Below are 54,815 nucleotides of genomic sequence, written 5' to 3' on the forward strand. Positions count from 1 at the left end.
GGGGCGGTGTGTGCGGGGGGGGGGGAGGGGGTGGGGGGGGGGGGGAAACCGTGTTCCCTCTCTAGTACCGTGTCGCTGTGTCCCGCGAGCAGGAGGCGACAGTAAACTCAGGCCTGTGATGGGGTGGGCAGTAGGGCTTCCAGCGTTCAGTGCTCCTCTTCGGCTGAGCAGGTTGGGATGTTTGCAACTTCGGTGGGTTTTTCTCAGTGATGCTTGAAGGGGCAGACACGGTCAAGGCTTCCGGGAGACCAGCACTGTGGTGGCATTGCCGTTTCTTGTAATTGCCCACCTTTCCTTGCTGGTACATCTAGTTGTGTGTGTATATGTAGTATTAGTACCTGCAGCGACCGAGGGTGGGTTTCAACGTTTATATATGTGGATTTGAAGAGTCAGATTTCTTAGTGAACTTTTGTAGACTAAATATATGCATAGTATACCTTTGAAGTGAGCCATCTGCATGCCTAAGATTTTTCTATTATTTCTGTTATGAATGGGATAGGTACCTGCTGCTTTTGAAATAACTTTAATTATGACTTAGAAATGGATTTGTGTTGTAGTTAGCATTTGCATTTTTAGAGGTTTCCTTGCAAAGCCGCAGCTTGGCTTTCTACATTACTTTGTGATCATAGTGGACTTGAAAGGCTGTGCTCTGTTGTGAGCTCACCTAGGGCTGTTGTATCTACATGAATTTTGTTAAGACGATGTATTTAGGAGATCATTAAAATACACGATCAACTTAGTTCGGTTTCTCATAGATATACTAGGAGAAATAGGTAATTTTTAATATTTAATATACTCAGATGTGTAAATCGTAGTCTCATGATCTGGGTATAGGTGTCACCTTTTTTCCAATTACTTTTGTGTGGGGAGTAAAAGGGTCACATTATACTCGGTGCTGTGTAACTGGCATCTTGCAGGAACAGACAGAAGCGGAAGAAAGGATGTTTCTGCTTATTTAGTATTTTTTGACTACATTTTGGACAGGTGGTGGTTGTTGGTTTGGGGTTTTTGTTTTTGAGGCAGGCTTTTTTGTTTTGGTCATGTGATTATGAAGCAGACCAGAATTGGTGCAAATCCTAAAATTCCTCTTCCTTAACTTAGTGGCTGGGGGGGGGGGGGGGGAGAATAAATTTTATATGCACCAATAAGATAGCCATTATAAGACTCTTAACCTTTCAGGAACTAACTTACGGTTAGTTAAGCTACATTAATTATTAAATCTAACTTCTTAATGTAGGAATGCTTGAATTTATAGTTGAACATCATCATATCTCATAGTGAATATTTAAGGGAGTGACGTATACTTGTAAACTGGAATTTAAGTTGTTAAATAAAACAGACTAGCTTCATTAACATACTAGAGTTCAGAGAAGAAAAAAACACTTTTCTGTACATACATGATATATGGCTGGATCTGACTGGAGACGTCCATGGCCCACTTTTTTTTTTCAAAGGTTAATTTTCCAAAACAGGTCAAGTCTTTCCACAGAAACAGAAACGCCCTTGGGGATGGAAACTACCTGTGCTCAGCGTAGAAGGCCAGTTGCCAAGTTAAGTTGTTGGTTTATCTTGTGCTAGTTTTATTTCTGAGCAGGTATTTCCTTTAGTGTATAACTTCCTTTAGGAGCAGAAAAACAGGAAAGAAACTGGTAATGAGGAGTGCATTGTGACCAAACATGTTGTTAGCATGGAGTCTGACACTTCTAGTCTCTAGCTTCTGCGTAGTTTCAGAAAGCTCACCTACCTCAAAGTTGTAACTCGCCTCCCAAGCATAATATGTATGGAAAATAGTAGTAGTTTCCAAGTGAATAGTAATTTTCAAGATGATAACGTTGTAGGAATAAATGGGTCCTTGTTTTTTGTGAAACTTCATGTTGTTGCCTTATTAGAATCTCCTTGATGTCCTCGGTTTTCTGGACTGCAGTGCTATCAAAGACACCTTTGATGGCTTTAGAAGAGAGGAAAACTTCCAAGTCTGTAACTGCTTCATCAATTACCTATTTCTCTTTTGCTGCCAAGGATGCAAATTTGATATATTACTCAAGATTCTAGAGCTTCCAACTCCTTTTTCTTCTTTCTTTCCTATCTTTGAGATCTGTTGGCTAGATGTATCGATTTAAATAATTGATTTTAATTGTTTTTAGTACTTGTATTTCCTTTGCTATTAATTGGTATAATCATTTTGAAATATGTTGATTTGTAACTCAGAATATCCTTAATAGTAACTAAGTATTAAAGTGCCTGAGCTTCATACTTTGATTGCTAGCTGGGAGGATTGCTATCTCTACACACATGAATGCTTGTGTAGTTTGGCTTATGGTTGTTCAGTTCTTAATTCTGCCATTTTATTATGTTAAAAATAGTGAGTGACTCACTTCTTTAGATGTGTTTTTACTTGTGATTTGTATGAAGCTGCCCTTGGATGTAAATAGGAATTTGATTAAAAGTGCACAAAAGTAGTATTTAAAGCTTTTTTATTATTATTAGTTAAAACTAGATTAAATAAGTTGAATGTCCAGGGAAATAAGTTTTGGTGGTTGTTTTTTTCTTTTTCTTCCAAATATACAGGTTTATTGAAGTGTGAATTGTAGTTAGTGAAGTTAGAATTCAAGAGATATTTAAGTGGCTGAAGATGCAGATAGGAACCTGTTAGACTTTTTTAGATCTTTGTGTTTTCCAGAATTTTACTGGAACTCGGGCATCTAATCTGGCAGACTTCTTAATGGGATTTTCAGAAGAACTTATTTCTTTTCCTGGTATCAAAATATTGAAAAAAAAAATAAAATTGCATGTCTATATATCTGTTTTGCCCTTCTTATAATTTGGAAAAAATAAAGCAAATTTTGTTTTTAATTAGTCCAGTTGAAGAATATTATATCTATGTATCTTATACCTTTCCCTACTAATTAAATTGGAAATACTCAATATACTTACTCCATGTTACACGTTGAAGTATAGAGTTAACACTTCCGTATGTGTGGTGCAGTATGTATCTCTGTTTATCAATCTTTGTCTGACCTCAGAAGATAAACAGATTCAAGGAAGGCAATTAATAGCCTGTCCCATAACTCATTAACATTTGATGACTAATTTTTGGAATGGTCTCATTCAGATTTGAAGTACATGAAGAAGTGTTAAAAGCCACCTCATTAAAATTACTTAAGCTAAAAGGAATAATTACTTAAAAATAAACCCTCTTATCAACCTGTTACTTAATGTTGCTCTCCAGCTTGATAGGGAGTTACTTTGGATCACCCGGTAATAATTTGGTTTAGTTTGTAATCCAGTACCGCTCTGGCCTTCCAGCAGCTACCTGCCAGTCCTGTTTTAGATAGCTGACTTCCAAGAAGTTACCCAGAACAAAACGGTCGTTCCAGTGACATCGTTGAAGGGGAAAGTCTTATTCATAGAACTTGTATTCAAGAATTATTTTTATTCTGTCAATTTCAGTTCAGGATATTAAGCTAACTTCAGCCATAGATCTTTTCATCCATAAATCAGAAACGTCCACCGCTGTGTAGTTGAGAACTACAGGAGGCTGTAGTGCATCCGTAGACATCTTTTCAAGTTCATAGTTTTTCAGTTAGCTGAGATCTAAGAGCTGTATGCCAACCAAGCACAGCGCAGTGGGAGATGTTAGGTTGGGACTGGGGACAAGTGAGCCTCTAACAGTTCTCCTTTGGCAAGTGTGTGGCTTTGGACAAGCTGATTCTTATTTCAGTGCCTCAGTTTTTCAGCCTCTAAAGTGAGGAGAGCATCTCCTTTAAAATTGTCTTGAACTCTTCAGAGAGGCGGGAGAGAGGTAGGTAGTCTGGGATGACTTTCCAGGCACAAAATGATGTTCCTACGCCACTTATCCTAATGTTTTGAAGAGATTCGCTTCTCTTGGGCAAATGACAATATAAATGATGGTAATTTTAGACCAGAAACTCAGAGATCCTTGATGTATTTATTTATTGTTCTCCTGAGGAGTATTTAGTATGGTTCCGTTACAAGGGAATGGGACGCGACTCCTGACTTTGTGACAAATACAAAATTTTGTTCTTTAGCAAATGGCTATCACTGGCAGCAAAACACAGTATGGATGTGGAAAACAGGAATCATGTACGTAGCGTGTTCCTACCATGTGCACCTCCCTGGAGCACATCACGGAAATGAGATGGTTTCAGATCAGCTGTAAACCAAGGACTCCAGCTTTGTAAACTTACAGTTCAAAGGTGGTTCACATCACATAAATGTTCTGCAACAAGACTCCTGTCATCTCCTCAATCTTTTCTGCTACTGAGGGTCATACTCAAATGTTCCAGCTATTTATAGTAATTAATTTCACAGTTTCAGCTCTTCTGTTAAACAGGTCTGCTTTTTCAGTTATTGACTGTCGGCTGTGTGCTGCCAAAAATGTCTTTAATCTTACTAGCAGGTGTATATCAATTTCTCCGTGGCATCCTTGACTGGTTCTGTTACCTAATGACTAAAACCGTGCATACTAGTTTTGCTCTTTTTTCCTGTTTCTGAAGATTTATATTCTTTACAATTACATCAGAATAGGAAGCTAGGATATCAATGGCTTCTTTTGCTAAAGCTTACTACTACTGATGCTCTGCCCGAACAGAGCTTAATCCACCGGCTTGTATTGTTCTTGAAACTTTACTCCTAAGCCAGGAAAAACAATGCTGTAGAGAGACCCGGGATACCAGCAGAGCCATGAGCTATTTATTTCTGTGGGCCTAACACACTTAGGAAGTCTGCGTGTCTCTGTAGCCATTTAAAGTTCAGTGCAAAATCTGTCAGTGGATTAGGTTGCATGTTAAGCGGTTATCGGATAACCAGGATAGTGGTCAGTGATACAGAGATAGGATGCATACTAATTTGGTGAAGAGAAGCTGTGACTTGAAGCAGAAGGTCATTGCTTTAGATGAGCAATGTCTTTGTATGTCCTTGATATACTTGTGGTTTAGTGACTTCAGTGGTTAACTGCACCTGAAATGTGAAGGCCTGAAGGCAAGACTTATGCTAATATCTGTTGTTATAGCAGATAGTAGTCTCTTCTTCTCCCTCCCCCAAATATTAACACCTTTTCTGTTTTTCTTAATTAACTGGCTTCACCTGAACAAACAGTGAACATTGGGTTTGACTATTTTGACTGTTTTCCAGTTAAACAACCAGTGAAAACTAGGAGTTTGAGATTCCTGTTTGTGTGTATTTCTTCACTGAAAAGGATCAGTGACACTAAATTAGTAGTAATTAAAGTGGCATTAATTAAGCATATCTGTTTTGAGTGAATGTTAAAAGACAGCTGTCTTTGAATTGTATTACAGGCGGGGCTCTCTTGAAATAGCAGATCTTTGATATGGCTGGCAGGTATTTCTACAGCCTTCATCTTACACTAAATCGTGTATTTTTTGATGGAACTTAAAGTATGTTGTTTCAAGTAAGGTACTTCTGCTTTCACCGTTCATCGTGAACTATAATGATAGTGATGTCTTGGACATTAGACAAACATGTCCCTGGTTATTCCTCGATTTTGGGATGTGAAAAAACAGCGCAAGATTAAATAAATCTGGACGTATTTGATAGATGTGGTACTCTGGTATCCTTTATGATGGTGATTTTACTGTCACAACTATCCCATTGTTACTTATGTTTCTGTGTTCACATGGAAGATAAGATAAGACCTGACCCCATTTTTAAGAGGAGGAGAAATGTCCAAACAAGAAAACAGACTTTGGTAGCCTGTGGTCATTGCTTTATAACCGCTTCAAGTGCTTTGACCCCTGCTATTCCAGCATCCCTTTGCTTCTAGTATCTCCTTATTTTTCTTTTCTCTTGTCTGCAGCAGTCATGCTTACCTGGCTGTATGGAAATGACTGAGAAGGAAAAAAAGTGGAATATGAAATGTTAATAGGTGAAGCCATTCTGTGCAGAGAAGATGAATCAAATAAGCATTGGGAATATAGGATGTTAGGTGTTTTAATCCTTAGCTCCGGTTCTGCTTGTTTGCTAGTAGAATGCCAAAGGTGAAATAAATGGGTTGATGATGATGTTGAGAGTTTAGTTGGAAAATGATGGAATGTTGAAGAAGCTGCATTTACATGTTTAGTGGCCTGGTATTGATAAGCTTTAAGTAGACAAAAACACAGAAGTAGAAAAAGCAGCTGTTTAATATGGAAATGAAAAAAATGTGGCTATCTTATCCATGGTTGAAGGAAATGCACAGGTGTTCTCAGAGGGAAAACTGGGTAATCCTTGGAAGAGGAGTAAGGTCTTACTGAACCTCATTTTAACTCTCCAGCCTTAGAAGCTGTGTTGACAAAGTAAATTATCTTAATTCGTGAGTCTAGGTCTTGATGAGAATTAATGTACAAACTCTTCTGCTTTTTATTTCTCTTCGATACTTTTGTTGTTTAATTTTTTTCTCAACGAGTTTTTGTGCAAGTAACTAAGTACTAATTTAGAAATAAGTTTGTTAGACAATTACTTTTAAGGGGTAACTATGAAAGGTTTTTGAAAAACTGCTAATGTGTAAGTTAATTTTATTTTCCTGCTTTCAGTCACTCAAGTGCAGCCACTGATCACGAGATGTTACCACGAAATCTACCTCAGACTTCGCTTTTGCTCATTCATTTGCTGCATCATAGATCTCAACAGGAGCTCTGCAGACACTCTTGAAAGTCTCTGAACAGATTGTGACATCAAGTCAAAGCATGATGACCTAATAGTAGGTCAAAGTCTGAAACATTGATTCAGCAGTCCAAGATAACGCTGCCTTTTTTTATCAGTATCGCTTCTCAAGGCTACAGACCACCTGCCATTTCTTCTCTGGTTACTTCAGAAACGTTCAACTGACCTTTCTCTGGCAAAAAGATCTTGACTTTTCTCTCTGGTCCTGGAGATATTAATGGAATACAGTCATGTCTACCCAGGACGAGAGGCAGATAAATACCGAGTATGCTGTATCCTTGCTGGAGCAGTTAAAATTCTTTTATGAACAGCAGTTGCTAACTGACATAGTGTTGATTGTTGAGGGCACTGAATTTCCCTGCCATAAGATGGTTCTTGCAACATGCAGCTCGTATTTCAGGTAAGTATTCAAAGCAGGATCTGTTAATTCTAGAAAATCTGATACCTGTTTTTGAGTGTAATATTACTTAATTGATTAACAATTAATGTGTTGCAGAGAGTTTTAAAGATCAGCGAAGTAAGTAAAAAAACCTAAATATCATTACTTGCCAACACCAAAAGAGTAAAATAAATTTTCCAGCATCTTGTGACTTACTCTGGATAGGTACTGTAGTTTTTACAGTAAGTGGTGGTGGTGGGGAAATCACACTTGTGATGGTTCGTTTTCTTTAGGGAGTTAAGCGAGTCTGAATAATTAGTAAATTTCTTATTCTTCATACTTAATCTTTAAATATTTAATCTTTTTTTATTTCCCAAGGTAGGGTAACAAGGGATTATTGAGACTTGGCTATGGGAGTTCCATTGTCATGTTTATTAGCTGTAGTTTCTTAGCAGAAGCCTCTGCTAGAAGTAGGGATTGGTGTGCAAGTTCATGGCTTCATTTTCTGAATAATTGGTTTTTCTCTGCTCAGCGAAGAAGCCAGAAACTCTTCTCTTGCCCGAGAGTCTTGCTGCAATGCAACAGGTTTTTTTGTGTGTGGGTGGCTTGGTTTTGTTTCCCCCCCCTGCACTGAGATGCTGTTGCAATTTTTAATTCAGTAGCTCCTGCTTCCCAGGTGTCCTGTTTTTTGTCTTTTGAAAAGTTTTTATTAATAAGATACGTCGAGTGCTACTACTTTTTGCGGATAGTAAGTCCTAGAAGATGAGGCACCATGAATTTTCTGCAGTGATTAATCATTTTTTGTTGGCAACACAGTGTAATTAATCTGCCTGTCTGGAAGGAATTCTGAAGCTTGAAACTAGCCTTGGTGACATCCATGCATGTTTTACTTTCCTGATGCATTGTGGACTTTTTCTTTCCCATTTATTCAAGGGAAGGCTTGCAAATTCTGTCTGCTCGTTGAGATGGGCTCACTATACGGAACGCTTCTAAAGTATTTTTTGTGTTTTGTCTGCTTTCTCATATAGAATATCATGTAGAGAATAACTTCTAATGCAGGGAACTTTTCAAGGGTTAATTTATTATTTCACCTAAGTTTTTGTTGCTGCTGGTTTTTGTGTTAATTTTTTCATCTCAGATGAGTCTGGTACAATTTTTAGCAATGAGTATTGTGTCATGACTAGATAATGATTATTGCCGTTGGCCTTCTGCAGATGACATAGTTCCAACAGTCTATAAAATAACAGCCCCTGGAAATGTGGCCAGATTTAATGTGGGTGGCTAATCATAAGGTTGGAAAGCTGTCACGAGTCCACGCAGTGTGCTGCATTAGAATATGCAGTCAGATCTCTTATTCATATGTGTTTGTTTATTATTCATGGAATGAGGTTTTGGCACTGGTTAAAAGTATCAAGCTTGTGGTTTTGTCACATTCTGTTTTTCTTCTCTACTTTGGTTTACAAAAAGATGCTCAGCTTCCTAAATTTAGCTTTATTATGAAAAATTGATAGCCTTGAAGGAGGCTGTGGGGAGAGGGGGAAGAACAGAAAAGCATCTTAGCGTGATCCTGCTGTTGTGTACGACTGCAGCCAGCTCACCTTCCGTCTTTGTGCTTGAACGCTGTGCTGCAGCAGCCCAGCTCCAGCGCAGGCCGCTCAGCAGTGTGTAAGCATGCACTAGAGCCAGATTCTCCAACAGCTACCTCCTCTTCCTTTCTATGAAGAGGAGTCTCTGCTGGTGCTCGTACTGTCTTGCTTACCTCTACAAAGCTGCATGGCAAGTTGATACTCACTTGGCCAGTCAGTGATCCCTCCTAAAATGCAAGTTGCCCTGAGTTAAGGAGCTTAGAGGAAGACAGAGAGATGGGGATGGGGCAGGAGGGAACAGTGGTGGGGCACTGTCTCTGTATTAGGTGCTTCTTGGAATGGCTTTGCTTCGGGAGTGTATCTCCATATCCCCTTCACCTCTCCAGCTGAAGGCAGGGCTGTAGGGTGCCCCCACCGTCCCTTCTAACTTGTCTCATATCTGGTTTCCTAAAAAGCCCCAAATAAATATAAAGAGCCTTGTGCTGAATTTTCAATAAAACCATAAATACCAAACCTGAATTAATATAAAGCTCTTAAAATCAATGTTCCCCATTAAATTGCCTTTCTACTTTTTCAGGAAGGTGTAATGGAAATACATGGAGTTTGTATTTTTCCCCAGACAAAGTCTGATAGTTTTTTCTGTCATTGATTTTTTTTTTTTTTGTCTACAAACTTGACGTTTACTGCATATTATTATGAATGGTATATAAGAAATGCTTCATGGAGTGCTAGTGCTTGTTCCTTTTTCTGAGCTAACTTTCTCCTCCTCCCAGAGGAGCATGCTTTTTGATATGACTAAGCTCAATCCATTGCATAAATCTGCTGTTCTTGTTTTAGAACCTAAAATCTATCTGTATATGTTTCAACAGTATTTTCTGGAGGATGTTTCTTCCCTCGTATTATCACCTGACATAGAAAAGGTTTTAAATTTCATCATTAAAACTCAAATCATTAGAGTTCTCTGCTGATTAAGATAAAACAGTTTGTATAAATATGAAGTATGTCTACAGAAGGCAGTGATGGTACTTCTTGAATGTTTTGTACACGTGCTTTATCTTAAATACTAGATGGTAGCCTAAGGTAAATACTAAACACCTGCAAAGAGGCAACCAAAAAGACTGTTCACCTTTTGGAGTGTAATCACTGAAGGGTTACAGGTGATAAGTGACTAAGATTACTGTACTTACTGTTGGTCCTTGTCTTAATATGTGTATTTCTCTTCAGAGCCATGTTCATGAGCGGGCTAAGTGAAAGTAAACAAACACACGTACACCTGAGGAATGTGGATGCAGCCACTTTACAAATTATCATCACTTATGCATACACGGGTAACTTGGCAATAAGCGACAGCACGGTAGAACAGCTTTATGAAACTGCCTGCTTCTTACAGGTAGGAATGTTTTATTTTGAGTATGAAATAACTGCTTCTAATCTGTGAACCGTTTTGTCTTTATCTTGTTAAATAGTCTTTTCTGTTTAGTCATTTCAAAATATTCTTGTTCAGTTTGCTCAGTATAGACAGCAGTTGCTTGCCAGCTATGTTCCGTGTACCCATCCCTCCTTGCTTTATGGACCCTATGGAGGGTGGAAGTAAAACAGTGCACTTCTAATGTTTAGATGATTAGTTTCTCAAGCAGACATAATCGTGTGATGTATGTGATCTGTATCAATCAGTTGAGTAAGTCACTGCTGTATTTTTGTGTATATCTAGTATGCCAGGCCTAAACTCTGGTGTTGAACACTAAATGCAGGTACTTTTACCTGCTGCCGGTACGTGAAGGAATAGATTGTAAGCACTAATACTTAGTGTGTCTTCTTTGCATTACAGGTAGATGATGTGTTACAACGGTGTAGAGAATACTTAATCAAAAAAATTAACGCGGAAAATTGTGTGCGTCTCTTAAGTTTTGCTGATCTCTTCAGCTGTGAAGAGTTAAAACAGAGCGCTAAAAGAATGGTAGAGCACAAGTTCACAGCAGTGTACCACCAGGAGGCTTTCATGCAACTGTCACATGATCTACTGATAGATATTTTAAGCAGTGACAATTTAAATGTGGAAAAGGAGGAGACAGTTCGTGAAGCTGCTATGTTATGGCTGGAGTACAACACAGAATCGCGATCGCAGTATTTGTCCTCTGTTCTTAGCCAAATCCGAATCGATGCACTTTCAGAAGTAACACAGAGAGCCTGGTTTCAAGGCTTACCACCTAACGATAAATCGGTGGTGGTGCAAGGACTGTACAAATCGATGCCCAAGTTCTTCAAGCCCAGACTTGGTATGACAAAAGAGGAGATGATGATATTCATTGAAGCTGCTGCTGAAAACCCCGGTAGTCTTTATTCTTCTGTCTGTTATAGCCCCCAGGCAGAAAAAGTTTACAAACTCTGCAACCCTCCTGCTGACTTGCATAAGGTTGGGACGCTTGTAACTCCTGATAATGACATCTATATAGCAGGTGGGCAAGTTCCTCTGAAAAACACGAAAACCAATCACAGTAAAAGCAGTAAACTCCAGGCTGCCTTCAGAACTGTGAATTGCTTTTACTGGTTTGATGCACAGCAAAACACTTGGTTTCCAAAGACACCGATGCTCTTTGTTCGTATAAAGCCATCCCTGGTCTGCTGTGAAGGATACATCTATGCAATCGGAGGAGATAGCGTTGGTGGAGAACTCAACAGGAGAACTGTGGAGAGATACGATACTGAGAAAGACGAGTGGACCATGGTAAGCCCATTGCCTTGCGCCTGGCAATGGAGCACAGCAGTAGCAGTTCACAACTGCATTTATGTAATGGCACACAACCTGATGTACTGTTATTTTCCCAGGTCAGATGCTTGGGTAGAAATGGCTATGCGGCAAACAAGTAGATGTTTTGCTTCAGCCGCTGCTTTTGGCGATAAAATATTCTATATCGGAGGACTGCATATTGCCAGCAATTCTGGTATAAGACTCCCAAGCAGTACTGTAGATGGGTCTTCCGTAACTGTGGAAATCTATGATGTGAATAAAAATGAATGGAGAATGGCAGCCAATATCCCTGCCAAGCGGTATTCTGACCCATGCGTTAGAGCTGTCGTCATCTCTAATTCTTTATGCGTCTTTATACGAGAAACCCACATGAATGAGAGAGCGAAGTATGCCACCTATCAGTATGACCTGGAACTCGATCGCTGGTTTCTAAGACAGCACATATCGGAACGTGTGCTGTGGGACTTGGGGAAAGACTTCCGGTGCACTGTAGGAAAGCTGTATCCATCTTGCCTTGAAGAGTCCCCATGGAAACCTCCAACGTATCTCTTCTCACCAGATGGAGCTGATGAATTTGAGCTGGATGGGGAGATGGTTACTTTACCACCTGTATAGCTCCCAAATTAGACTGCACAACTGGTTCTGTGCTCGGTTATCTTGAAATAAATAGATGGCTGTGAAAGAACAGGTCTGGAAACAGAAATGTCAAACCTGTCTTTCGTGAGTTGTATTTCTATGCCCTACCTAACACTTGCCGCCATTCAGTATGAATCAGTGAAATGAGCAGATGATACGCTTCCATAATCTGAAATACTATTATCTGATAATTGAGAAACGTATATGTATATCATGAGCTTAAGCATCTGACTTGTCTAAAGGATTAATTTCTAGCTATATGAAGTCTTGGTTCAGGAAAATTAGCTTCAGAAAAAAAGTAGTTACTGTTTCTAGGATGATGTCACAACTCTCTTTGAAAGTATCTTCCAGTTATATTTGAACTACTTCTGGATATTCTACTTAAGTGCTAGTTCTACAATTGTCAGTGTGGCCTAATTAAAGGACTGTGCTGCACTTCCTTAATAAATACTAATAAATATCCATGTTGGTATAGTAATGCCATTAAAAGGAAAAGAAACAAATCCCATGGATCTACCTGTGGTAGGAAGGGTAGATCTTCCATTGTATGGCAACATGCAGGGCAAAATGACTGCAGGTTCAGTCAAGCTGTATTATTAGGTGCATGTATTCTATTTTCACTAACTTATACCTGTCTATTTAGAATACAGGTCTTCCAAGCAGCTGGTAGTTTACCAGGTGTGGACTTAAGTTGCTGGGCTTGCAATAGGAATTGTCAGCCCTCATAGTGCGGGTCTATGTGGAGCTTTAATCGGTAAATGTCTCCACATTCTGTATTACAGTAACATTGGCTCATGTATATTACTTCCTGCTGCTGATGTATTTTTCCATTGTAAAACAAAGTTTTAGTGTGGATTAACCAGGTCTTTATTTTCTGTTAATTTAATAACAAGCATTACTGTAGTGTGATTGTGTATAGATATCCCTTAGCTATCAGGTTTTTTACTTCGGGGGGGGAAGCAAACCGTTCAGGAATATCCTGTGCTGTGTGTGCAGGAGAGCAGATGACTAGTGCTGCTCTGGCATTAATCCCAGGAACCACTAGCAGTAGCGGGGCGCCGCCAATCTAACATGAACACAGGTGCTTCATGACAAACCTTACTAGCATGTTCAGCTGCATCATGTTCTGGCACTGTATTTTGAATGACATTAATTTATTAAAAAAGACTGAATCCAACTGAGTTTGAGCGTGCTTTCTGGTCGAAGTAGATACAGTTGTGACACCCTCCCACCACACGCACACTTCTAGTGAGTAGTTTGTTGAAGGCAACTTGAAATAGTTAAGCTGTGAAAAGCTTGGAGATGTGTATTAGTTGACTCTGCTTACCGGTCAGTGAAAGCTGGAAATCGGGCATTGAAGTCAAACTGAGGATTATATAGAACTTGAATCCCTCACTATGATTTTTGTAAATCAGCATTGCTCCCATCATAGGACAAATTCTGCTCTACTGAAAGTGAAGAACAGCAGGCATTAAGGAGGTAACGAGGAATCGTTTCCGTAAGCTCAGAAGATGGGAGGCCTATTTTCAGTCTTTAATATCAAGAGCAAATTTATTTACTTGGTTGTCCAGACTGTCACTGATTTTTCCTTAATTCTGTTTCTTATTCCAGTAAATACAATTACAGCTTTCAACAAAGACGACACCAATATATTTTTGTGGCTAGGTCTCAAGTGGATTTACAAAGTTTTTGTCTTGTACAATTATTAAAGGTTTTGACTGGAAAAGGGACTTTAGATAAACCTGCCTCATATAAAACTCTTCTTAACGCTTTGGCATTTTGTACCATGTAAGGATTTATGGGACCCAGAATTATAATGGCTCCAACGGAAAGAGGCAAGCTACCCTCATAAAAAAATGAGTAACACATTTGCATTTACCATTGGAAAAAAAAATAGTTGATGTAAACACCTGAATTGCTTAGATAAGAGGGGAGAAGCGACTCAGGGGTTCCTGCTGATAGGTCTCTTTATATTGCTTTCATGTAGTCTGGGACATGCCCTTCCAAGCCTGTTCAAGGGAGTACACATTAAAAGAAAAACGGTGATACTACTTTATAATGCAATTTGGAGAATCACATAACTCGGGCAAAAATGAGAGTGGTATCCTAGTAACTCCAGGGTGAACGGACTGCTCAATTCTGTGGGTCATTCTCACTTCAGCCTACTGTATCAGGCTGCGTTAGGCTTTAGGACAAGCCTATGTTCTTCAAGTGTAGATGATCTACAGCTAGTGAAGGAGCACAGTGGGTTTGTTCTGTTCTGCAACTTGAGTTTAAAGTCTTATGCATGGTTTCTTACCAAAGGAGAAAAAAAATAAAAAAGGTAAATTTGCATAGGAAATAGGTGACTAAATTGCAGTGGCTGTGAGGCACAGTTGCTTCACAGAACCTGGAAGAGCTGTCCTTGATCTTATCGATTTAGGGACATCTTTTAAAATACGGTCTACATGACTTCCTGCTACTCTGCATTTTTAATATATTATTTTTATATTGTTTCTAGATATTATCTGCATTTTTTGTATTTTACATGGTCTAAGATGATGTAGTACCTTATTTAAAATGAATTTACTATGAATAACACAGTACTTAAAGACAAGATGAGTCATGTTGAACAGTCCTCTAGTGACTCTGTTAAAGACATACTTACTATTAGTTCACTTACTTACACAACTAGTTGCTGCACTCAGTATTCAACCCCAATGGAAAACAGCTGGCAAATGCTGTTCTCAAGTCTAAATTCTCTCCTTGCATAATTCAAGAGGGAAACTCTGCAGGCAAAGCATTGTCATGTGCCTGGAAATGGTCACTAGTGGTAGAATTAGAGAGAGACTTCTGTGGGAACAAAGACAACAGCTGAAAAAATGCAGTTTTCATTTCATAAAGAGAGCAAATATGATGAAAGCCTTCACGGAGTTCTAAACTAGTCTCTTGCTACAAAGCTTCAGCCTAATACTAGCCTATTCAACCTGTACTTGGCTTTGAGGTGCACTTATATACAAGTTTCAATGAATCAACTTTGCATGGCCTCAAGCTTTGCGGTATTTGCAAGAAGTTTGCTTCTTGTCTGGTAGAACTACTTTAGGTTAGGCCTACATGGTTTCAGTTCCCCCTGTCTGAAGTAATAAAAAGCAGCGATCTGGCCTCTGCTAATTTTTAATGCATCCACTTGTTTTTACAGTTGTTTAAATACGTACCTAACTGCAGGTTTAATTTTTGTTCTAAGGGGACCAGTCATCTAGGGCAGTGAATTGTGTCAAGCTTTACAGAGAACAAGATCAGATGGATAGTTAATGTTGGGGGAAAATAATTTGATAAAATTCTAAAGGTTATTTTTTTAAGATTTAAAGCACTGCCTGGTTTGAAGCACTGCTTTTCACAACATTTCTCATTTCACTTCTCAATGCTTCCCTTAAGATGCACCAGCACCTGCCACATTGCAGTACAGCTAAGGAACACCTGTGGACAAACCTGCAGGCCACTGAACTTACTAGCAGGCTAGTGTGTTTCCTCCTCCCTTTCCCATTTACAGCGACCTTCAAATTGTTTTCTCTTTTTGGATCTGGATTCCTACATGAAAGGAGCTTTAATTTAGGCAGACTCTGAAGTAGGCTCAGCCCTCAAAACCAGTTTCTTTTCACTTCATGCTCAACATTAGCCAGACGAAGTTCTGTTTAGTTCTACTCCAGCATTATTTAAAATATCTCCCTCCTACAACATTTATCATGAGTACAATTCAGCAAGGCAGAGTTCTTACTCACAGAGCTTACAGCCTGGAGGAGGAGTACTAGCAGAGTGAATAAAATGCAGGGATCTCTCATGATGCCGGGAGGCAGTCTGTACGAAGTCTGTGCATCTTCACACACCTCCAGAGTTCCGGTATGGAAGAGGTTGGTAAAGAGCCTGAACCAGCAGGTGAGAGCAAGACCTGGGTCAGTACTGCATGACAGACACTTTGACATGGAAGAAAGGACTAATGGAGAAGATGGGAGCACGAAGGTAAAACAGAGTAATAGAAGTACCTCTCTCTGTGCTTTTCTCCCCTCCTGCTTTAAAAACACAGAGCTCTTCTGTGGCCTGGTCTAACTTGTGAAACTACCTTTGTTTCAGCAAAGGCAGGGTTTAAGCATTGTACGTACACCATTACTGAGGTGCTAAAGTATGACTGGTCACCTGAAGCATTACATGACTTCACCTCTTAAAGCAGTGAACTGCACTGAATACATGCATGCACTCTTAGGCACCTCTGCCGCATTAGTATGACCAAGGAGCCAGTCAACAGAACAATAAAAAGTACTAAAAAGGTAGCAATGTAATATAGACCTTGAAGTCTACTCAGACTATGTGCTAAACATCAAGCTAGATCTTGATGCTGAGATTTTATTTAGACAGTGCGAGAGGTATGGCTAGCTAATTTAACTTTGAGCACGTTTTTATCGAAGAGAGAAAAAACACAAAACAAAACAAGTTCCACAGTTTAAGAGTGGACAAAACAAGTTCCACAGTTTAAGAGTGGACATACTCTCCAGCCAGCTCTTTGGCACAGCGCTACACACATCAAAACACACTTACACACAATTTATTAAGAGCAGCAAAGGTCAGTAACCAGGGGCTGTACTAGGCAATACATTAAGCTCAGCGTTACTTTTTGCCACTCTCTGGTATGCCTGAACTTTTGAATTCTCCACTGTGTTTCTGTGTGCGTTTCACAGTCTCTGAATTCAGAGATGAGAGACCAATTGAGTTTGCTTCTTCAGTATTTTCCATCTGTTTCATATAGTACGCAAGTGATGTAATTCCCCATATTGTTTTTAAGACAACAAAATACCTCTACATCTGCCTTCGCTCCAGATAACTGTTCTTCCTTCAGGCTAAAACATTCTTACTTGATTTTCTTTATGCTCACTTGATCTAGAAAGCACTGCTACTTTCTTGGTGATCTAGATTAAGACAAGAAGATTTTGTAGGCGTTCTCTGCTACTATTGAGGCAAATAGTGATTATGCTTTCATAAATATTAGTCAGTAAATTCAGGCAGGGACGTAACAAAAAACCCCAAAACCTTACTTTCTGTCAGTTGATTTTGGAATAGTATTACAACAGGAGCAATGTATGATTAGGCAATTTTGAACCTATACAGAAGGACTCGAACAAGATAGCCAGACTTCCAAGTTCCATCGCAACCGACATTAAGCCACCTGTGTACAGATGTTGTGCGCATATGATGTCAACTTACGGGGAATAAAGTAATCTGGGTAAGGTTCACTATTTAACTGACATAAGTGATCCATGTCCACAGTTTTTTTATGAATCCAAACACTACTTCTAATATTTGATAAAGAATGGGGTCAAGACCAGAAACATCACAGAACTAAAGCTCCATGCCTGCTTTTTTAAGTCAGTCTCTCCTCTACTATAGTATTAAAGACTCAAAACACCGTGAAGCGATTTGTCATACATCTTTAATCATAGTACAATGATGTAGTGTTTCTGCCTTTAATGAATACTCTCCAAGTTGCCCTTTTTAATGAAACCTAAATACATGCAAGAATGTAAAATTACACTGCATAAACAACATGATGTAAATTCATCTTTCAGTGTGTTTGGACAACTACTTGCATACGGTCGGAAAAACTTGAACAAGTTTTAGAGAATTGCAACCGTTTTCTAGCCATAAGCTACATGTAATTCACATCTGAATGTTACTCAAGGCAGTTATGTTTCCTCCTCCAGGAAACAGTAATTTACCAAATCATTCTCAGCTAGGTACAGTGACCCATACAGTAGAAGTTTTAAAGTTTTAAAATAAACCTTTAGTGAATAGCTCACTACGGCAGAGAGCTGGATGTGCAGCAGTTAATTTACTCAGCATCCTGATTTTGACTAGATGTCACAATCCACATGAACTACGTACTATTTTGAAGCTAAATCTAGATCAAAATCTTACAGTTGTACCTAAAGTTCTTACTGATGTAAGAGAGGTTTGTGACCTACTGAATACTTTAACCAATTTACAGTGAGCAGTACCCAATAGGGAATAGAAAGTCACAGTAGAGGATCCTCTTGTCCTAAATTTGCAAAAGCAACATCTACAACCAGTTTAAATGGAAGACAAATTTCAAAAAGGCTGCCAGCGTATTACAAGCAGCTACCAGTATCAAAAACAGATGCCTGCAAGTGTCTTCTAGTGGGATTAATTTCTTAAAATAATACAGCTTTTTGAGCAGAGCGCGCTTTAAACAGGCTGGATGTATTTATTTTTCAAGCAGCACAAGAAAAATCAAATACATTACTTGTATGTTCAATTATCAAACAACAGTTTCTATGTTTAAAAATGGCATTCACACCTTCACTTTTACAATTAAATACTGCCACATTAGTTTCTCTGCTTAGTAATAATTTCTATGGAAATCAGAAGCTTGTTTAGGCAAAATACTAAATTTAATTACAGAGGTGCTTAAAACAGATGTACAAGGTCAAATAAGTGCAATGTACTAGACCACTGATCTAAAAGTGATAATTACATTGTAATATTTGAGGAAACTGGTGCCAGATGTGCACAGGAATTAAGGTTATGACATGAAAATGATTGATGAAAAATGCTGAACATTTTAGTCAAATGAAATATTAGGTCAACAATACTTAGTCTTGTGGGGTTTTGGGGACTTTTGTCTCGTATCTGTGCTCAAGAGGCAGTTCCTCAAATGCCGGCACGTACAAAAAGCAGAGGTTGATGCCCTTGATGCCAGAAAGTTGAAAGGTGCGCTATTGTATTACCTGTAAGTCAGTTAATGCTGCGCATTGACAGCCAGAAATACCTTTGCAAGACGCATCATGACAGAGCTGTAACAATAGCTTCACAGTTGACTCATCAGAGGCACTATCACCAATTCATTTAGGACTCAGTGTTTCTTGCAGCACAGAAATGGATGTCAGCGTCTTAGATTTAGGCAGTCGACTTCCATTTCATTCTGAATAAGTAATAATGCTTGCACTGGAAATTTTAAAACAGAGGGGAGGAAAATAACTTGCATTTGCATTGGATTTAACTAAAGAGGTTACAACCAGTAAATTAGGAAGAGGACTACATGAGCTTCGATGAACCTCAGTGGCTGCATGCCTTCCTACAGCCCAAAAGTAAGTTTAAGCAAATGCCAAAGAGCAAACATACATGTTAATGAAGACCACATATTATGAAGATCACTGCATCTCCATCTGCTACATGAGTCTTAGTCACTGTATGAGTTTAAATCACAGTCCAACTTGCTAGCAGATGCCAGTTCTTAAAAAGATTGAAAATGAATACAGGTTTCTTATTCTATCATTTGTAAAGAAAGGAAAATACTTTTAATCAGGTTGTATGTTTGGCTCTGCAACAGAGACAGCTGGGACAGTGGGAAAAAGACTGCAGAGAAAGATCTGTCTGGTCTTCTTGCCCATAAGAGAAATACTGTGAAGTATCGTGACAGAGCCCCTGTACAAAGCAGCGAGCAGCCGTGCATCAGCTTAGCACTGCAGAGGGCACCTCATTCTGCCTTTCTTCAGATCGATCTACCAAAAAAAAAAAAGTCAGCTTTCTAATATCCCTGGGCCAGCGAGGGAGTCTGTGGGAGTAAGGGGAATGCAGAGAGCTAACAAATGGGCTATACAAATTTGGGGCATAGGAGATTCTACAGAAGAAACTCGGGCGAGGAGGTGACAAAGACAAGGATATTGAAAAGGGATCCTTGAAGGCCCTGTTTCTATACCTTGTACATGTAAATACCAACCACTTGCCTGGCTCCTAGAACTTGCCATCGTTAGCTCCCCTAAGCCTAAATTTACCTAGTGTGCCTTATGTCGCTGAAGGTAGTGTTATAGGTGCTTAAATCCTTATATACACCTTTATTCAGTCTTCACTACAACATGAAGCCTGACCACTTAAATCCCAGACAGCAGATAATATGTTAGCCATTTCACAAAAGCAAGTGATTATTCTCAATTTTCTTATCTGCATGCTGAATCGGAAAGCTCTAGAGTCATCATGAATAAATGCAGCCCTACTCTTATTTCGCCAGAGCTCTTCCTGCATATCAAGTATTACTCAGTCTTTGAAAAGATATAAATGTCTATTAGAGAGTTGTGGAATAAAACAAAAAAGAGTGTCAGAAGTTTTAGGAGATACACAAATACACACAGAGACCAGGAGCAATAGTTGCAGTTCTGTAGATACATTTTACTTGTACGTCAGAAGCAGTAGATTGGTAGAGCTTTAGGGGCCCTTTTTGCCCTTCTCAAATGAACCTACTCAAACTAGCTGTACACTCTCAGGTTTTCCATGGCCATTCTATCTAGTTTGTCCTGGAAAAAAAAAAAAAATCAATGAAGGCTTTAAACCAGATCCTGTGTTTTCAAATCGCTGTTTGAAGCAATAAAACTGAAAACTAAGTTGTTAGACAGTAACTACGTGACACAAGTGTGACTTTTCTATCAGCTTTTCAAATGCACCTAGATTTCTTAAAGCAAATTACATTCAAGCCTTCTTGTTTAGCTCTTGTACAGCTGCTGTATTTTATTTGAGGAATAGAAGAAACAACCCATGACTTGAAATCTTGGCCCCGGAAAAGAACATGGCAAAATGCTGACAGATACTGATGAGGCAATAAACTAAGAGCTTTTTACTACAGAAAGTTGGAACATTTGATAAGGTAGTGTCGAAAATGTTAACAGCTATCATGTGGGGATGTTAGAAGGCATATAGAGGCACACACATTGCAAGAAACAGGAAATAATCTCTCTCAGAATCAGGAAACGTAGGAAGTGGAATACACTCGCATACAGAAGACACCGCATGCACGTTACATACGAAATACAGCATTATGCCACATCTTTTCATATAAACTATTACATTTCTTCACACAAGCATACGAACTGAGCCGTTTCAGTTACTCTCTCAATTCTAGTGTTACTTTCCTTATGAAAAAAGTAGTTATCCAAACAGAACATTCCCTGAGTCGACACAGAAAATTGATATAGCTGATTTTTGTTTGGAAAAGTCTTCATAACTTTACTGGCCAAAGAAAAAAAAAAAAGCCACACAGAGTTTGCTACTGTGCTAGTTTTAGGTGTTTTCAGTACTTTGTATTCATATGTATGTAACTACATTGATAGTGTAATTACATCCTAATAGAGCAAGATCTCACAAAACTGTCTATGATCCAATCCCAATTTGGGAGAATTGTGTTGTAATACTTTTCCTGAAAAGATCTCTCCAACTGGAATCCCATTCATGTCCCAGGGTAAAAACATAGCCAAAACATATGCAAAGTTATGAAGGCCTACTGCATAACATCAAGAAAATACTGATTTCGCAACTGTGCCCTCAAATCTGTGTGACAGAGAGCTAGAGACAGATTAATGCAAACAACTGTACACGGCTACAGAGGAGAAAGGAAAAAAACCCTTAAGTCAGCCACAGTCTTACTCTGCTCCCTGCCGATTTTAGTTTGCAGGGGAAAGCGAGAAAGTTCCACCTGGCTTGGAACCTTTTAAGGGTTTCCACCGTATACTTTTTGCAGAGATGCTCTCAAATCCAACCTGAAAGAGGAATCAGTATTTATACTCTGCTTATTTCTAACAAGAATTCACAAACGTTTGGCTATTTGGATTGAAAAATATAACTAGTTTACATAAATATTTTCAACATCCAAGAAAACGTACAAATCTAAAGTCAAACACATTTGGCTTGCAACAAGCCCTGTTTGCTAACGTCTTTTCTTTAAAACTGAGCCTTTGTAGTCATTTTAAATACAACCAATATAGTGCAAATGCCATCCCATTGTATGGAGACACTCACCATTCTTCTATACTTCTAGTGAAACTGAATGATAACATTCCACGTCTGCTTGCAAGCAACATACACCTTGTTCTGGTCCTGGGTAGTTAGTCTCCACTACTATGTTTTGGAGCGGTCTTTTTACAGCTCAGAAAAAGCATTGCACCTGAAATATTCAGCAGCATTGCGCAAAACCACCGTTTAGTCCCCGAGGCTTTGGGCTGACTGCGTAAAAGTGGAAAACCATGATGACATAGCTGATTTCGCACTTGTGAAGGCTCCTCCAACTGATTGACCTGCATTACAAAACAAAAGAAAGAAGGTCAATAGTGTAGTGTTATCATTACTAAGCTACTACAAAGAAAGATAAAAAAAAAAAAACAAACAAAAAACCACACAATCAATATGCCAACTGGGGATTTAAAATCCAACTCCAGAGTCTGTGTCAGAAAATATTCAAAGAACTTGAATATAGTAGCTTAGCAGAAATGGCCTACGTTGTCCTTTGCCCTGGAAGGCTTGCTAGACTTAGGGCTGAAAGGCGCTCCGTGCCAGAGTGTACAACTGCAAAAAGAGTAGAAAGACTCTGATGGAATAAAAGAGGAAGCTAAACAATTTTTGGCAAGGCTACTGCAGAACAACTATCAGATTCTTCAATGGGTGAACTCACGTTATCTCGCACTGCAAGATTACAATGTGATGTTGCCCCTGTTCCAGTGCAACAAGTGCTTTTCCAGAAAACTACAGACTATTGCAAAACCTGCAGAAACTGACACGAGGTCTTCCTCTGATTTCAACCAGCTCTGGATAGTTTCAGTCGAAGTGATACAAAAATGAGAGTAGCTCAATGCAGGAGGTGGTGGTGTGGTCTTAAGCATTTCCAGATTACATGAAAGCTTTTCCCTGAGCATCTCTCTTCCCATGTTCATCTCCAGCCCACACTGGGGAAGGAATCTGCACTGATTTCTTTGGCCTAGCCGCTTCTCTTTCCACTATTAGGCAATACACAGGGCCTCAATAAGCAGCTTTACCCCTCAAAATGTTGCTCTGGTTTTTACGTATGTTATGAAGTGCACTTGGATTAAAATGAAATATAACTGAGATATAGGATGCTTCTTCAAAAAAAAAAAAAGATATGGCTTAGATGCAAGCTGGTTTTAAATAAATTTCTTACCTACAGCTTTTCCCGTTTGTACAACATTTCGGCTAGTAGAAACCATCACATTTCCAATCTTCTTTCCACGTTCACTGTTTTGCACAGAGCTAAACAAGAGAGATACTGAAGACTGTTAGTTGACTGACTTATTACTTCCAGGTGTAAATAAAATACATAGTTAAAATATATATCAAAACACACACAGAGATTTATATAGCATACATATATATATAGTTTTTTGTGTGTGTGTATATATATACACACATATGATCAAGCCCATAATTCCTGCATGCATCTTATCCACGCAGACCAGTTAGGCAAGCTTCTCAGAGGAAGAAAAGATACTGTCACAGCAAGACAGAAATCAAAATGCCCAATGGTTCATTCTTATACACACACTTTATACCTTTCCTAAATGTTTACCAAAATGCATTTGTTCTGCAAATCTGACTTTGTAATTTAGTAGTTTTGAGAAGTTTTAGCCCTAATATATAAGCTTTAAACAAAAGTGTTACTGATCAGTCATTATTCTTTTTTCTAAATAGCTTACTTTGTATCTTGCTCCAAGATTAAATTTTTGATCAAATACAGTTTACACTCATGCTTTTGTTAAAGAAATGCAAAAAGATGACACACACTACCACCATTTGGAAAGGAAAGTACAAAAGCAATCAGTTCTACTGCACAAGTGTGATCACTTGAAAATAATCTAATTTAGTTTTAAATTGTAACATTCAAGTCCACATTTCAGGCTTTGCAAACCCATTTATGTAAAACTTAACAACACAACATGCCACATTTTTTTCACACTTTCAAAATCTTCAGTGTAGATGCAAAAAGCAGAAAGAACAGAGTACACCAAGAACAAGTTTAGGCCCAGTTTGCAAAAGCAAGTCATTTTGATGAGTATCTGACAGGAAAGTCACATCTGGAGAATAAAGGCACTGTTGTAAAAGTATTTATTATTAGAGACACACTAAGAACTACTGGCCCTTTTACACTGATTTCAGGCTACTCAGAAGAGTTAGTATCTCCCCTTTCAAACACAAAAATAGGGCAAGTAAAAGATAATAGATACGACCGCATCTTTCAAATTAAGTCTTTCTACAAAGACCATCCATTAATAATAAGAGCTGCTATCAGCATGCATCTTATTGAAGGCAATTACCTTGAGATAAATCTTGATTCATTTGCATTCTCAATCGCCATCACGGAAATTTAATCTGTCATTGGTCAGCAAAAGCAACAAAAAGGTTCAGTGGGCTGAAGTCTGAACCTTTTTATTCCTCAAGCTGTTCTTCTATGTTAGCATGTGTTTTAGGCCTACTCACAGTGTACTGAAAATAACGGTCCACAGTCAAGGCAGGTGCAGAATCAGCAGCATGCATGTATTGCTGATTTACATCTTTACATCTTAAAGAACCAGTCTCTGATGTTTTATAGTCAACATAGCTAAGTGAGAAAACAATATATTTTGCTTCGTGCATAAACAAGACGAGATAGTTAACTGCAACTCCAAGACTGAATTCTGGCTTCAGTTAGAGCTGAACAGCTATGGGAAAGCACCACTGAGTTTTAGACTTGAATACTACAGGTAAGACCTGAGACCAGCTTGAAGTTCAGTTGAGTTTGGTGCAAGAAGAGATAATGTAAAATTAATTTTAAACTTCTAAATTGAAGAAACTGAACCATGTCTCAGTACATATACAGTGAACTTCAAGAGTTTTAGAACAATGCTGTATTAAAAACCAGCTAATTTAAAAAAAGCTATTTTCTCCTAATAATGAGACCTAAAGTCAACAACAGAAAAACACTGATAAAAGTTTTAACAGCTTTAGTTTACAATTTAAAAGCAAGTACACAAAAGCATTATAATTGCAACACAAAAAATCAAGGCTGTATTATGTGAAGTCCAACACAAAATAGTGCATTAGCACTGTTTTTCCCTATTTCAGGCAAACGTTCCATCTTTAGATGTGGTGATGTTTTGCAAGAGAACATTGAGTATAGTTTCATGTACATGGCCAATTTAAACAATTATTTTGTTTAGTTCATCATAACAACAGTTATACAGTCATTAATATTTGACCACACTTTAAAAAAGAAAACAAAAAACAAATCAAAGTACTATATACTTACTGTGACAATCTTAACTTAACATCTGATACGGAGTACTGTCCCTGGAATGGGTGGCTAGAAGAAGAGGAGGAAAAACCCAAGAAAACATTATTTATTTTTTTCACAATTAATCCATATCATACAATTATTAGTTGTACTCCTCTCTGCGGCTTACAAAAAAAAAAAAAAGTCTTTTGTAGATATACTACTATATCACTTTACAGAAGGCTAGGTCCCAGTGACTATTCAACCTTAAATTTCTTACGAACTACCTGTAAGGTGCCTTCTATTTACAGACCAGATACTAACAACCTTTTCACACTAAGGCAGAGGCACCTCCTTCTAGCAACACAGAGCAAATAAAAAAGAAGAAAGATCCCTTAAGTAGACCAAAAGAGCTTTGTAGGTCTAAAGAAAAACCTTCTTCAGACTACAGCAGCTGACAAAGCAAAAGCAAACAAAACTCCCTGCAGTACAGTAATAACCCATGCTAAACAAAACACATGCACAGCCAACAGTGTTACCAAGCCTGGCATCATCTAAACTTTGAGTGAAAATACACATAAAACAATCCAAAGTATAGAAGATGCAACATAAACCAGCCAGCTCCCCTCCATTCCCATCAATGACAACCCTGGACACAGCTATTCCCTGGGCACCTGGAAGCAATTAATAAAAAGCAGAACCATCTGAGGACAATTCCTGAGGAATGACAAACTTTCTACAGCTGGGGACAGCCAACAATCAACTTGAACAAGTTTCACTTCTCCTGACTCTGGATATGTTTTTCTTCATAAAACTATAGCCCAGAATTAGAGTAAGGTATTGAGGAACAGAAATAACTCGGTTTCTGTACTTACAGAATAGGGCCCCAAAGTTTCACCCTCAGGGCTTTATAGCAGGAACAAGGGGAACATTGTAATTCTACAGAACAGTGTGCCTGACTATGCATACTAGGAGCTTTTCATGTTAAATGCCAAAAAAAAAATATTTTTTTTATAAAAAATTGGTTCCTTACCTAGAATTTACCTCTGCAAGAGCTGGATGCTTGTTGCTATTCCATACTCTGTAGTTGTGGGTATTTTTCCAGGCTGCTACAAATGCCGTTCCAAAGTCTGACAAAGTCTTTTCGTTGTCTGATAAATTAAAATAAAGATGAGAATTTGCAGCAATTCATTCAAGATGTAATACAAGACAAATTATTTTTTTTCTTGTAAAGAAAAACTAAAAATTTCCAGGCTCTTATCAAATCAAAGATAACTAAAACTCCAGTACTAAGAAGTGGGCACTTTAAAATGAAAATAATAAAACATTTTTGAAGTGTCCCAAATATACAAAGCTGGGGGGGAGCTTAAAAAAATACTTTTCTTATTTTTAATTCATTTATAAAGTTCTAAGTAAAGAGCTCAACTGGAAAAAAAAAAAAGTCATGCAAACATCGGCCTCTTGACTTATTCTCTAGGCAAAGACAGGAAAGGGGAGAGAATGGCCACATAGCAACTAAGAACAAAAACATCATTTGCATTGGTCTTGGTCAGATACACTGGGCTTTGCTGTACTATGTTATTACTCAGTCAAATTTAGTAAACCCCAAATCCACTCCAAAACTGCAGTATGAACTACTGTGGAATAAACTTATAACAACAACATTCCCTTTAAAACACGGAAGAGTATAGGAAATCATTTTAGAGCCAGCCAGTGAAGAAGCATGACTTCCCAGAAAACCCTGACATTTCATATCAGCCAGGTAATCATCTTAAAATATTAATGTTGTCAGATAAAGAACTTATCCAGACTTTAAAATCAAGTTCTCAATCCCATGTTTTCTCACAAATACCACAGAACAAGATCTGAATTAGTTAATTGATGCGAATAGAGAATAATCATGATGAGAATGAAGTTAACAGGGTCAGTGCTGGGCAAACTAAACATTTTCCACAAATAAACCACTGATTCTTTGAGTTACATTCATGCACAAAAGGCTGGAAGATAGAGAATTCCCCCTGACTTAAGAAAAAAAAAGTTGAGCTCCAGAAAACACAAGCTTATAAAGCCTCTAGATGACACTTTCACTTATGTGAAAGACTACTTAAGACCATGTCAGGAAGGTAAAAGAGATGGAACAGCCTAGCAAAACTTAACTTCATGTCTCCTTGAATCCAATTAGTTCCCCAAAATTAACTTCAGGTTGCAAGAGAGTTTGTAAGACACCCAAGTTTGTAAAACTGTCATCACATATGGGGTTTCAGGTACTTCTACTTATGAGGAAAGCTTAATTAAATCAAGGAGAAGGAGACAGTCAAAGAAGAAAGTGTCTGTAAGGCTGTGAAGTAAGAATTAGTAATAAGCTTGTCAAGGAATAACAAGGATAGCCAAGGACAACCGAAAAAGCAGCCTAAAATGAAACGTTAGACAGAGGGAAATCCAATGATAGGCCACACTTTTAACGCAACAGAGCAAATGCTTGTTACATCCACCCACCCCCATCTCAGTCCCTAGACAAGGTATCTGTTCTACCTGGTTGCAGCACAGCAGCAAGCAGTGCATGAAGATAAGCACTAAACTGAGCCCTGATCCACTCATCTCCTCCTTCCCATCCAGTGCCATCAAGGAAAACATCATCTCTGTTCTCAGTTACATGCTTCACCAAGTAATCTGCAAATCTTAGGTCAGCAGTTGTTGGGTTCAGGATCTTACGGAGTTCTGGATCGTGGATTTGTACATGAGCATCTTCTATCTGTTTGAAATAATTCCAAGGGTAAACGTTTATCTAAATAAAACTGCTTATATATACTACCATATATTGCTACCTAAATCTAAACCCACGGTCCCCCAAAATAGCAAGAAGAAACAAATGGCCAAAGAAATAATGAATTAACCGTTCTCAGAAAGTCAGATACTGCTCTGATATAACCACAATCTGACCATCTTCCTGGCACATAGTAAAAGCTGCTTATTTGACAGGATTTGGCAGGGGAAGTTTCGTGCTCACATGTATTTTCCTAGAGGCTCTTTGATTATCAGTTCAATTTATTAAGTTCATTACCTATATGTAGCTATCTTAGGTTACCAAATGTTGATTATATAGTTGTATCTATTCGCTAGAACTGACACAGTGTTTTCTTAGGTACTATTTTTTTTAACCTCTTGATTAAATCAGAAGTCAATAGCAATGTGCTTTATTATCCAACTGTATCTGTTTCTCAGCTGCAAGCACTTATTTTTGAAGACCTTAATTACAAAGTCATGAAAAAAGCCCATGACATGAAAAGTAAAATTACACCAGCAACAAAATAAAAATTTAGGAAGTGCCCTGCAAATTCAAATATTGGATATAAGAATATACAGGAAAAATATGTATTAGTTTTGCACAGTGTACCTAATCCTATCCTAACAAATGATACAAATGTAATAAGCATCTGCATTTAAGAATTTATTTCATAGGGAAGTAATTCAAAATTTGGGCATGAATGTGAAACTTTAAAGCTATATTTAAAATGCAACCTCTGCTCCGCTCCCCCCCGCCCCAGTTCAAGAAGTTCAAATGCAAAGATTCATACTTCCACAATTGCATCACTCAGATGTTTCTGCTGTCGGAACAGGATATTGGTGGCTCCCGCAACAAAGCCACGGACTGTTACATCTGACAGGAGATGATGCTGCTGCAGTGCCATGTATGGCAAACAAAGGTACCCCTAAAGTAACAGAGATAATTTAGAGGATTAACATAAGGCCAAAAAAGAAAAAAAAAAGTGTCTATATTCAGAGGTTTTTCTAATAAAAGCCAGCACATTCCACCCAGAACGAACCTTGGCTATTACAATTTCAGCCACAGTTATCTATTGTTTTGCTACATTACATCTGCAAAGCAAAGCAACCAGATTCCACATGAATTAATTTTTTCAAAAGGTTGTGTTGCCTTTCAGTCTCAGGACTGAAACTGAAATACAATGCAAAGGACAGGAATCAAATGTGTTTATAAGGCAACAGAATAAGCAGCATAAAATAAGAGTGAGGTCTTGGGTCAGTTCAGAGACAAGAAGTCAACGGAGATAAAGATTCATCTGTCCCCTTGCATACCATGATGTCTTCTAGTAGTCCTGAGGCACACAATGCAGGAAAGCTACAGACTGCTATCCACATTTTGTAGGTGGAGATTTCCACGCTCCAGTGATAGCAATCAATTTTTGATAAGCATATGTATGGCCGCTTTAAGAAAGAGCAGGATAGAAAGCAATACACTGTGCTTTTCAGCCACTCCATGCTTGTAAGTTAATCTAGTATCCTACTTCCCAATACAAAAAAAAACCCCAAACATTTTGAAAAAAGGCTTTGAGGTAAGTCATTGAGAGATCATTGAGAAGCAGCTGTAGATATTGTAATTTTCTTTTTAAATATAGGATCAACGTACCCCTGAAGTCTAATTCCAGCTGTTCAACTGCATAAAGCACAAAGCAATTTACTCACTAGTAGAAACCCAGAAGGGCTAACAGCATACGGGACAGAAACAAAGAGCACATGCACTTTATCACACAGTACATGGTAATTGGAAACATATGGAAGAAAGGAGCACAACTATTCCCTTTTGTTATATTAGACACAGGGATGGCTTTCCAGATGACAAGCACTTATCAGCTGAAAACAAACAGCCTGTGTCAAAGGAACAACGGTGCTTTTTTGAGAGGAATCACCAACCTAAAATGGAAAACATTCAAAAAATATGGCTTAAGAAGCTGGCAAAGGAAGGTTTAATTACTGTATACTCAAGTAGCAAAGTCTTGGAAACCTTTCACTATTTAAAGTATCGTGTCAGTTTCCAAATTCACATTTGTCTGTAACAACTTTTATTTCCGTGAACATGTTCCATTCTTTTTAAAAGACTGCAAATGAGATGAGGATTAGGTCTTACAGAACTGGTACTAAAGAAACAAGTATCACAACCTATTTCTCCTTATGCTCAGGGATACTTGGATAATGTATTATGCCATCTGGCAAAATCTCCTGCCATTCAAATTTGTCAGATTTATTAGTCTTCCCATGGCATGGCATAAAACAACCCTGAGATGAGAGCTCTAAAAGAGATTTAAACTTTCCAGTAAGTGGTTAAACTATAACTTGGCATCACATTTTTCTGATAACTTAGAGATGTAAAGCCTTTTCTGCTTTAATTACATTGGATAAACTCAAATGAAAAGTGCCTTTGTGGAACAGAAGGTAAACACGTAGAAACTGTCAGCTTCCTTAAAATTGTTTACTTTTCCATTTTATGAGCTTAGTAGCAAACTAAGTTTGCACTCGTAGGTCCCCATATCAATTATTTTCTCGCTTTCAATCTAGTATTTTCAATAGAACTAGACTAAATACAATTTACAGGCTATTCTTTTCATTAGACAGACCATAAAGACAAACACCAGACTGCAGATCTTTGTTGAAAAAGCATTTCTAACAGTGACATGAGGCAATACAGGGCAATGACATTTGAGCTGCTCACTTGGGCCCACATAGCGTACCATTTCCAATTAAAGTTATTGTGAGAAGCTCAAACACCATCATCAAATACAATGTTCTGCAAGGAAATGCAAATAAGCACCTCCAAAGGAAGACACATCACTTCGAACCTCATCAGCTTGAGGAAATAAATCTGAATCTTCTACTTTCTGTACAAATGTTGCTCTAAAAAGGTTATTACATTAAAAAACAAAACCAAAAAAATTATTATATCACTTCTTTTACTGAAAAAAGTATCTTTAAAAGGGATGCATTTTCCCTGTTTTTTATGGGAAACCAGCCCTAGTAAATGTATTGCTTGTTACCTGACAATGCCCATCAGAGTCCTTGGAGATACTCTGGAATACCTGGAGTTCAGTTAGGCATCAGCGCAAGCTTAAAATTCAGCAGCTCAGCACGATGCACAGGGAAAGAGCCGCAGACAACCAGGAAGAGTTATCATGTAAAGAAGGGTGAAATTATATATATATATTTATATTTTTGTGTATATATACACATTTATACACACATTTTGTGAATATATATACACACTTGCACATTTATAAATACATATATATATATAAAAATTAAAAGAGGAAAACATAGGCTTAGGTGTCAGCTAAGATATAGGTTTCAGAATCTTAGTTTAGATTAAGGTATCTAAACACTTCTTAAGTACTCTGATCTTGCCCCATATAGGTTAGAACAACAATTCTTCAGAGTAAAAGAAAACAGTAGTTACTGATACATACAATTTATTAATCACAGTGAGGTTGCAGGTTACTATCATGTAGAATTGCAAACATTATGTAAGTATACATATGAAAAAAGTGGAATGCATGTGGGCGTGCACACACCACTCTCAGAAGTGCACTCACACTTTCCACCTGCCTAGGAACACAGTCACTTGCCAGAGACCGTACTTACATGTTTTGTAGTACCCTACTGTACATTTGGAGTTGGGTAACCAAAATTATTAGCCACTTCTGAAAAACAGATGTCTTTATGGGTTACCAGGTATCATGAACAACATGTTTACCTTTGTAAAAATAGCCAACGGCATACCATACTGGTCCTCTTCCAACCCAGATATCAGTCCTGGAACAAGCACCATGTGTCCTGTATTTGCTTGGGGCTGCACAGTGATTGGAAGGCTTTCTGAGCTCATGCCTTCGCTTGGAAGATTTTCAGCCTGTTCTGATGCTGTATTTTCACCTTCTCCTCCTTTCAAATTAGACTCCTCCAAAATGCTAGGATCTAAGGTCTCCCAGTCACTTTCAGAGGACGCTGGAGAAGTGCGGGAAGGAACTTTCAAGCGCTGCACAGTACCATTGGAGGACTGAGCTCCATTGCAAGTCTTCTCTGACCGGGAGAAAGGCACGTTTGCTTTTTGACTTTCCAGTGAATGGTTTCCTGCCATCTTCCTGCCTCCCTTTCCCATTCCTAAGTTTGTATTTGAAGTATCAGCAGCAGACAGAGAAACACAGTTATCTAACCGTGGTGTATTTTCCTGCAAGCCAGCATCCTCTGATACGCTCTTTCTTGGTCTATACTGTGAGCAGTCAGTTAGACCATGTTCAATCATACCTGGAAGGTGATAGCACGCATGAATATCAGCATCTCAACAGAAATTTAAGTGACTTTTGTTAAAGAAAATGAACAAAGTGCTCTTGTGTGCATAGTATTTTAATATATATATTTAATATAAACAGTCACCTATTTTAAAACACTACTTTGGGGAGGGGGGTATGTGTGTTAAAAAAACCCCCAAAACCACACTTTCTCTCCTAAAGAATCTGCCCCAACTTTTTTTGCTTTGAGAAGACTGGTTAGAAGCTAAGAATTAGCAAGGTTAGGGGTTGGTTTTTTTTTTTCTTTTCTTTCTTTTTTTATTTTTTTTTGAAGAGCGCATGTAGAAGGAAGAGAGAGGTTTGTATTTTTGTTTTTCAAGGAACTTGACAGGAATGTGTGACTTATCCAGGGTCTCTTCTATGTTACCCACAGGCAACACAGAAGATCCAGTGGCTCTGATTAAGCCCAAGAGATAACCCATAGAGTGCAAGTAGTAAGTATTAGGAGATGTGTACATAGTACATGGACAGAAGAGCGCATGTAGAAGGAAGAGAGAGGTTTGTATTTTTGTTTTTCAAGGAACTTGACAGGAATGTGTGACTTATCCAGGGTCTCTTCTATGTTACCCACAGGCAACACAGAAGATCCAGTGGCTCTGATTAAGCCCAAGAGATAACCCATAGAGTGCAAGTAGTAAGTATTAGGAGATGTGTACATAGTACATGGACATGCATACAAGTCGCCCATTTTTCAGGCAACATACCAACATAACTGTCACAGAAGTTGTTTTCCAAATGAAACAGTACAGCCAGTCTCAGTTATCACCAGAAAGCATATAAAAAGAAGTCCAAACTTCTCTTCTTACCAGGAAAGAGTGACAGGACAGTCATCAGAGCTCCCACCAATCTATTTACTGGAGAAATATAAAACAGCACCTGGAGGCAGAAGGGAGGGGGGTGGGAGGAAAAGAGCGTGCAAGAGAAGAAAGGGGAATTAGGGAGGAGAGAATGAGAAAAATAAAATTACACTTAAGCACGACGAAGATAGACAGAACACATGCAAACTATTCAAGGCATTGCTTTTTATGTTATTTTAGAAAGCCTGCTTACCAACAAAAGCTCTTACAACAGTTCAAAGTAAACATTTACATGTCTATCGTATCCTTATAGTTTATAATATTTGTAATATATGTTATATATACACACACTTCTGTGTAATATATACTTGTCAATCATTCAGATTTTTCTGTCAGTCATTCAGGCTTTTTTCCCCAAATGGATCCAGTTACTGAATGACTGACAGAAAAAAGTTGTTCCTGGCATGCTGTATAAAGTCTCGTTCATTTGTAGTAGATTAAAATCTCTGTTATAAATCAGAGAGGCCAAATAATCTCTATTCTAGAATTCTGACAAAAACCTATGCAAAAACATCTCTTCTAAGAAAATATACTAAAGATATGCAGATAAGTGAAAAACAGGATAAATGCAGCATGCATTTATTACCGGTATCTTCCTATGATCAAAAAAAAGATTTTTTGGAAACAGAAGACATGACTGATACTAACTTTAGTAAAGCACTTAAGGCATAATATGGGAAAACAGAATCTCCTTAATTAAATCAGAGAGACTTGGATTAGTAAATTAGTTAGGAATTCAGAAGGGGGGTGTCAAAGGCTAGCAATGAAAGAAGAAATACAAGGCAGACCGAATATTACTACCCGAGTTCCTCCAGGACAGACCTTCAGGTAGGAGGAAAGAAAAAAAAAACCACACACAAAAAACCAACCCAAAACAAACAAAAAAACCCCCCACAACAGTCAACTTGCCATTTTTACATCCTCAAGCAGCACAATACTACTAAAAAAAATACATGAGCATTACAAGGAATCAACAATGCAAAGGAATACAGAATGATCTAACTTGATGATTTTGCAGGCCAGTTTAATAGGTATACGATGAAATTAAAAGTGCAAGTTTGCAGACTTAGACTTAATAAAAGACTTCTGCTGTAAGCTAGGAAGACACTTTAGAAGTGACTGATGAATAATAACTCATGTTCCACTTGTATTTGCAAGTCTACAAGCTAGCGAATTGATGGAACCAAGAGAAAGACCTATGCAGTCCTAACACATACAAACAATATTTAATGGTACCCTCAGCTAGAAATAGACTATGTATATTATCTTGTATAATTTTTCTTTTTTCTATGTTCAAGATAGGTGAATTCAAATTGCAACAGCCACAGAAAAAGCATGATGAGAAGAACAAGGAGCTCATCTGAGGAAAGAATTTCAGCTGACTCCAATGGGAATAAAAAAGTCTAACTTCTTTTAAGATGCTGCGCTATAATACATGTATGAAAGATGCATGATATAATAGCAATGAACTACAACAGAAACCCTACGATACCCCTACAGGTTTAGATTCTCAGATACCATGTATTCCTAGCCAAACTTATTTTTAAGACTACAGAAATAATTAAGTCTATAAAGAAGTACCTTACTTTCAAGAAATCTATTCCAGTTGAGGTTTTTGTTTGGGTATACCACTTACTTAAGCCGAGTACTTTTCTATATTTGTTCCATCAAGTCCCTCTGCCATCTTTCCATCTATATGGGTGCACACTTCCTTACCCCTCCCAACCCCATTATATGGCCTACAACGTTTACATCAGCACACTGGGTGGTCCTGGCAGCAAAAAGTCAAATGATCACCATCTGGAAGTAGTCTTCCAGCCTAATAACAGCTGAGAGGTGGAAAAAAATTTCCTTTAGCCTGTGGAAAGGCATCAACCAAATTGCTAAGGATTAAAGGAAATCGGTCTGTGGCATTCAGGCATTTTTCAGCTGAAGGAAAATTGGCATTACTAGTGGCTTCTTGCATATTATATTTAAGGTCTTTGAACATACAGATTCCCACAGTTACTCTGGAACCTTAACATCTGCCAGAAAACAGGCAGTGCCAGAAAACCAAAACTCTTCCTTTTGAAATTGCAAGTGTTCTCTTCATGTTTGAGCTTAGGGAAAAATAAAACCAAAGCAACCTGCAGGTTTATTCAATAAGCATCCAGTTATTTTCAAAACAATTTCATATGTTTGAGTCGTATGAACATGCTTGGGAAACCCTCCCTCTCCCCTCTTCCTGTGCATTTATGTCTTGTGGTTTGAGCAGCTTCAGAAAAGAATTGTAGCTCAGTAAAGTATTTTGTTTATATATGTCCAAATGCTTGAACTGACCTGATGAAATGCTATCATAAGTTTTGAAACAGATCAGTAGAGATGCTTTACAAAATCTTAACTGGAAAATATTTTTTCCTCTTACGGTTTTAAGAATTTTTTTTTTTTTTGAAGTCTACAGTGATTAAGTTACTTTTGGGAAAAAGCTTGCATATCGAGTCTTGATTACATGCATTTCTACATGTGTACTCCTACTATGTCATAATCATATTTTCTCAAGTATACTTTTTGTATAGCCTTTAATATAGCAGCCTTTAGCATATGGCTCTTTAATACAGAAACTGCATTCATTCTCAAGAATAAATACTTAGAACTGTCAAGGTATATCTAACTTACAGAATTAAGTGACAAGTGCAAAAAAGCTTTGGAGAAGCTGCTACTTCTATTTTTAAAAGCCGTATTTACTGCCTCATAAAAGACAGCTAGGCCTTGGATATAGACTTTAAAAATCACAAAACCACAACTGTTTCAGTATCTTCTAGATTAAGTCTTACTGACTTTCCAGTTGCAGCTAACAGGAAATTCTAATGTTCCTTCTCAGCACTCTGAAGAAGCTGGGTTTTAACACAGCAGCTTCACTGAAGAAAAAGTGACATTTGGGAAACTGAAATAAAACTTTAAACAAAAATTTTAAAAAGGCAAAACAAAAAAAAAATCCCTGCATAATAACTGCAAGTTCTTGTTCCAGGGTATTAATATATAGACAGAAGAAAACAAATGTATCTACTATTTCACATCTGCTTGTATATTTTGCATATTCCACTTAAATTGCTGAGAGAGCATTGCTTCTGAGGCAGTAAGATAGCCCAAAGAAAACACTGAGCCTAGAATTCAACAGTTTTTACCAATTTATAATCTGAGTTCAGCCTGACCTAACAGATATGGCTCTTTACATTGTCTCCTGCAGGTGTCAATGCAATTCAGGTCGGAAGGACACTTGTAGCACTTGTTTCCTTTGGTATGCCAATTTTAAGCCTGAACCAGAAGTTCTACTTACTGAATCCCTGTAAAGCTGTATGCTCCCTTTTATTTACATTATGTGTATCCTTTCCTATCTTTTAGAATACGTTAAGTTTCTCCACTCACATTTAATCACGTTTTACTTACTCTGGCCGGGACAGCTATTAATAAGGCGGAGTGTGGACAGAACAGAAGTGGAGGCAAATTTATATGTCAACGCACAGTAGCTACTTTTAGCATAACTTCCCAATTTAAATATGGATGCAAAGTATACTTTTACTTTACTTTGTTTTTCACTAGTATATTCTACATAACTTCACATGAAAAAAAATTAACAATAATTGCATTTCTATTTCAATTACCTGCCTCAGCCTACAAAACATTACCTTTTTTTCTAGAAGAATCAATTTACCAAGGATCAAGACCTGAAAAAACACAAAAAGGAAAAACATGGTGAGTGAACCAGTGCCGTTTATCAAAAATACTGTGCAAGCATAATCTCTTATTCAAGATTTCATGTTAATCACTGCATAACTGTCAAATGATCAAATACATTTGACCAGTGAAAACCAGTGTTCCAATACCCTTCCTCCACCTGAGCACTCATTTTAAAATAGTATTTGAGATGCACAAAGACAAACCTGCACAAACAAGAATTGTGTAATTTGAATCACACAAAGCTTATCAGAAAGAACATGTTGTGTAATTCCAGAATTTTAAAAAACAGTAAACTGCATAAACATAAAAGAGTTCCTCCACAGAAAGACAGAAAAGAATTCAGCAAAATACCAGGAATAGCATTCACCTCACCTAATTTTAGGCATCTACAGATGAGGCATCTAGATCAGAAGTGGCTGTCCAGACTCTCTACGCTCAAAGAAAAACACAGATGCTTCTGGGGCATGACTGGCAGACATCTGAAGTTAAACGAAACTGAGTTCTACCCCAAAAAAATCTACTGAGCAGGGGCAAATTCACCATGAAATCCAGATTCTCGAATTTGTTTCCTTGATGCCTCTCAGTTAATAAAAGATTCTAAATGCTATTTGCACCTTAGCTATAGGATACACACTCAATTTCAATAGTCATTAGGAAAAAGGAGAGGTGCAAGTCCCCTCAGGTTCTATGATGGCAGAAGCTGCAAAAATTACAAGATAGAGGGAAAAATGCTCCAAGCTGTGTCTGCACAGACTTTAGCAATATTCTTCTATCACATTCATCTGACAAGAAGCAAGAAATAGAAACAAGACCATAACTGAGATACCACTTGCACTTTGGGAAAGGAATAAAGAAACGTCACACAAACCTAGAAATCTCCAGGGAATCCAGCAGACAGACAAAATTTCTCAGTCTGGAACTTACTTTCCCTGAGGTTATGTAGGTGGAAGGGGAAGGGAAATCAGGACACTAACCAGAAGTACTTAGGAAACAGTCGTCTTACTCCTAGCTCAGGTATGTCTAGACATGTTTATTTTTCAGTTCCTCACAAAGCATTTTACTACACAAAATAAGTGCTGTACTTTATATATCTAGCAGAGAACACGTACCTTGTGTCTAAAGTGAAGAACAAGATCCCGAGGAGACAGACCTGAGATACCAAAAAGAGCAATTATTACAGTTTAATAGCTAGTAGAGATACTAACTTACTTCTTGTCACCGTTTTTGAGGGGGAGGGGTACACCCATTATACATTCTATGTGAATCTGGTTATTTCAATAGCAGAACTCATATCAAATTCTTTCTTTTGAGCAGGAGCAAGAGTTAAATCTACAACGGAGACAATAATAACGTGAATAGTCATGCTCTGAGTTACTCCGGTTGGCTGCCACACAGCATTATGGAAACACCGAAGTAAATACTACACTGCGCATTCAGAAAACACAAGGAAGAGTCAAAATCAAATGGGAGATATCCCAAATAACAGGTAGATGAAAGCTTGAGCACCCCACACCATCAAATAGTTCCATCTAAAAATTAAGAAGGTACTGTTTCCCAAAAGCAGCCAAGCAGTTGCTTGTCAGACTGTTAGGTCAAGAGGTAACATAGCTTTCAACCTACAACTAACTCCTATTATGAAAGCAACACTACATTTATTTGACATTTATTTAAATCCATTAATAAAGAAATGCATAACAGAATACTGTGCAGGCACACAGACCTCTGGTGCTTAATCTGTTAATGCGCATAAACAAATTAGCTCAGGAAGGGAATGTGTTGATTAGCATAACATTATCTCTGCTGCTTGTACAAAAAGTCACTTACCAAGATAAACTTGTGACCCTTCTAGCAAAGTACTGCCCAAAGAACTATTCATATGATCATAAAGTTCCTGTAAAAGTTAGAACAAAGGCAAAAAGAACCCAGAAGCCATTAATGGCACATGGTCACACAAAATTCAGAATAAATAAAATTCACTTATTCAAGGATTTCAATGTCTAATTCCAGAAAGAAAGTAAAATTTTACTAATGGGGTCAATGGAGATACAGGCTGACAATCACGCTCATTCTTGTATTTCATTACAAATCAGAAAGTTGACCCTCTGTCAGATTAGGGTAGTTCATTTAGTTTATGTTAAGTTATTACAAGAGCTGAATAACTGAATGACCTATGCAAATGGAATATTTGAGCACTAATTAAAAACACTAAAGTCCGTAGCCATACACTGAAAGCTTTGTTCTGTGTGGCTATTACTTAAAAGTTACCTTTAGAATTGAAATTTGTGAGAAGTCTTTTTCTTCGAAATACGCATGTGTAATGAGTTGCAGCTTTGCCTGAAGTAACCCATACAAAGGCTTGGAAGAAAAACAAACACAAAAGCAAGTGAAGAAAACTTATTTAGTCACTCGGTTTGAACTTTAATCTTCTCCCATTCTTATCTTGCAATATAGACACATTACACAGAGTTCGTGGAGGGGCAGTCCTTAGTTGCTAACTCGCAGCACCTTTCTCCTGTGCTCATTTTAAATGATGGTAATTCTATTTTCTTTCCGTTTGCACATACCATACCATCACTGAACATCTTTCTGGAGAAGTTGTCTTTCCTGCTTTAACACTGCTCCAGTAATAGTTCTTTCTTCAGCTTTAAGCACAGAAAGAATATCTGTTCCCTGGCTGGTGACCAGTAGCTTTTGCTAAATAAATAGAAATACAAATGTTCCTTCAAAAGAAGAGTATTCTGTATGTTTGACCATCTTAAAACTTCTTTCACAGTTGTCAATAGTCACTCTCTCCAGTTATTATAATGGCCAAACCCCTCAATCCTACTACATAAAATAAAGTTAGTAGCACTTAAGAATAATCAGAAGTGCAAATAGATATCCTGGTCCCTGACAAGAGGCAGACACTTTCACAATTACTCTTACAAGGAGATACCAATTCAAGGAAGCTCACGCAAATGCCATAGCCTTCCGATTCAATTTTACTTCGGTATTTTGTTACCCTCTGCAATGATTTAAGGAGAGATGTTTGAAGCCAAAGTTCCAAATAAGAATATGGACAACAAATCATTTTTAGTATGTTATTTGAAAGCGTTTTGGGAGTTAAACATTCTTACCAGCTGACTGAGAACACAGACACTTTTCTGTACTGTTTCTCGGGTGATGTCTGCTTGCCGTACTTTTAATGCCTAAGAAATAGAAGTATTACAGTATTTTTACCCACACACAATTTCAAAAAGAATTCTTTCACGGGTCTAGTTGCCACATACCACCCCTCTATTTAAACAAAATCCTAAAACTGACTGCCTTTGATGGTGGAATATCCAAACCATGCAACAGTATGCCCTTACCTAGTAAAAATGGTCATAACACTGATATGTCAGAGTTGTGTTCTCATCTCACTGTGCATAGCAAAGATCCAAATACAGCTGTGATGATAGGCAGAGGACTGTTTAAAAGACACTAGCATGAGAAAAAGGCAATAGCCCTGGAAAAGGCAATGGGATTTTAACTCAGGGTAATGCAACAGAAGAGAAGCCACAACACACCACTTGTTATTCTCTAACATTATCTGTGAAAATGGCCCAGGCTGAAAAGTCTTTGCCTGGAAATTCTTTTCTTTATACTCGAGGATCTTCTTTGAGCCACCCATAAAATAAAGGAGGTATCATCTGCACAATCAACTACATTCTCAGCCAGACCAAATGGTCCCAGCACTTAACAACAGACCTAGAAAGGGTGGGGGCAGAAATACAGCCAAGTGATCCACTTAATTGTAAAAAACAGCAAGTGTGCGGACTGCAGCCCACATATCAAAAAGGACAGATGGAAAGAGTGCTAGAGCTGTCATATGAAACACATTGGTTTATGTTCTACTTGTTCCAAAAGAGTTCATTTTAAACATCTATTTATCTTCTTAACTGGTTACTAAACAGCATAAACTGGAATCAAGAGCACAATAAAGCCAAGTTATTGCATAATTAAAAAAAGCAAGACTAAATCACAGAATACAGTGAAGACTGGCTGCAAAGATAATGAGTGAACTAAACTCAACATGGATTTAGTTCAAAAGAAGTGGAATTAAAATCTGCATGTGTAAAATTTCTCCTATACCATAAACAGGAACTTGAAATATAATCAAGGTATGATTAACACTAAAACAGAGTACATAATTTACATCTTCTGAATACAAGATTTATTTAAAACTCAAACCCACATGGCACTCCAGATTCTTGGCACTTCACTGGAAAAGGGAGTAATTTTTAAAGAAATTTGTAATAACTTCTCAATTGTAAGTGCACAGATCATACTACCGTTACTACTTTTGAAAATATGGGCAGATTCTAGTAAATCAAGTACCTACTCTCCTCAGTGTGATCAGGTACACACTGTAGCTCTCATCAATTTTTCAGCTTTACTGCCAGAAGTTCAGTATTGGTAAGCAGCTGTGACAATGAATGAATCGGTAAGCAGCTTCCCACAATGAATGGGAAGATTCTGGTCTACTCTGCAAGTGTACTTTTGGCAAAGGAGGTAAGCAAAGAGAAACATCCCTACACTTGCACAGTCAGATCCCAGGAAACACTCTAAAATTCTTCATGGTCACACACTGGAGAAATTTAAACTTTTTCCACCCAAGAGGCCTACTTCCTGGAAACACGACTTGGCCGCCTGACAAACTGTCAGCTTCATTTTGCTACTTGGTGCTGATGCCTGGATTAGCTCTCAAGAACCAAAACATATTTTTCAATTGCCTTGAACATTTGAAAAGATCACAATATGCCTGCTGACATAAGGAAAAGAAATAGTTCTCAAGTTCTGCAGCTACCTACTGTGCACATTTTCATAGATATTTAATGTAAGCCAATCATCCGGTTTGACTGTTGGTGTATTACAAGCCACTGAATTTTAGGGTCGTCAATGCATCAAGCCTGTTATTTCATTAATATAATTCACAACTTGGAAAGTTACCTTTGCTTCAATCTGCCTATAGCAAGAGACGCCATATACTGTGGTTTGATCCCCACATCTCGGCGGCAAATGGAAAAACACGGTATCTATGAAAAAGAAAGACTTTCATAAGTCACTAACAAGAGTTCAGTATTTTTGTTTTCAGCACTACTTATTTGTAAAAGGTTTACTGCTGAAAATACTAGCACACTTATTTCCTGAGACTTTAAAAAAAAAAAAAGAAAGAAAAAGTCATCTATAAAGCTATGCCTGCACCCAAATTAGTTTCCAAATTGCTAGATGCTTTGTGGAAGAATCTCCAGCTGTGCTAATATGGATATTCTGACAACAGCCTCATGTTTAGCCTGACCAAGCTCCTATAAGCCCACTGACAGGTTCTCAGAAGCAGCTACTGACAGCAGAGAAGCACCACTGAAACCTACAGGCACGCTGCTTTCCCAATTCAGTACAGAGGAGCAAAGACTATGAGGCAAGGTATACAGTTGGAGTGCGATACCATTAAGATGGTAAATGCAATGAAGATAGGGGGAAAAAAAACCCACCAAGGAGGACATATATGGTTGAAAGATTAGAGTAGGTGCTACCACTGCCAAGGTAGATACCCATGCAGCAGCACCACTATGCTAACAAAAAGGATTTGTGAATCCTAGTCTCGCACAAAATAATTACTGTCTCTGTGCAAGTGTGACATGAAAGAAAAAAATCTCTATAAAACATGACAAGAAAGACAAGCTTTTATGGCTTGAAATAGATACACACATACATATACACACGCGCTTGCTAATACTGCAAAAAAGTTGCTAAATCCTAAGTGAGGATAGGACATCATGGCTGTTTGCCTTTCAAAACATGAGTGAAATCTGTTTTGAAACCAACTATTAATTTTTTGTTTGCTTCATAGTAACAAAATGAACAGAAGAGACAATCCCACATGCATTAAGTCCAACAGAAAGAGGGACTGTTTATAACAAAGCTTATTCCCTTGAACAAGTTTAATTATATTATGGAGATCACCTAGGCTTTTAGAAAGCCTTTAAGAGTATTTCCTGTACCAAGTCATCCTCTTTGCAAAAATGCAACTATCAGTGGGAATTAGTTTAAAACTCAAAAATAGATATCTAATAAAGTTACAGTAAATGTAACATAACTATTATCTGAAACATTTGCCTGTTTCAAGTTCATGTGTATTCTTGCCTACAAAATACAAGGATATATATCAAGTTTTGTTGCCCAAGTCTTCCCTCCCCCCCCCCCAAAAAAAAAATACACATTGATAACCTTTCAGTGCAGCATGCAGCATTTTACACATTGATAACCTTTCAGTGCAGCAATGAAAATGCTCAAAGTTGAGCATTAACTGGGATGGTACTGAGCCAACAGAGAACAGGCAAGTGCAGCTACATATGATTTTCTTGGCTTTAAATGCAGCCTACTGCTCGTTAGGTATTTAACAATGCAGAAATTGAACAAAAATCATGACCCAGAGCAGAGTCAGCGAGACTCTTATTGCTGCTAGGAAGGGAATTATTTTGATATGACTCCCTTTGCTTCCAAAATGAGGTCTCTGGAAGCTGAAGAATTAGGAAACTAAGTGCATCAAGTTAAAAAAAAAAAGATCTTATTAAAAGTAGTATTAACAGGTTTCTGTGATTTTGCTGTTTTGAGTGACTTCCTTGTTCACTGCTGTGCAGAAAAAAGATGAAACAACTGAACATGCATATAAATGTCATGGCGATGAACTGAACTGTTGTCAAATAAACAAAAAAATAAATGCAATACTACATGAAAAAAAGAAAAAACCCAAACAACCCTGCAGTGAACTTGCTGGTAACTATGTGGCAAAGGAAACATTCTACCTTCATTCTGCTGACAAATACACTAAAGCTCCTGTTCCTGCCCTTTACATTTGCTGGTTTTCAAAACATGTCATTCTATAGACATTTAATGACTTGTAGGTCATTCTAAGAATCTCTAAATTAGTGGAGGAAAATAAAAATAAAATCATGACTACATACATTACAAAGCTGAATTTTAGAATTTCATTTTTCCCTTACCTCAAAACTGGATTAGGTTTTACTCAAGAGTTTATTCCCCCTTCAAAGAACTTCTGAGAAAACCGGTAGCCTTGTTTTGCGCTAGGACTACACACAAGTGATACGTAACCCTTAAGCTTTTATTGACATGTAGAAGGTACACCTTTATTATCTACTTTCACTTGAAACTCTGACGCAACATACCATTGCCAATGTATTTTGCAGCTTAAACAAAAAGTACAGGAAGTCTGACAGTGAAAAGAGTTGTTCATCCACTGTTCAGATATCAGGATTATTCTTTTGGTTGCAGAAGTAGTAGTACATACAACTTCCTCTCTCGTTTCTTACCTTCCTGATAGTTGTGAGCGCCATCCGGTAAGGCGAGAAATGGCAAGTATTTCCATTCCTCTGGTAAACTGTGGCTGTCATGTCCTTCTCCAGGCTTTAGGGGAGGATAGGAAAATTCAACCTAAGCAAACAAACAAAAATAGAGGGGAGGCAAAGAGAGAATACATTACTGTTACCAAACAAGCAAGCCTCTGATTCAGCCTAGCACCTTTTTTTTAGCAATGGTACGAAACAAAGTTTTTCTTCCTACTAGCATTCCTTGTCTCTTCCTCCAAAGCACTCACAGACTGACTCACGTGTGGTCTAGCTGGCAGGCCCCGGGCAGATTTGGCTTCTACAGTGCTTCCATCCAGCCTAGTACCTTCTCCTCAAGAGAAATATGAAACAGATGTTCAAGCAGAAAACATCACCCAGCAGCTGAATACCTTCTCCTCTGTATGCACATAGCCAGCAGCACATTGCTGCACCTGCGTCAGCAGGGGTCATTGCTGGGGCACACACATCCTGAAATCAGATTTGGCTTCTCAGCCCCTCAAGTGCTCATGACTAGGTAACACTCTAACACATGCAAGCCTCTGTTTTACCCTACCAGATGTTGAATAATCTCAGAAACTATACTAACAGCAAAATACTGCTTTTAAATATTTTTATACCCTTGACTGCAGTGAGTGCTACACATTGGCCTTAAGTACCTCCTTTTCCTTTCCCTGAGAAATCCTGCCTTTCAATTTCACCTTTCATTTATTTGCCATTTACCTCTTTTTCCCAGCAACAGGGACAACCTTTCTATTCCTCACGCTACACTACATGTCTACCACAGATCCTCATAATCAGCATCTTCACAGTACTATCCTTTTATCTTCTTTTCCTATGGAGACCCCTCTGGGTTTTCAACCACTTTCACCAACTCTTTTTTCTAAAGTTACTGAACAAAATCTAACCACAAATTTATCAGTAAAATAAACTGTTTAAAGATACTGCAACTTCTCTTGAAGGGCATTTAGCAATAAACTAGTGAGCCGTAAAATGTAGACATAAAAAAAAAGCATGACAAAGCAAGCACACAGAAAATCTTAATATTTGATGGATAATAAAATAAAAACACTGTAAAGGATGAGAGTACTGAAGAAGAAATGGGAAATAAATCAAGAAAAGTTAAATTCTTCACCTTAACACACGGTGTCACTCTTTCTACAACTGTTGCCAACTTGGAAAAAAAGCACAAAGGACAAGAAAACGCCACAAGAAATTAGCCTTGCTACTTGCTGTATCAATTTCAAGTTTTCTTATTCCTCGTATTATAAAAAGAAATCTTGAAAATATCCACAAAAAAAAAAAAAGGTCTGGTGAAAGACCAAAGTCCTGAGCTAAAGGTAAGTAACCCACAAAGAATAATCATGCAAGGGGATGGGGAAAAAAAAAAAAAAAAAAAGACATGCAATACAAAAAGGATTAATTTTGACAGGGGAAGGAGGAGGGAATCCAGACCCTGACTTGTAGTTAGTTATCAAGAATCCATAGAGCCTTTTAAATAAAATATGCCATTAAGCAAAACAGAAGAGCATCTGACTTCTAAAGGAGAGACAAACACTGGAATTAGCATCCTTACAAGGAGCAGAGAAACTGCCTGCCATTTAGTACACACGTAAATCCTGAGAATTCCCTGCTATCCTTTTCAAATCACAGATTATAAGAAAATTAAAACGTTAGAAGCTTCATGTAAATATCTGCAATACAAAAGAGGATTATATCATACAGTTTGACGCTGTCCAGATTCAAACTGGCTGGCTGAAAACACCGCTTACAGAATTATTACTGGATTCTTTCAGGAGGAGTAACCTTAGCAATAAATAAAGCACAGTTCCTAAGCTTTAAAACATAGATAGTCAAGGAGCATCTACGCTAACATCCTGAATCAGGTATTTTATTTCACTGGATGGCCAACTGAGCGGGAGTCGGATTCACCCTCTGCAGGAGCTTCTTTCCATCTGTCCTGGTTTCAGCAGGGACAGAGTTAATTTCCTTCCTAGTAGCTGGTACAGTGCTGTGTTTTGGATTTAGAATGAGAACAATGTTGGTAACACACCGATGTTTTAGTTGTTGCTAGGTAATGCTTACACTAGCCAAGGACTTTTCAGCTTCCCATGCTCTACCGACTGAGAAGGCTGGAGGTGCACCAGAAGCTGGGAGGGGGCACAGCCAAACTGGCCAAAGGGACATTCCATACCATGTGACGTCATGCTCAGTGTATGAACTGGGGGAAAGCTGGCCGGGGGGGCCGCTGCTTGGGGACTGGCTGGGCATCGGTCAGCGGGTGGTAAGCAATTGCACTGTGCATCACTTGCTTTATGTACTATTATTATTAGTTATTGTTATTTCAATTATTAAACTGTTTTTACCTCAACCCACGAGTTTCTCTCACTTCTACTCTTCCAATTCTCTCCACCATCCCACTGGGGGGGGGGGAAGGACCGGGCGAGCAGCTGCGTGGTACTCAGTTGCTGACTGAGGTTAAACCACAACACCATTGAATACAGAGGAAGCCATGGTCCCTTAGATTTCAGTGAATACCTTCAAAGCATCATTCCTGACAGGGAAATACTGTAAGTAAGGCTCTAAGACATCATTGCTTGCAAGCACTTACAGAATTACAATTGCATTTTGCATTCCAACCAAAATAATGAATTAGAAGACGTATTTAAAGGAAAGAAGGGTAGGACAATTCAAGCTATATGAAAAGCATGTATTCACTAAGGAATACTCCTTTTTAAAGTCCAGAATAAAGCTGAGAGATCTGGCTCCTGTGTTCTTTTGACAGCGTGAAATTTGCTGAAGAACTACTTTGTTCTAGCTCACAATATGCTATCAACACCTCAGCTGCTATCAGATACTCCCAGCAACAGGGATTTCTGCAGGCTCTGACTGTTCCAAATTCAACAAACTGAACAGGCATTAGTGACACTGATGATAATCTTGTTTTCTATTAGTCTGCTTCTTTCAAAAATATGTGTTCTAATACAGAGATTTCTGTATGGATGTGTGTGTATAAGTGAGAGAAGATCACAAAACTCAGATAAGCAGAATTAAGATTGCTTAAGTGGCCCTAAATAATCTATTTTACAGATATACTTTATGATAGACCTGATTTACATTATGACATACTATTCCTCCCCCTCCCCAAGAGGATCCATGTAGGAAGTACCCTGGTTTCTAAGGAGGAATCACATTTGTGCAGTTTAATAGATTGCCGCTTGTGGAAGTACCGCCTCATATTGCGGAGGCTGAGAGGGTAGAAGTAACAAAGAAGCAGGAAAAAGGACAATCCAACAGAAAGGACAGCATGCGATGCCCTGGAGAACTTCCTTCCACCCCTCCTCTGACTTAAGAGTTCCCAATGATTTCATTTCAAAGAGTTAAGTCAAACCTTTTCACAAGTAGCCACTGCAGGTGGGATTCACGTCAGCTGACTACCTGTCAAAAAGCAAGATCACCTAGCCAGTTTTCCTAAGCATTCTGCATAGTCAGGGAAAACAGACACCTGCAGAGGATGATTCGTCTGATCTGTTTCTTTCCATCGGCTCTGAAGAGAGCTAGCTCAGACTTCTAAGTTTAACCTGCAGATGACTGAATTAATGCAGATGAAACCCACCCTAACTGTTCCTCATCTTCTAGACGTTCTGCTTTATTTCTACAGCTCAATTTGCAGACTTGCATCAATTGCAGTTAGGAATCCTTTGCATAGAAAAAACATTATTTCAAAACCAAAGTATTGTAAGAACACTGAGTAGCCTAAAAAAAAAAAAAGCCAAACCCCCACAGTTCTTGAAAAATCTTGAAACTGAGCACTGCATACGTACAAAAGTGATAATAATGGGGTAGAGAGAATCTCAGTTCTATCACTCTGAGTTTTTGAACAACTGGAGCCTCAGTAAAATTCTTCTCTCAGCCTGTGTGTGCAAACTGTACAGTATAGCATTCCTAGTTAAGGCAACTTAACAAAAAAAACAACCTTATTTTTTTCTCATCTTCCACTTTAAACACAAGACCAGCCACGACAGGGGGGGTGGGATGGGACTACAGAAGAGACCTGTCTCACAGCTCTTTTTCTTCCTCTTCACAGATGACCTCATTTTTTATTTAAATACAAAGGTCTTTTATGTAAATCCATACATATATGCATGTGCATGCATAAACACGCACTTCAGTTTCCCTGTTTGTCATGAATACATCTATGCATTACAAAAAATGCCTGCAAATGTGAGAAATAAAGTCTTTTAATAAAGCTCAGTAGTCAATAGGAACAAAGAAATACATGCAAGTTTCCAGAGCTGACTGCTGGAGCAGATTTTACAGTTTTTTGTCTACTCAAGTGAATTAAAAAAGACTCCTCAACAAAATGAAATTCAAATTCAAAACTGAACTCCTCAGAGACTTCAGAATAAACTACATAAAACATGAACTAGAATCTCCACTCATTTCTTACTCTTCAAGTGTCAGGGATCTTCATTACTGCTGTAAATATTGATTATGCCTGTCAAGGGGTTTTGATGGCAATGCTTTCGGCCTGTTCAGATTGTCTTGTTCTGTAAGGAGATAGCTCTTGATGGATTTCAGAACTAAAATCAATACAGAATATTGTGTTGTGTTTTAGTGGAGAAATAAATAACTGTGCTCTTCACTACAGTACGTATTTCAACTCTTGTGGATTACCAACTTAAAATAAAATATAATTTTAAAAAACTCCCTAAACTGAAGTACAACTGAATTTCTGGAACTGACAGTTTCATTCTTCTGTAATTCTGCTGCATTAACTTTGAGTCTAACAGTTTGGATGCAAAGCACCTACTGATACACAGTCCTACCTTGTTTGTGGAATGAAAAAAAAGCCCAGGCAATCTGTTTTGGTTCCTTGCTTTAAAGGAACTTCCTAGCCAGAATAAATTTACTAGACATTCATTAACTCACAGTAAGAAAAGATGAGTGCAGGCAAGGAAAAATGTATTTCAGTTCCTGCATTTAGGAACTAACATGATAGTTTTTCTTTAAAAAAATGCATTGATATTGTCTTCTACTAAATTACAAGTACACAGTCAGAAAAGAGGTTAAAAAAGGACATTGATAAAAGAGGAATTTCCAAAACAGCTGTGCATGTCCACCTAAACTATCACACTCAAACATTAGACAGGTAGTTGGCATTAATTTTTGGTGAACTTTATACTCAGGTAAGGTTGTTTTCCTTATCTCTGAAAGGCCTTAAGTGTTAGCAATCACAGTAAGATCCTCAGTGAACACTAAACAGTAATAATTTAAAATGTGCTGGCAAGTCAGTATAAACTCCCCATCCTCCCCACTCCATCTACTCTCACATGTTTGAACTACTCCACTTAAAGTTAACCCCTCTTACTCAGCACAATCACAATATAAGCTCTCCTCTTTAATACGGGTATTTTGGAAGATTTCTCTTCAGACTAGAAATGAAAAAAATCTGGACCCAAGTAAGTTTTTCCATTGGTTCAATGGAGAGAGGATTTAATCTCAGATCGCTAAAAAAAAATCTGAAATATTTAGAATGACGGTATTATGTTAAAGACAAGGATGCTTTCAGTAAGTTGCAGAATCTAATTTACAGGGAGCAAACCCATTCCATTCTCTGAACAATTGCTTTGATGATCTCTCCCATTGCTTGTACTGCACAAATAGGTAGAATAATTGCTTCAAATGAAGAAAAGGAGATCAGCAAAACCCACTCATTACATTCCTATTTAGGAAAACCCTTCCCTTCATAAATCATTTCAACACATTTCATTTCGAGGATAGCAACTTCCTCTCTAAGAAAGAAAAGCAGAAGTATGTTGAGTATTGAGTGTAACGCTAAGCAACAGTGACCAAAAAACCCCAACAGATTAAAATTACACCTAAAACTTGATCCCTCATTTCAAATAAGTCAGTATTTGTTCTTCACTCGAAGTAGGGATTTTTAAAAGAGGTTTTTGAGATATATTCGTCCTAGCATAGCCAGATCCAGAGAAAACCAGCACACCAATTCCTTTATCTGAATCACCATAACTACTAGAACATGCAGCCAAATGAAAATCTAAGAACACTGTTAGTCTTTCAGCACTGAGAACAATTTATCATTTAAATCACAATTTAATCAGATTTAGATGACAAACTTTCCCCATTGTTGTATGACAGAACCAACAGATCAGGATCTACAAGTTGAAGAGCCCATCCATATAACAATAATGCCTATGCAGTAATATAATGACCTCACAGATTTTTAAATATACGTTATATATTTATATAAATATGTATATGTGCAATAACTATGTATTATATAAATACGCATGTGTATTAACATGTCTATGTAGAATAAATATGTATGATACCTATTCATATAAATATATTTAAAAATCCATTACATACACACACAGTAACCGTGAAGGAAATCCATGTATTACAAAGAGGTAGGGCATAGTCTTTTCTACCATTCAGGCTCCTGAAACTGGAACTTCCTCACATTCCCACATTGCTAAAGCTATAGAGCAACCACTTACACAAGTTCTAAGACACCATTTGTATTGCTACAGATGCACAATATAACCATTCAGGTTTGCTTCGAAAACTCTGACTAGGTTAGTAAAGTTTTGACTCTTAGGCCCCTAAAAGATAAAATAACCTGAAACACTGAAACCTTTGTATTTGTTTTCAAACTATTGCTAGTATGCATTTTAGACACTCTTTCCAATTACTTAATACTTTATTTTTATAGTCATACAGTTCCAAGTCAGACATAAATCCTGCGCTTTGGAACTTTTGCTCATATCAGTCTCCTCATGAAAGTAAGTAACAACACTCCTCCTCCCAGAAGAGGAACATAATACTACCGCAACCATTCCAGCCTGGGGGACATGCTAGGGAACTCTGTGCCCTCAAGACAAGACTTCGTGGTCTTACAGAAAGCAAGTTAGAATTCATACAGGATGAACTCTTAAGGTACAAGGTACCAGAGAGGGCAGCTTCCTTCATGAAACAAGAGAGGGCAACCCTTAGCTCTACTCCTAACTGTCATCTGCCCAACACGGCAACTAGTATAGACTGGGGTCAGCAGCAACCAATTTTTCACCCACACAACCTGCTGCGCCCATCGGCTCTTAATGGACACGCCCAGCTACAGGGACTGGTGTCATTTCCTCTCCCCCAGGACAGCACCCAGACCTCATCACACACGAGAGTCAGAAGCGCATCCTTTCCCCGGCTCTGCTGCATGCCCTGGTTCCCAATGGGAAGAAGCCCATGCAGGCTGGCAGGGAGTTGTCAAATGGTACAGTGAATCCTCCTTTTCCTGGTAAAACGGAGTACCAGGACTGTAGGCATGCTTTAAAACACATTTACTCGTCAGTTTAGAAACAGCCATTGTGTGTAATTCATATAGCATATATTGCTGAACTGATGCAGTCCAAGCAAATGATCACCTTGCCTTACGAGCCAACAAGCATTCAGGTTCTTTACCACAGGACGTCTGATGGTCCCAGAATGGCTCCTAGTGAACATGCTCCTTCCTTACAAGTTTCAACGTTACATTTACTCCTGAGAGCGGACAAATCTGGCTCACTACCAAGTATGAGGCTGAGAAGCTACACAAACACAGTAACGTCATGAAGTACAGAACATGCTCTGTTCTAGGCAAACCCAATGAAGCAGGCAGCCCTGTGCCCTATCCCCCAGCATGTCAGAGCAGGCAAGGAGCTTGCTTTCATGTCTTGTATGCGCAACTTTGAGAGTGCTTTTAGAAACATGTCTGCCTAGGTGTAATAATTCAGCATCACATACAAGCTATGGGACGGATTACCAAAATTACGCACATATCATAAAATAAGGTAATATTAGGACAGGGAACATGAAGTTGAGACTTGCAAGTTCCAATTTACTCCAACTGGAGTGACCTCTGTTCAGTGATTTTACACTTTTGAACCTCCCTCTATTGTATAGGTATGTAAATTATGTTGCCACCTTTATACAAGTGCTGGGAGCTCAAGTTACTATTTGAAAGCATTCTGAAATAGGTAGATGAAAGGTGTGGCAGAGGTACAGAAATATGTATTTTATTGATTTAGCATTCATTCATTTATTTGAGAGAAAGGTCAAGATTCCTGGTACAGAATGTTTAAATAACTACTCGAATGTTATGACACATACAAAGAACAGACAGATTATAAGATGAAAGTTAACGATTATGACTATGGGAAGTGTTACATAATTGCAGATAGGTATATAGGAACCTTCTCTCAGTTCACACATCAGGGCAACTATGGAGAAAATATCCAGTATGGAATCGTTCGAAGAAATACTCTTACTTCCTGTCCGGGACTTCATGGAAGCAATTGCAAGATTATCAAAGCACAGTGCTCTTTAAAGCTTGAAAAACTAAACAAAGAAACAAAACAAACAAACAAAAATCCACCATACCTGGGAGTTCTTCTTGAACAATGAACACAAAATACTAAATAAGTGGATTACATAGACATGCAAAGAGTGGAACCCATCATTAATTCTACACGAGATCAGAATCTGTAGTACTGTTTACAGAAGTGTGAGATCAAAGCACAGCTCTTTAAAGCTTGAAAAACTAAACAAAGAAACAAAACAAACAAACAAAAATCCACCATATGGGAGTTCTTCTTGAACAATGAACACAAAATACTAAATAAGTGGATTACACAGACATGCGCAGAGTGGAACCCATCATTAATTCTACACATGAGATCAGAATCTGTAGTACTGTTTACAGAAGTGTGAGATAGTGCATTGCTGAGTACACATGTAATTGCTGAGTATTTAAAACAATCGGCATCCCAAAACAAACAAACAAAAATCCACCATACCTGGGAGTTCTTCTTGAACAATGAACACAAAATACTAAATAAGTGGATTACACAGACAGCCAAAGAGTGGAACCCATCATTAATTCTACACATGAGATCAGAATCTGTAGTACTGTTTACAGAAGTGTGAGATAGTGCATTGCTGAGTACACATGTAATTGCTGAGTATTTAAAACAATTGGCATCCCATGCTAATTTGAGTAGCCTTTCTAGTAAAAGCTAAAAGCTGTTTTCAAAGTTTCAACCTGTGGAACATACGCAAATCAACATATTTTAGACAACAGACTAATCTTTGATACTCCATGTATGCTAAGATTAACTTCATCAAGAGATTTCATGCTCATAATGATCCTTTAAAGTGCTTAAATAATATTATTACAAGCAGGGAACAAAAACAAAGGAATTGTGCTAATGTTTACAGGTTATCATCAATAGAGCCAGGAACAAAGTCCTTCGGCTTGATTCCAGCCTAGTTCCTTTTCAAGTTATTTTTTGTTTCTGTTGTTCCTTTAACAAGATGTTGTTTCATTACTAGAGAAGATTACCTATGGCGTAATACCTGCCTACTGTGCTCCCCCAAAACAAAGACACAAGGACTTTAATGACAACAAAGCATACACTTCACTTAAATGGTTAAGAGAATCAAGCATATCTAACAGAACCGCAGCAACTACTGGGTTGGCGAAGATCAAGAAGAGAAAAAAGGAATTCTCCAGTAAAGCAGAGTCTTAGAAGACAGCAAACAAACAGGAACTGAGACAGGCTAGAAGTGTTCCCCTTTAAAGAAAAGATGCAGAAAGGCTGCCCATGGAACCTACTGAAGAGAGCCACTTCAGTATTTCCCTCTTGGAAGCAAGTGCTACAATCGAGGATGCAGGGGAGCTGGAAATGTAGGCAGTTCTCAAAAGAGCTGATAAAAAGAGCAGACTGAACTGACTCGTTGCTTAGACGCCTCCTAATTCTGCAAACAAAGTCAAGCCTAACTTGCCAACAATTCTGCTTGGAGACGTTCCCCTCGAGCCCTCATACGCTCTCTAGGCACGAGTTAAAAAGGCCACATGCACGAATTGCTCATGCCACGTTACGTGCTGATTTCTGCAGATCGCTACCAGCATTACCTTCCGGAGCTCAAGCACTTGAAGCTCTCAAATGACAGGAAGAGCACATACACAATTCAGGAAGGGAAGAAGTTTCAAAGGGCATTCTTCCCTCTCAAAGATCATATTCAGGCTCTTCTCCAAAACTCGGGTATCGGCTCTTTCATTCCCAATCTTAAGTTTCCTTTGCAAGCCTGGAAGAAAATCTATGGTCAGGCAAGACAGGGGGATTGGTCTTCAAACACACTCCACACCAAAACATACCCACACGGACAGGCAACTCGGACACTCCTTTGGAGAAGGCAAACGTCACATTTACATTAAAAAGTTGAAGTACTTTGAAGATCCTCAGGACAAACTTTGGGATTCCACGGGAATATGCCTTTCGGTATTTCCCATAATCCACTCCCATGTCTGTGACACTGAGTTTGAAATGTCATTCTCCACTGGCATACAGAGGAGTGGGTCAAGATCAGCTGCTGTTATTTTACAGAGCAAGGATCCCAAGCCAACAAAAGTGACCGGCAACGCGAGCAGTCCATGACGCACACAGCGCTTTCCCCACTACCCACACTTCAATTTTTTTCCACAGCACAGTCAGAAATGTGTATGTTTAAGAAAGTCAAGAGCAATTTGGAATATATTCAAGCCCTTGAGAGGATACGCGAGACAAT

The 54,815-nt window shown here is 38.2% G+C and overlaps 2 protein-coding genes across 2 annotated transcripts; one reads left to right on the forward strand and one right to left on the reverse strand.

Moving 5' to 3' along the window:
* Window positions 1–6,561: 6,561 nt before the first annotated feature.
* KBTBD2 (kelch repeat and BTB domain containing 2) lies at window positions 6,562–13,208 on the forward strand. Its single transcript, XM_009273478.1, has 3 exons — window positions 6,562–7,081; window positions 9,871–10,036; window positions 10,475–13,208. Exons 1-3 carry the CDS (start codon window positions 6,912–6,914, stop codon window positions 12,008–12,010), a joined length of 1,872 nt encoding a protein of 623 aa, XP_009271753.1. The 5' UTR covers window positions 6,562–6,911; the 3' UTR covers window positions 12,011–13,208.
* A 4,269-nt stretch (window positions 13,209–17,477) lies between these two features.
* Window positions 17,478–47,430, reverse strand: AVL9 (AVL9 cell migration associated). Its single transcript, XM_019470532.1, has 16 exons — window positions 47,362–47,430; window positions 44,160–44,280; window positions 41,779–41,864; window positions 39,924–39,995; window positions 39,073–39,162; window positions 38,632–38,698; window positions 37,917–37,957; window positions 36,756–36,794; window positions 33,040–33,109; window positions 31,642–32,189; window positions 28,676–28,810; window positions 27,633–27,852; window positions 26,134–26,251; window positions 25,137–25,190; window positions 23,016–23,104; window positions 17,478–22,137 (listed from the first exon to the last, which is right to left on the reverse strand). The coding sequence occupies exons 1-16, from the start codon at window positions 47,428–47,430 to the stop codon at window positions 22,043–22,045; spliced, it is 1,914 nt and encodes a 637-aa protein (XP_019326077.1). The 3' UTR covers window positions 17,478–22,042.
* Window positions 47,431–54,815: the final 7,385 nt, after the last annotated feature.

This window comes from Aptenodytes forsteri, unplaced genomic scaffold (genome assembly GCF_000699145.1).
Source record: "Aptenodytes forsteri isolate BGI_AS27 unplaced genomic scaffold, ASM69914v1 Scaffold270, whole genome shotgun sequence".
In the NCBI taxonomy this organism is placed as follows: domain Eukaryota; kingdom Metazoa; phylum Chordata; class Aves; order Sphenisciformes; family Spheniscidae; genus Aptenodytes; species Aptenodytes forsteri.

What these genes read in the sequence shown, in the direction of transcription:
- KBTBD2 (XM_009273478.1), top strand. Translation starts at nt 6,912, where the DNA reads ATGTCTACCCAGGACGAGAGGCAGATAAATACCGAGTATGCTGTATCC. An exon ending in ACATGCAGCTCGTATTTCAG is followed by an intron (nt 7,082 to 9,870) that starts GTAAGTATTCAA and finishes ATTTCTCTTCAG; the next exon opens with AGCCATGTTCATGAGCGGGC. An exon ending in AAACTGCCTGCTTCTTACAG is followed by an intron (nt 10,037 to 10,474) that starts GTAGGAATGTTT and finishes TTTGCATTACAG; the next exon opens with GTAGATGATGTGTTACAACG.
- AVL9 (XM_019470532.1), bottom strand. Translation starts at nt 47,430, where the DNA reads ATGAGGCGGTACTTCCACAAGCGGCAATCTATTAAACTGCACAAATGT. An exon ending in TGTCCTGTCACTCTTTCCTG is followed by an intron (nt 32,190 to 33,039) that starts GTAAGAAGAGAA and finishes ATCACCTTCCAG; the next exon opens with GTATGATTGAACATGGTCTA. An exon ending in TGCTGCTGTGCTGCAACCAG is followed by an intron (nt 26,252 to 27,632) that starts GTAGAACAGATA and finishes TTAATTTATCAG; the next exon opens with ACAACGAAAAGACTTTGTCA.